General features: G+C 38.7%; 1 protein-coding gene across 1 annotated transcript; it reads right to left on the reverse strand.

The window, feature by feature from the left end:
* Nucleotides 1-3,644: 3,644 nt before the first annotated feature.
* On the reverse strand, nucleotides 3,645-47,814 carry MTX2 (metaxin 2). The gene is made up of 10 exons (XM_087708637.1): nucleotides 47,661-47,814; nucleotides 31,467-31,514; nucleotides 30,440-30,486; nucleotides 16,568-16,640; nucleotides 12,270-12,346; nucleotides 9,839-9,931; nucleotides 9,429-9,467; nucleotides 8,916-9,041; nucleotides 6,399-6,475; nucleotides 3,645-4,885 (listed from the first exon to the last, which is right to left on the reverse strand). Exons 1-10 carry the CDS (start codon nucleotides 47,698-47,700, stop codon nucleotides 4,726-4,728), a joined length of 780 nt encoding a protein of 259 aa, XP_087564763.1. The 5' UTR covers nucleotides 47,701-47,814; the 3' UTR covers nucleotides 3,645-4,725.
* Nucleotides 47,815-72,089: the final 24,275 nt, after the last annotated feature.

Here is a 72,089-nt window from a genome sequence, read left to right on the forward strand (position 1 = left end):
ACAAAATCTCTGACTTATTTTATATGGAGTTATTTTATCAAACTATGTGTGAGAGCGAGCTGCCATGTGTTATGCAAAGCATAATACACACACTTCTGCTAAAGGCTCACCAAATGCTGGTAATTTCATAGCAATTCAAACTTTAGCTCAGTGGCTAACAATTAGGCTCATAGTATGCAAAATCCTCCTCCTCGGATGGCCAGAACTAGTGCTTTGAAATTTTAACCAAAAATTGTTTAAGTCTCTCTCAGTATATTTTGGAACCACTATGGACCCTGTTATGTTTATATTCACACTGCCATTATTTGTTTACAATTAGTGCTATTTTAGAAAACACATAATGCTACTTTGGTCTAGTGGTCAAGGCACCAAGTTAGAAGCCGGGAGACTGTGAGTTCTAGTCCTGCCTAAGGCATAAAAACCAACTGGGTGACTGCCTAACTCACCTCAGAGTTGTTGTGGGGGAAATAGGAGGAAGGAGTATTGTGCATGTTTCCCACCTTGCATTATTCATAAAAATAGTAAAGGCAGGATATAAATATACAAATGATCCTACTTCACAAAGGATAGTTGTGACATGTAAATAAGACCCATTCTTGTTATACACAGTTGCATAAGGATTATATATCTTTTCATGTCTAGCAGCTTTTCTGTTAGATCGGCCCTGTTGCTCTACATGGGGCAGCCCTTGAAGAGTATTCGGAGACTTCAATTCGTCCAGAATGCAGCCGCGTGAGCGATTGTGGGTGCACCTCGGTACACCCACGTTACACCTATCCTCCGCGAGCTGCACTGGCTACCGATCGGTCTCCGGATACGCTTCAAAGTGCTAGTCGTAACTTATAAAGCCCTTCATGGTATTGGACCTGGGTACTTGAGAGACCGCCTGCTGCCAATTACCTCCCAAAGACCCATTAGATCACACAGGGTCGGCCTCCTCCGGGTTCCGTCCACCAGCCAATGCCATCTGGCTACTACCCGGGGGAGGGCCTTCTCTGTGGCAGCTCCGGCCCTTTGGAACGAACTCCCCGCAGAGATTCGGACCCTCACCTCTCTCCAGGCCTTCCGGAAAGCCGTCAAAACCTGGCTGTGCCGGCAGGCCTGGGGTTGATGAGTTCCCCTCCCCTCTCGACCTGTGTGGCTGTGTGATTCTTGGCTATTTTAACTACTTGTATTGTGTTCTATGTTCCCTTTCCCCCCTTTGAGTTGTTCGCCGCCCTGAGTCCCTCCCGGAAAAGGGCGGCATATAAATAAAACAAAACTAAATCTAAAGAAGAGGATGGTCAGCTACACAGCCTCCGAGAAATACATTCAAGTGTGTTTTTGAAGTTACTCAATACAAATACCAGCAATGCATGATTGGAAATTGTCAATGCAGTGATATCAAGCCACAGAGGGGGAAATAGTCCACATTCAGTACAGAAATATAGGTACTGTACTGAATTTGCACTGTTCAATAAACTCTAGTGGTTCCACTATAAATGCTCAGTCTTGTTCACTCTAGTGAAGAAAAAGATAGCAAAATGTCTAGGCATCCATGAGAAATAAAATTAAAGGAGGGTGTTAGTGGTGAAATTCATGTTCTGATTCTGAAATGCAAATTTATATATAGCTGTATTATGATGCAATAAAGTTATGTTTCATCATTTTGTATTCCTTGTACTTGGGAATGGCCATCAATGGCAAAATATTTAGAGGAATGTATCATGAATCTATAGAAACCCTCATATTTAATTTCAACATCTCTTGTAAAATCAGATAACAAACTGCACTTTCTTAATAACAACCCATTAATCACAGCAATTGAGTCCACTGGTACACAGATAATTTACTTAATACAGATAATTTACTTAATTTGGCAATGTTCTGGCCTGTTGCTCTACTTGTGCCAAAATTACAACTTTTTTTCTGGTAGGCAATAAATAGCAGGCAATATGGTTGATATTACAAAAAAAAAGTACACAATATGCAAAGATGAATTTGATTGTGGAAAGAATTCCAAACTATTTGGGGGGGGAGGGGTGAAATAAAGACAGCAGCCTCACTAGGGGTGAAAAATGCTAAAAGGCAGAAATGATAGAAGAGGAAATACTTTGAAGTACTGTCACTTCAATTCATCTGGATAAAAGAATATTTGCCTGTATAGATATGAGTTAAGATTTTCTCTATCATACTGAAAAAGTAAACATTACATGATGTTACTTTAGTATCCACTGTATCTTTGATCAGCCTCAGTTTCAACTATGTAATTTTCTCTTAATGTATAGAAAAGCACATCCACAGTTGTCTTCATTATGCTCCAATTGTGAATTATGACTATTTCTTATTAAAGCATACCATGTAGCTATTTCAATTCATTTCCATTCTAATCTTCTCTGTAAAAATTCCAGTATAGTGCTACAAAAAACACATAAGGCAATTTGATTTTCATGTAAAGAGCATACATTTCACAGGCCGAAGACTTGCTGCCTCTGGTGTTAGAATCCACTACAGCAAGTAATCAGGAAAAAATAGGAATAAAACAGTTTCTACATCACTGTCATCAAAACAACATAATTTTAAATCAAGACAGCATGGAACAGTAACAGATTTTTCTACAGTGTAATTGTCCTGTTATAAGGTCCAGCAAATCTTTTCAGAAGACTATCAGAATAAGACATACATGCATACATACTATATTATATTTAAAGGTTTGTATCTGATACTTTTAAAGCTATATATGGGATGAAGAAGTCATATAATAAATATAGACTGCAATACAAACTGAGTCTCCCTTTCTTCATAAGGGAAGAAACTTGAACTTCTCATTTTCAACAAAAACCTCTTGGCAATTTTAAGGGCAATATTTCTTACGTGACACTCATCGGTATTATTAAATGTACTAGTGTTTTAAAATTAGATGATGATATACATGAAACACGTGTAACGTGTACTCTAGCTATGTACTGCCAGTGTAACTTCCATCTATTATTAATTATACTGATTCACAATTACAATTTGTATTATGAACAGTAAGTATAAGTTGAGTTTCTCTTGATGTTAGCTACTAGACTGTTTTAACATTTTCCAATCTTTGAAACCTAGTCTTTTTCATCTTACACTTAAGTCACCATTGTTTTAGTTCTTAAAAAGGCACTTTATCCAAATCAATACTTTGAAAGAGTGCAGTAGCCTCACAGCGTTGTCAAACAAGTATTTCTCGTGCTTAACCTAATTTAAATAGAGAATTCTGATAACTCAAATGATTACAAAGGGAATAATGTTGATTGGGGGACTGACAAAGAATATACCTACGTTTACAAAAAATATTTATATGAAATAGCTTTGCTGCTCATCTTACTTTACTTATTGAGTTTGCAATGTAATTCACTCATCTCCATATCCTTAAGTGCAGTTTAAGTGGCTCAAATAGATTTATGCACACTTTATTTGCTTATAATAGATCCTCTTGCAACGTCATTTCAAGATAGTGGGGATTTATAGTCCAAGAGACACTTTCAAACAGAGTTAATGCACGGTGTCAGGCTTTAAGAAGTTAAAAGGTTGACTGGATGCTGCTGAACAAGACTTGCAGTCATTTTGTCTTGTAAATTGGTATTTAGATTACTGATGATTCAAGCAGGAAACAAATTTGGCTACTGACATCACAAAGAACAATAATCCTTTATTCCATAATTCAGAATAAAATCATTTTGTAAATGGGAACCTAGATAAACATGTGCAACAGCCAAGCCATCTTCAAAGAACTGGTTTTCCATTTATTCTCTGAACGGAAGCATTTTAAAGAGCAAGAATATTCCTTTTTCATAGCCTTTGTTTTCAATTGGAAAGACTGATTTTAAAAAAAGCAAGAGTAGTCAATTTTGAATTCAATATGATGGTTCCATCTTTGCTGTATTTGAGAAATAATTTAAATACAGGTTCTAATTAATAACTTAAAATAAATCACCAAATTTCTGTCTTCACAGGATATAAAAAGATAAGGTGGGACAAATACATTCAGATGACCTAGCAAACACTCAAAGGCGTGTAATTAAAAAAGAGAAATAACCATCTCAAAAACAGGGGATTTATTTAGACTGACTTTCTTGATCTCCAGAATTATGAATGATTAAAAAACTGAATAATTTCAACTTTTATATATTATTTTTACATTTTACTATAAATTAATGCATTTTAGAGGTTCTGCATTATGCGTGATTTTTCTTGGTATTTACTGTTAATATTTTAAATAACCAGATAAGAGAATTCTATTTAATAGCAGGATAAAAATGCAAATTTTATTTATGTAAACATTTTACATAGATACCTTTAACCAATCCCAATTTAGTAGTTTAATGGCTGTAATGCAAATAATTGTAAAAATGTAGCATGTATATAGGCAGTTAAAAATATTAAGAAAAATACTTATAGAATTGTCTAAACTTTTATTGTTTTACATCTTGACACAATATTGTTTCAAGGTCACTTCAAAAGAATATTAAAATGGCACAGAGACATGTATAATGAAAATCTCAATTTTGCTTTAAATACAGTGGGTTTCTTGAATTCATCACAGGTTTTCTTGGGCTACAACAGTTTTGGCGCAGCTTGAGAGCTAAGCCCAATTTTCAAATCTGTGCAACTCTCTTTTTAAAATAAAACAAGCATAGTCAAAATATTAATTTTACTATTACTATCATCAAAAGCATTCTGTTCCTCAAAGACAGTTTGGAGAAGGAAGGACTAGGCCGTCTTAACTTCAAAGTAGTGTTGTTCTATTCTTTTACAAAATGCAATGAGGTTACGGTAGCCTTTCACTTTTTCCAACAGTTCATCGCTGATCAACTGGGTAGTAAGGATTGTGAACAGGTGTCCAAATACCAAAGCATCTAATTCAGTTGGCCTATGAACAAAAGAAAATTAGTATGTTGGTTGAGAGAACACAACCAAGGTGTAATGGCTCCTCTCCTAACTTGAGAAAGTAAAGACTCTTGAAACGGATTATTTCAAAAGGAACCTTTAATCAAGCAGGATGGAAACCATTAGAAGCAAAGCAGCATCTGAAAACCTTTAGGCCATGCAAATGGGATTAAGCTGATAATGACTCCTCCCCTTTGTCCAATGCAGATTCTGACCAATACACAAGTGTGAAGATGCTTCCTTAACTCTTCTGCCCTGGGAGTCAATAAAGCACATGTTCCCATGGCTATCTCTAGTTAGACATCAAAGTTATATATCCCACATGGCTACCATAAACATCCCTCCAGAGATGTTGGGACCTTCAGTCTCCCGGTGACAGGAAACCAGTTGTAAAGTTGTAAAACTCAGTTGTTTCAGATGTAGCTAATGATTTAACTCCGAGGCTCCCCTCCTCCCAATTGAATGGCAGTATCACTTTTAGGGATCTGACACATGGCAAGCCACATTAGGCATTAGTGCCAGTTGTATATACAGACCATGGCATACTATCTTGATCATTCCATTTTGAGGAGAAAATGCCATCAATTGCCTTTATTCCACCTCTTCTCCTTAAGGTAATGACTGAAGGTTGCCAGTTTAAGCCTTGGAAACTACAACAATGATGAAGAGGCATGCAAATGCTTCATCGAATCACAGCCATGTCTGCCTTATTGAGGAAGAAATTGGTGGGCCACAGGAACATTAATAAAGGCAAAAAAAAAGACTAGATTTGGCACTTAAGTACCCTGTCACTGCACAACAGCAATAATCTTGAGTTTTTGTTTTGAGTTCTGTCCTTTAATCTGAGCATCAAGAGATAGACTGCATTCAAGCTTAATGTTAATATATGTGAATGTAAAAAATATCTTTCGCTCTCTCATCTCTCTCTCTCCCTCACACACACACACACTCACACCATCAAATGAGATATTGTGAGAGAATGGAATTGGCATCAATTCAAATGATCGAAGCATTGAAAATATGAAGTAAATATTACTTTAAAAACATTATTTAGGGATATAATCAAAGAATAACTTAGAATGGAAATAAACCTGCGGTGGTAGCATTTATTTAATCTAACCTAGATTTTAGTGTGTGCTGCAGATTTAGACAAAAATCAAATGTTTAAAACTTTTTTGGAAACTCATTTCACTGAAATTCTTCACACAGTGCTTTCTAACTTGATCCCATTAACCTTCCTAGATGTTTCTCCTTGCCTCTCTCAAGTTGCCCAGAGGTAATCTAGCCATTCCTTTGCTCATAAATTAAGAAATACAGAAAGAAGTTATTTCCTGCTTCTTAGCTCCTGGGCCAAAAAGGCTGCCCTTTTTACCAAAAGTTAGAAAAGAGGAGAGATTTTTATTTCATCTATTGGAAAAAGAAATACAGCAGGAAAAACATCTCCCCATCATTTGAAGAATGTCTTCTTGGCAAAACTCTTAAATTAAACAACTTACTTCTTATTGAAGAAATACAGTTGTGTCCCAAGCCTTTGAGAAAGTGCTTGACAACACTGATCTACATCTTCAAGTACCTAAAAAGAACACAGATATCACAGAAGAGCAGAAAATATTTTTTATGAAGTGCTATAGAAACAAAAGCTTTAGTTAAAAATACATTGCATACATAAGATTTTTAGCAATATTTGTCATACACAGTTCTTGTCCTTCCCATATGATCTTTTCTTCTTTATCCTTTAAATCAGGGGTGTCAAACTCGTGGCATCACATCGTCACATGATGTATCACAACTTTTTTCCTCTTCACTAAAATGGGAGTGGACATGGCCAGCGTGTGACGCATCTAGCCCACAGGCCATGAGTTTGACACCCCTGCTTTAAATGCAACAACAATGTGTCGTATTTTTCAGAGTATTAGACGCACCTTTTTTCCTCAAAAAACAGGCTGAAAATCTGGGCGCATCTTATACATTGAATATAGCATTTTTTGCCTCCCGAAACCCTGCCCCCTTCACAAAAATGGCCGTGCATAGCCTTATGGAGGCTTTCAGAGAGCTCTTGGGGGCTGGGGAGGGCCGTTTTTTGCTCAATGTTGCCCTCCCCCCCCCAACCACCAGGAGCACTCTATAAGCCTCCTGTCAGCTTCTGCCTTGCTGTTGCTTCAGCTGTCATGAAACGGGGAGGGAGGGTTGGTATTTGGGAGGGGTTATTCGATGTGCTGGAGGAATGTTCTCGTATGTACCAGATGATTGGAATACGCATGCGTGAGTGCTTCCCGCCTGGACCAACGGCCTCGACATTCCATCTTCGTGATGTCTTTTTGAAGTTATCTCACACCTGACACTTGAAGGACTTATGATTGGCCTGAGGCTATGATCCCAAGGGGTGGGGAATGGACTATTCTATATATCAATCGCTTTTGCGCCTAATTAAGTAGACTTTGCTTCGCAACTGCTCGCTTGCCATTTGTAATTAGTAAAAGTACTTTTGATTTCCAACGCATGGAGTCTCTTAGCTTTTCTTTCCTAATTATATAATGGAGTGTTGCTGACACCTCCATAAGGCTATGCATGCAATTTTCTTTGACAAAAACCAGACCTTCTTTTCGCAAAGAACGGGCCGTTTTTTGGAGGTTTGCAGAGTGCAAAAACTTTTTTTTTCCTTTCGGAAAGCTCTTTAACTGATTGGTGAGAATTACGTTGATCAAGTGCTGTGCCAGCAGAAACAAAGTCTTAGGTGCTGCAGATTGTCAGCGATTTCCTTCTCCAGCACATGGATAAATACACCTAGAAACATCTACCTACCTACCTACTCTCTCTCCCTACCTACCTACTTTATTTCTCTCCCTCTCTCTCTCTCTCTACCAACTTACCTACTCTCTCTCTCCCTACCTATCTATTGTAATTCTCTATCTATCTACCTACCTACCTACCTACCTACCTACATACATACATACATACATACATACATACATACATATCCCTTTATTTACCTTCCTATCTAACTACCTAACTACTCTCTCTCTCCCTACCTACCTACTGTATTTCTCTCTCTTTCTTTCCCTCTCTATCCCTCTATCTACCTACCTACTTTTTTTTAATTTGCCTCTTCAAAAGCTTGGTGAGTCTTATACTCTGGTGCATCTTATACTCTGAAAAATATGGTATTTGCCCCTGTTAAAAATCAAACAGAATTAGTACTTAACATGTTTCCAGACCAAGCATTTAGATTCAACCCAGAAACAAACCTATACAAATAACTTCATATAGTTGCTGTTAAAATATAACCCTGATGTACATACCTGAGAGCATTTCGGAACTTCACCTAACACTAACTTCTACTTATAGCTAACCATCTAATGCCCACTACTATGATCCTATTACTCAAATATTGAAAGGTTTACATTGGATGCCTTTTTTTTTCAACACATTGATCTTACATTTTAAAGTTCTAAACAGTTTATATTCTGGCCATTTAAGTGTCCTGTTTCATCATAAACATATTATATTATAAAAACAAATTTAAAAAATGTATCTAGCAAATCAAAATATATCACACAGTAAAACCATTAACTCAGATCATAGAGAGCAGAGGCTAATTTTTATTTATAGAGTAGAGTAGAGTAGAGTAGAGTAGAGTAGAGTAGAGTAGAGTAGAGTAGAGTAGAGTAGAGTAGAGTAGAGTAGAGTAGAGTAGAGTAGAATAGAATAGAATAGAATAGAATAGAATAGAATAGAATTCTTTATTGGCCAAGTGTGGTTGGACATACAAGGAATTTGTCTTTGGTGCTTATGCTCTCAGTGTACATAAAGAAAAACAAAATACATTCATAAAAAAATCATAAGATACAACACTTAGTGATAGTCATAAGTTACCAATAAGCAATCAAATTGTACTAGGAACAAATAAAACAATATAAATTGTAATTTATATTTAATTTACAGTGCCTCCCTGAAACCTTACATTTTACATTTTCTAAGGGGTTGGGGATCAGACTTGGAAACTAATGACTGACCTGATCAAGTGACTTATTGCCCCAGCCAACAGCCTTCATTTTACGCTGGACCTCCCATTGCTTCTGATAGGCCAAAATACGATTCAGAGGCCAAGGATAAGGAGAACCATATCTTGGATGAGTAATCTTTAAAGGGAGGGAAAAAGGATTATTGTGTTCTTATATAACTGACAAAACTGTTTTTTAGAAAAGGCTAGTCTAACAATGATTTTATTGCCGTGGTTCTGCCTCAGAACCTGATTCTGTGCAATTATTTATAACTTGGAGCTTAAAAAAAGCAAGCCTTTAAAATGATATTAATTTTTTTTCTTCACTTTAGAACCAGCACATCCAATAATGACATAGAGTAACCCGAAATGTATATGCAAGCAAAATTAAAGCAAAAAAAAAAAAAATTGGTATCATTAGTGGTATAAACCTCTATGTTTCATTTATGAGTAGGGACTTGCAATTGTGAGCAAAAGTGTTTTCTCATTAAAATTTAATTAAGATGTATGCTGCAGAATCACTCACCTCCTGGACTGTAGCATCATCACACCACTGAAGATATAGCTAGAAACCAAAGAATACTAAACTTCATAATGGAGAAGGTTACACAGTCATTTATTCCTTGCAGCTTTCTCTCCTAGCTCTACCAAACAAGCCATTAATAACATTTAAAACACATAAATACGGCTACTAGATCTATCATGAAGCAAATGCAGTATTTCAGTGCACCAAAAATAACCTGAAAAGGATTGCGAAGTGTACATAACAGGGTGCTGCATTTTGAGAAGCACTGTTAATCGTAAGTCCACCTTTTTTTGTTTAATACACAAATGGTAGCTGTGGCTTGCAATGTTACAAAGAAAATAGCATTTTATTCCCCCTCTTCGATATAATTCATTTCCCAAGACTGACAAATTACTAGTGTTTTGCCATACCTCCGCTGTCAAAAGCATATTATTGACTAATTCCATGTAGGCTTTCATCTCAGCTTTTTGGACTTCATCCAACCCATCACTAAGTGAATGGCCCTAAGGCAGGAGAGAAGGAAGGAAAGAGAAAGGAGAGCAAAAATTATCCGTTTGGGTCCTTTCCAAACTTTATTGAAGTCCAGGCCCTTCTCTCATTCAAAACAATCCTTTGCAACATTACACATAAGAGGCAGCTTTGTAGACCACAAAGACTATTAAAGGCTCTGGGGAGATGGGGGGGGGGATATTGAATTGAAATCTTTTAAATAGAAAAGTACAGAGTGATCAGTAAACAGAACTTTCCAGCTACAGACCTTTCTTTTGCTTTTCTGCTGAGTGGTTTTTATAAATACATCTTTGTAAATAAACTGAAGTGAGTTATGGTGATGTAAATACCTTATTAAAATACGATGCATGGGTATCGATTTACAAGACTAAAGAAAGAAGCAAGAGTAAGCATAAATATTGATTATTTGGAATTTTTTAAGATTTAAACAAAGTGTTCTCTATGCAGTAGTTTGCAGAAGCCAAGTACTAAGTGCAACATTATTTCTTGGCAACAGCCAAGAAAGCAAACAGAGCATGCAGCAATCGGGAATAGCCAACTTGGTGGTGCATTTCTTTTTTTAAAAAAATAATAATAATCTTAATTTCAAAAGCCACAGCAAGCATGGCCAAGGTTCTGAAACGATCAAAGTTACAATCCAAACCCTCTGGAGACCACTGGGGTGATGCCTACCCTATCTTAGATGTAGGACAGGATCCAAAGAGCTTTTGGACAGCTCAGGCCTCTTCCTATAGAGCCAAGACATACAGAGAAACAATTTGAAAAATGGAAGCCCTTTCAAAGAGACATCTAAACCACTACAATTGGTTAAAAAAAAATTTCACCTAAAAGGTTCACCTAAAAAGCTGAATCAACTGAGAATTCTTTAGGTATTTACTGATGGAGCCTTGTTGTATTTGAATATATAATCAGAAATATGTTTACACTAGACAAATGTTAGGAGCCAACCTACAATCTAGCTTTTCCCCATTTAATTACCATGTAATTAGTTTATAAATTTCTATCTATTGTATATCAACTGAAAACAATCAACAAACAAGTTGATATTATAACATTGCATCACCGTACCGTATTACAGAATAAACTAAAAACTCTTGAGAAAATAAATATTAGAGAAAAGGGTAAAAATAGAAATCTATTTATTAATCAGTTCAGTTATGGAATTGGTTTTTAAGGCCACTTGAATTAGTAAATTTTCAAGATAGAAAGGTTGGAAGGAAAAGCTGCTCGCCTAAAATCAAAATTATACGTACACATATACATACTAATTGTATGAGAAATTTAAGCAACAGAAAATATTTAGATATTCAAATGATGCATATCACCATGTATGAAGCCCAGAATATTTGGGTTACATTTGGTTCAAAATGGAATTAATGCTGTATCCAAAAGAAATATGGATTTGGCTGAAAGGTCCTACTGGAAGAAGCCTATCTTCACTCCTTCTTCCTTACAGATATCTTGCCATCTCCCTTAGTCTCTTGAAACTTGATCAGACTCCCAAGATACTTTCAGAGCATGCAAGGAGCTAAAGAAAGGGAAATTCATTTCTTTCTCCCACCAATGTGAAGACCTAATTATGAAATCTACATTACACAAATTTCATTTTCACAAGATGGCCCAACAACAAGAGTTTGTTTTCCTGAATCAAGTGATCCAATCAAGATTGAATCTAGTCAGTCCTTGGAGGGAAATAACCAAGAAATGCTAATTTACATTGGGAAGTATTAAAAAACATCCAAAAGACAATGTCATGCTCCTTCTGTATTGTTGCAAGGAAAACTACAGGAGCAAACTCATTACCTCACCAATTGAACTCTATTCAAAGGAGACTTTACAATAATTATTATTTAAACTTCTTTCAGTTTAAGGATCTTATATGTGCTAACTGGGGAGATCTTGGAGCTGCAACTTAAATACAACTAGAAGATATCAGGATGAGCAAGGCTGTAGGACCCCTTTCTGAAATTCTTGGGTAATACAGATTTGTGTGCTGCCTGGATAAATAACAGTGTTTCTTCAATATGGACATGTATAGAGAGAAATATAAATATTGTACAGAATAATATTTGTACCAAAAAAAGAGTTCAGCCCAATAATAATAGATAAAAATGTACAAGTCTTTTTACAGATAAGCACTCAGCAGAAAGGTAACCTACTGAACTGGATAACATCTTAAAAGCTTATTAATGCAGTGTTTTCTGAAAGAATAAAGTATTTAATTTTCAAAGCTATGAGGTTATCAAATCACCAGGATAATTTCATAAACAAATAATTAAAACAACTGCTGAATAGGTATTTATCTTTTAAAAATATATATATACACATTACCTTGGCTTTTACAAACTGGACAATGGGTCCAAGTTCTGAAACTACTTGATTTCCTACATGAATGAAGGGCACTTTTCCTGCGGACGAAAAGAAGAGTATATTTCAACATTCATCACTGACATAGGATTCAAAATGAATCAGAATGAAAAGACCTAGAGAAACTGAGATTTCAGTTTTGCGCTTGAGTATCTTTGAAAGATGTATGAAAACATAGGTTGATAGCATTTGTTCTAGGCAAAAGTAATTGGTTCTTTCCTGAATACGAATCTCTGTGAATCCCAAATACTACTATCCTTATTTTTTTTTTAAATCAAATATCTTTGACCAATCATCATCATCAAAATTATAGTGAAAGAACAGGGTAAAGCAACAATTAGTAGTTAGGGTTGGGGGAAAAGTAACGGAAAATAAAACAACAGCTTGGTTGTCATTCAGTGATACCCAAGACCTCAGCTCCTCCTAAAAATCTGACCATCTGCATCCAGGGAATTCTGGTAGCACACAAGTGCTTCTTATCCACACAGAAGAGTTACTGAGGTTGGACAGTTTATATCAGGTCACATTTCTTTGTAAAAGCTTCTACCCAGTTATGTCTGATTCTCTTGTAAACCAAAGCCTCCAAATGACAAGAATCGTCTTTTGTTTGAGGATTCATAATCAAGAATATAACTACCCTGAGCATCAGTTATTAGCAGAAAGGCTACTGCACATGCATACATATGCACAAGCATGTATATTTTGTTTTGGTATGAATCTGCACCATCAATTGGCCCCCAAAATTATCATATTTCTTCCAGAGGTGCAGAAAGATACAATTGTAAAATCAACTAGCCTCCACACAGTACATTAATAACAAATCAAAGCAGGGGTGAAATTTAGCAGGTTCTGACAGGTTCTGGAGAACTGGAAGTGGACATTTTGAATAGTTTGGAGAATCGCCAAATACCACCTCTGGCTGGCCCCAGAGGGGGGTAGGAATGGAGATTTTGCAATATCCTTCCCCTGGAGTCAGGTGGGAATGGAGAGTTTACAGTATCCTTCCCCTGCCACGCCCACCAAGCCATGCCCACAGAACCAGTAGTAAAAAAAAATGAATTTCACCACTGAATCAAAGATTGTTGAAACAAACGTTCCAAATATTAAAGTAAATGCTAAAGTTGCTGGACTTATATAATACTGCGTCAGTTTCACAGAAATTGTGTAAAATATGCAAGATACAGAGTTTAAAAAAATAATATCCATGAACAGCATTCAGGATAACTTCTGGCAAGAGATGCATTGGTGATCCAGCCAGTCTTTGTGTTTTCAAAATGGGGGAAAGACAGGTGTCTATTACTTTTTATTCAAAAACTATTAGATATAATCTGATATCCATTACTGATTTTCCTATGAAATGTTAAATTTTCATTTTGAGATACTGAAAACTTCAGACTGAAGCACCTACAGTAACCTAAATTTTATCTTTCTCTATTTCTTCCCATATCCCAATAAAGTCCTGAAAAATTCAAAAGCTTGCACACTTTTTTATGACATTCGACCTACCTATAATAAAACTACCATCCTACTATAATTCTAATAAAAATAGTTATCTGTGCTAACTCTATGCTCAGACCTTAATGGCACCTCATCATAAATTGAGCAAACAGTGAATTAAGTGGCCTGGTGTTCCTTTGTTGACACTGAAAGCAGTGGTGAAATTCAAAATTTTTATGGGTGTGGCTTGGTGGGCTTTATGGGCGTGGCTTGGTGGGCATGGCAGGGGAAGGATACTACAAAATCTCCATTCCCATCCCACTCTGGGGTCAACCAGAGGTGGCATTTGCCGGTTTTCCGAACTACTCAAAATTTCCGCTACCGGTTCTCCAAAACCTGTCAGAACCTGCTGGATTTCACCCCTGACTGAAAGGCTATAATCCTAAAACCTCTTGCTATGAAATATAGGTAGTCCTGAATTTACGACCACAATTGACCACAAAATTAATGTGTTAAATGAGAACTTGTTAAGTGACTTGCCCCACTATATGACATTTCTCACCACAGTTGTTAAATGAACCACTGCAGTTGATAAGTTAATAACCTGGTTGTTAAGTGCATCTGGTTCCCCACTGACTTTATTTTATTTTATTTTGTTTATTTAGTTTGTCAAACATGTACAAGATAACAGGTATAAATATAAACATGGACATGAACAAAGGAAATGAGTACAAATGAATGGGGACAGAAGGACGGTAGGCACGTGGATGTGCTTATGCACCCCTTCACGGACCTCTTAGGAATGGGGCGAGGTCCACAGAGGACAGTTTAAGGTTGAAGGGTGTGAGGGTTAGAGGATGTAACAACTGAGTCAGATAGAGCATTCCAGAAGGTTGCAAAAAGTATGACCCCGGGACACTGCAACAGCCATTAATATAAACCAGCTGCCACACTTCTGAATTTTGATCACATGATCATTGGGATGTGAAAAACTGTCATAAGTCACTTTTTCAGTGCCATTGTAACTTTGAACAATCACTAAACGAACTGTGGTAAGTCAAGAACTACCTGTAATGTCAGTCTCTTCAATGAAGGACTACACAAATAACTGTGAAGTTTAAACACTGTCCAACGAATATTTGGACTATTCTTGCGTTTACTTTTACTGAGAAAACGGGGGGGGAGGGAGAACTTGGTCACTGACAGTTACACTGACTCAAAAAAAGAATTGCAAGCAGCCCCTACACAATGACATACATTGCAAAAGGAATGCAGGGCCTTTTGAACTTCTACACCTCTCTATGGTCCTATCAATCACGCTTTTGCTTCTAGGGACCTACTATACTGTATATAGAATGAGCTTTTGGTGTTCCTACAGCAAGAGTCAGCATATCGGTGCTCTCACAAGGTGCGAGTTAAGTGCTCCCTTATTAACAGATGGAGAAAGGGAGTAGCACCAAGCAAGTGGTTCTCAAATGTGGACTCTCATAAAAAGAGGAAAATGCATTCGTGGTTCTGAATTGTAACCTTATAGAATTAGGGCCACAATTTCTGTGTTCGCAGAAGCTCCATTTATCCAAGCTCTAATTTATAGGGAAGCATGCATATAATAATTGCATGATGAAAAGGCTTTTGCGGTAGGCAGCAGGAAATGCTTTCAACCTGCCAACTCAAAAACTGGGGGGGGGGGGAGTATTCTCATTAACATTGAATTTTGCTTTATTTAGATATTTCCTTTTACCACAGCTAATGGGGAATAAGAACACACCACATTATTGGCTAATTAGCAGGCTATGTTCATGGAAAGCAATGTACATATTCCCAATAGTTCTCTAGGCCATAAGGGGGCATGCCTAGATGATGAAATTTAGGAGAATAAGTCTTAGTGAATTCCATCCCACAATATTCAGTCGAAGCATCTTTCAGCCTGCATGGATTTCACTGTTAACAAGCCCAGCTATGCCCACTGCAGACACATCTTGTTTCCTGCAATGAGGAAAGTTATGTCTGCATGTGAATTTGGAGGTATGCTACCTTATTTACTCTGCAAAGATCTGGGTGACTTCTAGATGGAAGGAAAGTGTTATATTTTTTCATCATCTCTTTGTTGACACTCAGTGGTTGCCTGGATTTTGCAAGCCAGATACGGTAGCCCTACTCTTCACGTACAATGAAGTGTGGGAAACTGCTTTCTGAACATGCCCCCTTCAATAGACAATCAGCATCAAATGTATGACTAACAAAAAAAAAATGCTTTCGTTCATAATGAGACCAAATGAGAGATCACAGCAGCAACCCCGTATATTTGCATATAGAATTGCCCCAAATTAGAAGAGGATGTTGAAGAGGACCTGTTTATAAAACCTGAAAGGGGTACATGAGGACATATCACAATGATTGGTTACCTCCATCTGGGCCCTCTCTCTTCAATCATTCTGAGAGCTCAATTCTGTAAAGTAATCTTTGTTAGAGTATTAAAGGAAAAAGCTGCTCAAAGGTAGAATGTAAGAAAGAAGACAGGTCATCTCTTCTCATCTAATGTTAAAACCAGACTCTTCCATCTACTTCCATCCTGACCGAGGCAGTTCACATTTAACACACACAGAAGTGTTAGCGGTATGTTTACCTTGGCCTTACAACACTACCGTTTAATACAGTTTAATGATGAAAAGGTATTTATTTCTGTTTCTTGCAAGAAAAAAAAATCTGTAGCATAACAAGAAACAAGCTACTGCATCGTGCAGTAACTCCAACTGATCTCCAATATGAGATACTGTTGCCATAGTTTCCAAGCGAGGTGTAGTGTAAATGATTGGTACACTTACCAGATGGGGACATATATTCTGCATTTGCCCTACAAACCACCTGGACTGGCAGATTGCACATTTGTAAAAAAGCCTGAAAATAAAGAAGAGTAAATTAAAATTTTCCACATTATACAAATACATTTTTAAAAAATATTTGTAATTTTAAGCCACAAGAAATATTCCTTTTGTTTATAATTATTTTCCAAAACAGATAACTGGGAGAACTATACTTCTAGGTGCTAGCTTCTAACACTGCACTTATCACAAATTCATCACTCTGGGCACAACTATAAATGAACAGAGAATTAAGCAATCTGAAATATACAGCATCTCCATTTTCTTGTACTTTACTGTGATAACCTCTCTCTAAAAAAGTAACTGCATCAAAAAAAAAAACTTTACATTCCGTTTTGGCAATAATGATAATTGTAGTTTTAAAATGAATTGATGAAACTTTCTGCAATAATTCCAATTTTTCATGGAGATCAGCCGACAAATTAAAGTATAGCCCACTTCACATTTTTAAAAAGATGCCATTCTTTTGTCCTTCTGTTAACTTTAATCAACCATAAAATTAAAAATAAAATACAATTTTTAAAAATTACACATATGCATACTGCTTAGAGTGGGGCTGGATAATAATCAACAGCCCCAGGCCTGCCGGAACAGCCAGGTCTTCGTAGCTTTACGAAGGCTGGAAGAGTAGTAAGGGTCCGGATCTCTACGGGGAGATAATTCCATTATGCAGACCTGAGTTGACTGAAAAATAAATCTTGGCTCTTCTAATGGACTAGAAACTTAGGAACTTAAACTGTGGGTAAGGATCTCCCTAGAAGACATCTCTGTTTAGAAATTTCTCACTCCTAAAAAAGCAAAAGTCTTAAGGTATTTGAACCCCTAAACAAGTCAGATCTGTAAACAAACAAGAGTGGTTTACTTCCCAAACATATCAAAGCTAGACTAGTCAAATAGGCTTTGTGGCTATACCTGAAAATGAAGAACAGTGGGCAGCAATGATAAAAGCATTGCTCCCTAATAAACCTTTTGCTTTGATTTTTCAGGTTCTTCCACAACAGAATACACATTCCAGACAAGCAAAATTTCCATAAACCAATTCCCACAAAACAACATGAAGAGGGGAGATTCCCATAAAGTATGAAGAAAGATTCCAAGCTGAGATATTTTGAGTAATAACAAGGCTTCTCTGGAATTGCATATTATTAATCTTATAAATAAATCAAAGCCAGTCCTAGCAGTATTATAATAATTAATATTTAAAATATGGCTGTAGAGAATGTCAATATGCAGACACTGAAGGGGATCTGCATTTTCTTTCATTAAAAAATGACAAGTGGAAAAAAGTGGAAATTATACAACATGAACTAATGCACAAAATATTCCAGTTTTCCTATCAAGCGGTGGCAGATGCTGTAAATTGCACCGTCTGTCTAAAATTATAAATAAAAATGGTCCAATATCATTCTTGGAATGATAGAGTATATGCCTAATGCAGTTATGATAATAGTCACATTTGTAGTTTAACATAAATTAAGAGTTTAATTGTATTTGTGACTACTTTAAACAAAGTAACATGTTCTTTTGTACCTGCAAATGTAATTTATTGCAAAGCCAGGTTCATTTTCCAGAACAATCAGTTTTATACTACCCTGGAATGCTGCTGTAATGTAATTCCTGCAGCAGAATGTGTGAAGAGTACATTCGCTGGTACCACAGAGGAGGCTTTGAAGATAAATGAAGATGCTATTCATTCAGGAGTAATTTCATCTTAGAACCATATGAAAGATGTTTCACTCAGACACGGTGGATGCCTGGCTTGGGATTTCAGTCTATTTTCAGCTCCGGTGTAATGTTGTTAAATCGATTATGTTGATACTGTATTTCTAATCATGAAGAATTTCAGCTATTATTCTACTTAAAGAATGGATTGTCAGACTGGCATTATACTGTTAGGTCTCTCTCCGGTTTACAACACAATTACAGTTTCAAATCACAAACTGAAATTATAAATTCACAATAAAAGAAATACAAATCAGATAGTCTGCAGCAGTCTTTTTTTTTAATCATTTAGAGAAAAATGATCCTTTTTCTCACTATAAAGAACTAATGAGCTTCCAATGCATCATGAGTGTTTCTTTCAGGTTTTACTCCAATTGTGTTTATCTTTCTATGTTATGTTTATGCTTGGTGACCAAACTCCATCATCTTTCTTCATATACATACGTACTACAACTTGAAGAGCTATATGCAGGGGTGGGTTGCTAATCCCGTTCCAACCGGTTCGGTTGGAACGGGGCCGGCGGCGTCCTCGTGCATGCGTGCAGTTCGCGCATGCGTCTTAGCGCCTGCGTGATGCTCCAGCTGCTTGCGGAGACTCGCGCAGGCGCTGTATGTGCCATCCAGCTGCTCGCGGAGACTCGCACAGGCTCTGTATGTGCCATGCACCTGCGTGAAAGCGCAGAAGCCTTCAAAGACCGGTAAGGAGCGTGGGTGTGCGGGTGGGCCCTTCGCCGTTCCCGGAAGTTACTTACTTCTGGGTTCGCCGACCAACCGGTTCGCGGGGACCGCCGCGAACCGGTTGAAACCCACCCCTGGCTATATGGGATATATTATCACTTACTTTAATTACTATATTTACATCACCAAACCATGAGGGAACACTGTCTGCTGCTCCCTATTCAATTTTAACAAGGGTACAGGTTCAGACATCCCAGGAATGCGTGATATCATACTACACTTACTGCTAATTAAATACATTTCAATATATTGACTTAAATTTAATTTGGTCTAGTCCATGCTAATGCCTTTACAGTGCTGGCATATCATACAAAGGATGTTACATCATTTAACTCCCCAAAACGTTTAGCAACCTTCCATTAAAACACTAAGTTTACAAAGCTACTGACATTGTTACTTTCTGTGTACATTGTATTATTTTTCCATTCTTTCCAAAGATGAAGCAGTGAAATCTCTTTCTGGATATTTGTTTCACTGAAAGCTGGAAAGCAACTGAGATGAAGTAAGTAAGTAATTAAGTGTGTGTGTGTGTGTGTGTGTGCGCGCGCGCGTGCGTGCGTGTACGTACACACACATACACACACAAACACATACACACGGCACAAAATAATTTATCTAAAGGGGAGAAAATAATTTCTGCCCGAATAGTGATCTGAGTCAGATTCATAATAAAGCAATCAGCACGTCTTTATAATCTCTACAATCCTGAGAATATTTATCACAAAAAATTACCATTCCAGTCCCAAAAAATAGGAAATAGAATATATCAAACAACAAATCCTAAAATTCCAAGTGTTTGAAACCTATACCTGCATATCCTGACTAGAAAAATATCAGGAATGATTTTACAGGATTCTCCTCTCCCCCCCCCCTTTTATTTCTCGGCAGGAAGACATTAAAAAAAAAGGAAGGATAAAGTATTAACAGTCTTCTTAAAAAAACGGAGTGAAGAAAGAACCTACAGAGAAAAACAGTAACCACAGACGTTGACCATCTCACTGACTCACTTGGTCTTCTTTCTGGATAGATTCAGAGAGAATTTAATGTATCAGATTTTTATCTCATTGCTCCTGTCTTAAGTTTCTTCAATTTTATTTCTGCAACAATTTGTAAATTCTCTATTAAAAACCACATCTCAGAATATACACATTGTTTCCCCCAAAAAACCTTTGGTGTTTCATACCATATACGTCACAGATAAACCTATCTGAGGATAAACTGACCCTCAAAATTGCAACCAAAATACATCTACCATGAACTACCCAACTGTCATATTTAAAATGGAATCTGTTTTAGAAAACAAACTTTCTTGATAGAAAATATAAAAACAAATGAAGTCCTTCAGAATTTGCTGGAAAACCATACAAAAAGTATCAAAATATTTTTTTTAAAAATCCCCATCTTCATCATCTGCTTATTCAAAAAGATTTTCAGATTCTTCCCTTGTAATACAGCATCATCTCTATCATCCTCACCTTCATCTGCTCTGCCACCTACATACATTGCATCATCTTCTGTTCCATCCAGGGCATTGTCGATACCATACTTGAAACATGAACAGTGAACCATATTCAAAGAAATATTTTCCATCCATTTTGCTATCAGCTCTATATTTGGTTTTTTAAAATGTCTCTCTTCCTTTAACTTGGCCATGCCAAATAGAGTTTTTTTTAGAGTTTTATTAGTATTTGTAGGCCGCCCTTTTCCCTGAGGGGACTCAGGGCGGCTCACACAAAACCGGGAAGGGGGAATACAGACATTAAGATAGAAACATATAATAAAATAGTAGGCAACATACATTCATCATTCGGGAGGGGTAACTATCCTTATCCCCAGGCCTGACGGGCGAGCCAGTTCTCCAAGGCTATGCGGAAGGCTTGGACGGTGGAGAGGGTACGAATCTCCACGGGGAGCTCGTTCCAAAGGGTCGGGGCTACTGCTGAGAAGGCCCTCCTCCTTGTAGTTGCCAGCCGACACTGGCTGGCCGATGGGATACGGAGGAGGCCTAATCTATGGGATCTTATTGGTCGCAGGGATGTAATTGGCAGAAGGCGGTCTCTCAAGTATCCAGATCCACTGCCATGTAGGGCTTTATGGGTGACTAATAGCACCTTGAAGCGCATCCGGAGATTGACAGGTAGCCAGCGCAGCTCGCGGAGGATAGGTGTTATGCGGGTGAATCGGGGTGCACCCGCAATCACTCGCGCGGCTGCGTTCTGCACTAGCTGAAGTCGGCGGATGCTCCTCAAGGGCAGCCCCATGTAGAGCACATTGCAGTATTCCAGCCTAGAGGTCACAAGGGCCCGAGTGACTGTTGTGAGAGCCTCCCGATTCAGGTAGGGTCGCAACTGGCGCACCAGGCGAACCTGGGCGAATGCCCCCCTGGTCACAGCCGTTAAGTGGTGGTCAAATGACAGCTGTGGATCCAGGAGGACTCCCAAGTTGCGAACCCTCTGCAACATGTACTCTAACATGTCCCAGATGAGAAGGGGTGGTTTCTTTTTGAAAACAGGACCAAGCCATTTCTTCCAAACCTTCTCAAGCCACAGGTCTTATACCATTCTTGTCCATGCAACGTTTTCCATAGGGGCACACTATATATATATCCCTCTCACATAGAGAGAGGGAGGGAGGGAGGGAGGGAGGGAGGGAGGGAGGGAGAGAGAGAGAGAGAGAGAGAGAGATTTTGCTTGCCTTCTTTGGGAGCTTTTTTCACTTAAAAATAATATCTGGATAGCTCTTAGTTCCACTTGCTAAACATGAAAGAATCACAGTAAAATTATTCTTTTAATTTCCAAATGACCGAACAAAAATTGTTTTTTACCAATACTTGTCAACTGTAATTGAACTGCCATGAGTTTTGACCATATTTCTAATGTCACCAAGTTATCACCTATGATGCTTAAAAGTTGTTCAAGATTTTTTTTTTAAAGAAAACAATCTTCTCTTCAAGAATTCCAGGTAGCCCTTGAAAAACTTTATTTCACTATCTTAAGCAAAGTCTGCATCTAATCATGAATTTGGAACACCAGCCAAAAGAAAAACAAAAATCTACCAGGCCCTCAGCCTCATATTTTTCAGACTTCACCATCTTAAGTGTTCCCAGACCAACATTGGTCCAGGTAGCAAGTGTGCAAGACCAAAGACGCTCCCCATTGGTATGCCTTCTTCCAATTTGATTTATCTTCTCAACTAGCTTTCGTCTAGGACATCTTCAAGGCAGCTTTAGAAACCTGTATTATATTTAATTATTAGAAGATTAGATGTCATCATTCATGTAATGTGCCTTCACACTTGTAAAGAAAAAAGACTACACTGAACCAAAATCAAATGACATAAAAATGTAGTGTCCTCTAACATAAAGTGAAAAATTCAAAATGCTTCTTCTTTCAGTGAAAAAAATTATTTAAGAGTCAACCCATTAAATTATATTCTGTCTCAAAGAAACTCAGGAGAAAGAAGGGACGCTGTTAATTTACAGAAGAGCATTCTAAGAATAAGGATAGAGCCTAAATTTTGTTAGTATGAATTTTCAAAACTCTCTCCTTCAACCTACCTAAAAAGGTACAATTATATCCAATACTCTCTTTCTGCCAATCAGTAACATATGGCAGAAAAGTTTTTTCCCCACCTACACCTCTGTATAACCATAAATCTCCTCTAGAGAGCTGAATATCTCTGAATTGGGGGGGGGGCACAGAAGGGACTAAAGGAGAAATAATTTACAAGTACAACTTCACTTCAAATCCATTAACACTGCAATCCCATACAGCTCTAACTGAAAGAAAGCTTTCAGGTTAGCACATAAAGGATTGTAACTAATTATCAGTGTGGGAAATGCTGCTTTAATCTACTTACATTAGACAATTAAAGAAATAATACGTATTCTTTGGCAATGTGATTCTTACCCTACTGGGCCTGTCTATATTTGTTATTGACAGAAAGCCAATAGTTGCAGAAAAGCACAGAATAGGTTGAAATGTTCATTTTTGTGATATAAATAGAAGGAAGTAAATTGAGTATACAGTTATTATAGGTTAACAGAAGGCATCTATATCATGGATAGTACAGATTTCCAAGGCTAATGTTGTAAATGTTCTAAAACACAATATGCAATAACACTATCTTATTCAGTTTCAGCCTTAATGAAGGTCAGATTATTATCGGTGCTCTGAACTTACAATACAAAAAGAAAGAACCATTGCTGGCAAGAACTTTAAATAATGCTTTGATTATATGCTATCAGGCCAGCATCAATTCTTAGCAATCACATAGATAGGCCTTCTCCATCAGTCCCAATCTGGCCCTTCAGATCTCCCTAATGACCCTTCAGTACAATTATACCTCTGCAATCAAATCCACCCATTTTGCTACTGACTGTCCTCTTTTTTCCCCATTCCCTCTGCGTTTTCCAGCACTATAGAATTCTCTAGACAACTAGATCTTCTTCACATAATGGCAATATGATAATTTGAACCTAGTCATTTGTGAATTGGGTATGAGCTCTGAACTGATTTGTTTTAAGATTCATTTGTTTGTCTTCTTTGGGTATCCATGATATTTGCAAGAGCTTTCTCCAATAATCAAAGTTCAAAAGCATCGTTACTGCTTCTCTCCTGCTTCTACAAAGTCCTGACTTTGCTTCCACAAGGTATCACAAGCAAAGTCATTGCCTACACAATTTTAAACTTCATGGGTCTTAATACATCCCAACATCGTTTCCAGGGAGTTTACTGATAGTCCGCCAAACACTAGTCTGCAACTTATTTCGTGACTGCCAATTCCTCTACTGTTAATAGTCAATTACAAAATACAGAAGCTATCCACCCTTTCAATATCTTGTCAGTTCTAAGGTTTGTGCTGCAGCTGACATTAATTTGATCTTCTCTGCATTGAATTATAGAGATTTTTTTCATTGTGCCCTTTGACTTTCATTGCTAGAGCTCACAGATCATTTGCATTTTCAGCTATCAGAACAGTGTCAACAGTTCTGTTTCTTTCTCCAGTTTTAAAATCACACCAATCTTTTTTTCCCATCTAGCTTCCTTCAATATATATTCAGCACATATACTTGAACAAATGAATGAGAGCATACAGTCTTGTCTTATTGGTTTGTTGATCTGGAATCAGTCTTTTAACCAAGTTCTTTCCTATGTGTATGTTTTGCATGTGGACAATGAGATGTTTTGGGATTTCCATTTTCCTGAGAACATTCCACAGACTAATATAGTCTATACAATGAAGATCTTTCTATAATAAATGAAGTACTGTCCATGATAATTTACTTCTGGTATTTTTTTCATTTTGTCAATTATAAAGCATGCATCAGCAATAATGTTTCTTGTTTCACAGCCTTTCCCGAACCCAGCTTGAACAGCAGCATTTCCCTTTCAATATAAGCCTCTGCAATATTTTCCCAACAAATGTGTGAAATTAAAGCTATCATACAACAGCTTGCATGCCAGTTAAGTCTCCTTTCTTTGACATTGGTATGTAAACTTAACTCTTCCAATCTGTTGGCCATTGCGTCATTCTCTAGATTTGTTGGAGTAAAGGTTAGAACCTTTACTGGTTCTTCTATTAATCACCATAATTCTATAGCTCTTCCATTAATTCATGCAGCCTTCCAACTTGGTTATGACCGGTGCTGATTTAACCACAATGCTTACAATATAATTGTAAAACATTACAATATAGAAATTGAAACAGAATTCAGAGCATAGAAGACAGTAACTTTAAATACTTTAAGAGAACAATTAACATAAAAGATTTGTAAGCAGTTACCAGGCACAATCTGAAATGGAAGAAAGGCTCTCTCAATTCTACCCCACCCCCCGGCCACCGCCACTGCCGCCCATTTTATGATCAGGCTGGGCTTCAACAATTTCAGCAACAGGTTCTCTGCCCAGTTGCTGGGTGGGCATGGCCATCATGGGCATGGCCATTATGGGCTTGCCTAGTCGGTCTCCTGCACCATGGCGGGAGGAGCATTTTTGTCATCCCCAGGCTCCAGAGGCTTTCCTCAAGCCTCTGGGAGGATGAAAACTGCCTCCCCTGGGCTCCGGAGGCCTTCCAGGAGGCCTATTTTTTCCTTCTCCAAGCCTCCATGCAGGCACTTACCTCACATTCAAAACGTGTTGAGGGAGACTCCTGAGAGGGAAGGAGCCAGCCAGGAGAGGTTCTCCAAACCAGTCATAATGTTAGTTAGGGGTTCTCCCAAACCTGGGCAAACCTGTAGCAGCCCATCCCTGGTTATGATGGATTCCCCAATGGCTGTGGGACTCAGTGAATGCTGACATTACAATAGGTGCAGGTTTTCAATGTTCCTGAGAATTACAAGCCATAAAAGGTTGTAAATGTCTAAACCACCATCTTGGGCTTGGAAATAAACTGGTGAAAGTCTCCCCAATTTGCAGAAAGTTCCCGTTATATATCTCAATCAGAAACGTGTTGGCCACATTTTTATCCAATTACTGTTGCTAAATCATCTTTAAATAATTAAATGGTTTCAACCATATAAACAAAATAGTGTACTGTGAAAACAAAATCTTTATAAAGCAGAGAACCACTATCAAAATTACAAAAAAACAAGGAATTCATAATCATAACACAACCTAAGTATTATTAAGTACTGTTTAATAATAGTTACTGCAGTAACTGTACAAGTAGGCATAACTTCTATATTTCTTATTACAGATTATTCTAAACTGATAACATCACCTTACATCAAAGAAAATTGTTCCATAAAGTTTAAAATCAGATATCTTTTGAAGTCATATTTATATAGTCATGGCCACTATCTGCTGTCACGCAAAGAATATTGAAAAAAGATGATTTTAATATATTATGGTTAATTTATCATTTAAGTGACATGTGTAAAACAGAATTGATATACACAAAATTCTCCTCTGAAAGGAACTTTGATTTTAACTATTTGTGATAATGATGATTAAAGGTTTCTTGGTAGAAATGCAGGAATATCATTTCAAATATATTAGTACTATCAGTTATTTACCAAGAATTTTTAAAAACCCATTCTATAACAAAATACACACGGGGTCATTTCTACTACAGGGAGTACTTCTTCTCACCTGCTCTAGGATATCCCCATTTACCCCTTTCCTACCATCTACTGAGAAGTTGTCCCCCCAAAATCAGGAATTTCTAGGGATCGTCTCTCAGAAATGTGGGACTATCAAGATAGGAAACCGAATTATTATTGTTCATTACAATGAGATGCAGTGGTTAGAGTGCAGTACTGCAGGCTACTTCTGGAGACTGCCAGCTGCCTGCAGTTTGGCAGATCGAATCTCACCGGCTCAAGGTTGACTCAGCCTTCCATTCTTTCAAGGTGGATAAAATGAGGACCCAAATTGTTGGTAACAATAGGCAGACTCTGTAAACCACTTAGAGAGGGCTGTAAAAGCACTCTAAAGTGGTATATAAGTCTAAGTGCTATTACTATTGTTATTACATAATACTTTCTTCAGATGCAGAAAGAACATCATTTCTAATGATGGTGCAACATCATGGATTGCAAGCATTATTTGAATCAGTGATGTGTGTATTATTTATAGTGCAATCTGTTACAATCTTGTACTCAAAATGAGCCCCATTGTATCCAAACTAGCTTCTGAATAGGATTAGAGTGCTACAGTTACAACATTATCTTTTATAAATATTCTTTTGGACTTTTCAGTTTTCATTTGGTTCCTATTTCATCCTTTATTAATATAGCAAATGCAAACTTTTACAAACCACAATAAAATGCTAACTTGAAAGTATTTTTTTTCCTATCCTGGAATATTATTCCATGAAAGCTTCAATTAATTTTTTTTAACGTAAGCCTACTCATATTTATTCAATGGTAAATTCCAATGGAATTACATTAAATTTATTCCCAGTATGTGGTATAGGACTGAATCCTAAATTCCTTTATAATGGTTCTGCACAACTTTGAAGACTTAAAGTTGATTTTCTTGGACATTCTAATAAATTTTGAATTTCAAATTGCTCCTGTCAAATTTGTACTCATCCTGAAAAATGCTTATGCGTATTGTTTTTCAGTATGATTTAATCCTACAATATCTTCTGTTCTAAATAAATAGGAAAAGGGATTTAACGTGCTAAAAGTTATTCAAAAGCAATCCTAAACTCTCACTGATCCTGTTGGATACTGTTCATATCTCTTTTTTCTTGTACCAGCAAAAAAAATTTTTGTCACTCTAATGTACAGATAGTTGGTTACAATAGTCCTTAACCATACAGTTGCAGTTCTCTCAGAAACCTCCAAGAAGCTAGGGGATTCAGGTTCTAATTCTCCATTTTACTAAATATGACCTCCCTTTAGCAATCCTAACTGCTATAGTCCTCACTTGCTGACCATTTATTCAATGACTATACAATGGTGCTGAATGAAGAAACTTACAACGAGTCCTCAATGTTGCAGCCGCTGCAGTCAGATAATCGCAATTGAGACAGCTGGCAATCAAGCGACCATTTTTAATGATTTAATTTCTTTATTATTCTTTATTATTGTTACAAATAAGGCAGCATACCTAATACACCTTCCTCACAAAGTTCTCACCCACAACAATCTTGTGAGATGAATTGGGCTGAGAGAGAATGACTGGCCCAAAGGCACCCAATTCAGCTTTCATACCTAAGGCAAGACTAGAACTCACAATCTCCTGATTTTTTAGACTGGTGTTTTAACCACTAGACCAAACTTATCGCCATGACCCACAGAGATCACCATCATATTCCCACAGTGTGACTTCAAGCCAGCGCCTAACAAGCAAAGTCAATGGGGAAGCCAGCAGAAAGTTGCAGTCATGCGACATTGTGCTCAACGACCCATTGTGACTCACTTAACAAATGCAGCCAGAACTGACTAATTGATTTTGTTAAGTCAGGGAGTCACAATATTTTATTTTTTACTTTCAACTGTGTCACTTAGGAATGGAGTTGCTGATCCTAAATACTGTCTGTATTTCAAACTTCAAACAAGTATGAGTTGCCACATACTTTATTTATTCACAAGAAAATGACATCGACCATTCTTTATTCCGTAGTCCTTAGAACAGGCAATTTGTTTTTGATGCATGACTTCACATATTCTTGTAAATAATGCAATATTGGCATTATTATTGGTACCCCTTAAAAGGTAGAACACAATATTGGATTTTAATCTCTCAAGCAAACTACTTTCTTTAATTAGCATGATTTTGAATTTCTTAATTTGAATTTCTTAATACCCATTATCTGAATATAAATGCAAAGCATTGCACGTTGAGGGGAAAAAAAGATCCTAACCTCCCATATATGAATACTGATCAAAAAAACAGATGTTGCATTGGTGAATAATCTACTCAATGCAATGAGAAAGGTAAACATGATAAAGGAATTTAAGAAAGGAATGAGAAACTGAATTGCAAAAATGCTCTTCTGCAAACATTGTTATATTTGCATACAACATATATGTACATTTTTGGTCACAACATCACAAATAGGATATAGAAAAGGGCAGAGAAAGAACAATGAAAATGATAAAAGACAAATAGTACTCTGTATGAAAGAATTACCGTATTTTTCGGAGTATAAGACGCACCTTTTTCCCTCAAAAAAGAGGGTGAAAATCTGGGTGCATCTTATACCCTGAATACAGCCTTTTTGGCTGACTGAAACCCCGTCTCCTTTGCAAAAATGGATGTGCAGAGGGTTTGGGAGGCTTGCTCCTGAGGGCTGGGGAGCGCAAAAATGAACAAAATTGGGCCGTTTTTGCTTGTTTCCCCCCCCCCCCCAGGACCACTCTAAGAGCCTCCCAAAGCTCTACATCCCCCCCCCTTTTTTTTGCAAAAAACAAGGCATGCAGAGGATTTGGAAGGCCAGCATAGTGCAGAAACGTTTTTTAAAAATTTATCTCTTCAAAATCATGATGCGTCTTATACTCCGGTGCGTCTTATAGTCCGAAAAATACGGTATATATGTAGCTTTTTGTGTGTTATATTTTAAATATAAGTAGAAAAAGGAAAAGTTGATAGAAATTTAGAAAGTTGTGCAAAATATATATAAAACATTTATTGGAAGTTTTTCTTTCTTCTTAAAATAGTAAACCACAGGTATGATACAGGGGGACAAAAAGAAGCCCAAATTCACAAATACAAGGAGACATTTCCCCTGGTTTTATTTAAATGATTTCCACTTTAAGATCAGTTTCTAAATAAATGATGGCAGCCAAATTTGCTACTCTTTGAGTACTGTGATTAGAAACTAAGCCTTCTTTTGAGATAGTTTCTAATCATGGTACTCAAAACTGGTTGCAAATGAAAATAAGAGGAAATCTTTCTACTGTTACTGATCCAATAAAGCTGTATGGTGAAAGATTCGGGAGGTTAAAAGTTTTACATACATACTTCTACACACAGCATGTAAGCAATTCTCTGAAAAATGTTACGAAATATAGTAATGCCCATCAACTCCAACAGCTTTAAACTTCATAGAAAATAAAGCTAAGGACAGCTATTAGACTAGATGATTCTATATGAGTGTCAAGACAGACAATCTTCTAAAACATTAACAAAGCCAGTAGGAAGGCTTCTGGTTTGACATCTGATTACATTATGTTACACTACAGTTATGGAAGCAAATTTGGAACAGACTCTAATTCCAGAGAACTCTAAAATTATTCAAAAAAAAGTATGACACATATTTTTGATGTATGCATGATTTTTTTCAAGGTACACTATAAATCTAAAGAAAGATACCATGGTTTGATAAATCAACTGAATCAAATAATTAAAGTAACATATCCTTTAATGTATCTTTTAAACCAACAACGTATCCTTTCTCAGGCTTAGAAAGTTGTTTATGCTTTAATGAACATGAGAGAGGACCTGCCCTCACGAGAAGTCCAAAGCAATTCTGAATCTTTTTTGAAGATTCAGAATCTTTGTGCCAGGCCTACTCTTTTCACATTCTGGCAGATGGAAGATATAACCTGCAATACATCAGGCATAATATAGCACTGGACTATCTTGCATCTCGTACCTAGTCTAAAACCAATATATATTATTGTGCATTATTAAAATTTGAAAGAAAATTGACAAGACTAAGGGGTAGAAATGATCTTGAAAAAAATGTTTTATATTTCTATTACCTTACTGGAAGATAACATACCAGAGCCAATCTGGAACAGACATACTGGTGTCTATCAAACAGGAACTGAGAGCAACAAAGAGGTGCAAAATTTAATTCATATCAACAAAGCATGGGTTAATAAAGCTGTTGGAGGATGGGGACCATTTCTTCCAGGTAATATTAGCAACCACAAAATAAGAAAACGATTATAGTTACCTGAACAGCAAGACAGGCGGCATTATCAGAAAGCAAAATCTGTTCCTCTATAAAATAAAATGCAGTATAATTATTTAAAATAATGGTTCTTTCCTCTGCCGATAATTGCACATCATTATGAGTACAAAAATAAATGGTATACAAACACACAGAGGCAAACTGTTTTAACACAAATCACACGCCCCATTACATTAATGCCACTTTACAAAACCTGAGGCCAGAAGTCCCATAAACATTTCTCCTGATGTGTCCTATAATTTGTCCTATTGCCCCAACAGTTAAAGAATCCCTAACAAAAGATATGTCCTAAGGTTTTCTGTTTCATTATAGGCAAAAAAAAATTAATAATCACTCATTTCCTAATAGAAATAAAACCCACAACTTCATAATTCTTCTTGCTAAAAAGTAAAAGCATTCATAAACCTATGAAAAAAACCCAGCTTGCAGTTAATATTGCAGACTTTGTCTAGGTCTGTCACACAAAAGAAAGATGACAAGTACACAGCAATAAAAATTCCATGCTTAGAAGACTAAGGCTGCTACCTATTAGTCTTCATTACTTTGCAGTCTTCTGACAACTGTAGCAGGCTGCTGAGCCCCAAATGGGGGCCATAATGTGATCTGATGATATATGAAGAGCTGCTAAAGGGAGCCTGAACCATCCTAGCCTATACATTTTAACAGTTCCTTTTTATCGAGAGCCCACTTTACCACAAGACTTCAAAAATCTGCTGCCTCAGCTATTGGTGCAGTAAATCTGCCAACTGGGCCTGCAAACCACATCATTTTACACTGCCTACAGCAGCCAGTATAATGAGTCAATAATAAACCAAGGACCTTATAGGCCATGAATAGCAGGTTTATATTGGCAAATACAAGTTTACACAATCCTCTGACCAGATAAGCATCATAAAGGATTCCCTTTTCAACAAGGCCTCTCCTGCCCTTCACCCCCACCAGGGCTCACTTTAATTATAAGGATGCATATTTAATGAATAAAATTTAGCTGAGAAAATAAAATACACACCTTTCAATGGCTGATAGAGCACAGCATTCTGAGGCCAAGGTTCAGCAGCTATAGGAAGGGATAAAAAAAAACACCACAATTTATAAGGTAAGCATTTGTTATTGCTTTTATATCAGATTTTCTCTCAATTTAGATTGATAAGGCAGATTCCTCTGCTTAATAGCTTTACCCTAATTTATTATTTTTTTAAGAAAGATAAAAACAGAAAGTAACATTTAAGGTTAGAAGATGAAGAATTTTTTTTTAAAGCCAAAAGTATCAAGAGAAAAAATAAAGAAAAAAATAAAAATGACTTCTGGTTTTTCTTTTACAATCATGAGTGTAAATTTAAACTGACCTCTTACTCTATTCCAACATATCTACCATCTGTTATTTTCTAATCATCAAACCGATATATTACAATTTAATTTCTTTCAAAGTCAAACAGGGTTTCCCATTGGCATTCATGAAAACCAGTGTGTTTTCTCTAATTAAAGCTATTTTGCCACCTCAGCAAGCTCCATCATATTCATCGTCCCTCTTCAAAATCTTTCCATCTTTGTACATATAAAAGTCTTGCTGCTGTTATCGTATAGAAAAACAAAGTTCTATGAGTTTTTCCCCAACTTACTGTCAATCAATCCCCAAAGAAAAAAGTCTGGCTTCACTTGCATATTAATCTTTAAAATCCTCAAAATTAATGTCTGTATTTGAATCATTTCTTTTTAGCTTTTACATGTCTACTAAGCAAGATAAAAAAATCCCCTCTTGTTCACATTTCCAGTATAAATTTGAAGCATGTTTACATTTTAGGCAATTTTTTCCAATGGAAAATACCAACAAAACTTGAAGTTGATGTCAACGAATAGATTCCTTTCCCACAGTACAGCTTTGGAAGAGACACTTTTCTCAGGAAACTAACACAAAGGGAAAGGATAATTTCTCTCTTCAAATGGCTGCAATGCTTATAATTATTACAGGCACGTTCAATTTCTTTTTGCAAAAAAAACCCAGCAGCTTAAATGCAAACTTTGGCTCTAAGTTTAAATCTGAATTAGTAAATAAAGATGTTGCAATGTTTTTTTAGGAGAGAGTGAACTATACAAATAACTGGAGGCGAAGAGCTTCAAAGATAAGGTGCTGCCAAAGAAAATGGATGGAGGTATGAGACAATAGATGCAATCTTTACGCTAACCAAGAGATTTGAATCAAAAAAACCTGCAGAGCTCTAGAATGAGCATAAAAGATACAAGGAAGTTAAATCAGGAGTAATAAAGCAAAAATATTTAGAAGAAATACTATTTAAATGAACAAGCAGAAAAAGAGGCTGATCAAACAATGGGAAAAAAGAAGGAAAAAAAGAAAGAGGCTGCTATGTAGAGGCAAGAATGGAAACTGCAAGAATAAATAATATATGTATCAGTTTTTAGATTGCATACTCTTTCCCCAACCTAGTGTCCTCAATGTTTGATTACAATTCACACTATTATAAACTAAGAATGATGGAGTTGTTGTTGAATACATATGGAGAGTCATTGAGACAAGCACTGGCACACCTAAGTTTAATTTTTTTTAAAAAAAAGCTAATACATATTTCAGTAAATAAAAATATATATGTATATTAATGTGAATATCATTTTGAAAGAGTGACTCAAAAATAAGCAATGAAAAATTGTATAAGAATAACATTCCAATTTTCATATCTCTGCTAAGGGTAACAAATTCCCTACAAATGTTAAAGCAACAGTATCCCTTTTCAAAAAGGGATATTTTTCTTTGCCAAAAAACCCCAAAACCAATCACTAAGGAGATAGATGGAAAGAAAAACCTAATATAGCAATTGAGAGCCAGTCAACAAGCCTGCTTGTTAAAAATCCCAGAAACTGCCATATATCTTAGCTGCCACACTCCTGCTCTAAAATTTCTCTAACTGTAAGGAGCATTTTACCATGATAAAGCTTTTCTATGCTGCACATTTGTGACATCTGTAATGTGTAATTTGCGGAATAGTCTATGACCATGATGGCGAACCTATGGCACGCAGAATCCTTTTTGCGAGCACACAAGCTGTCATCTAGCTCAGCTCCACCGCGCATGCATGCACACCTCCTGCCGGCCAGCTGATTTTTGGGTCTTTGCTGCATATGCACGGAGGGGGACACACATACGTGGTTCATGCATGGATCCACAGGGGAACAGGTGGGAGTTGCACACACATGCATGGAGTCAGGGCGCATGCAGGGGGTCACGTGTGCATGTATGGGGCGGTGAGGGGAGTGCAGGGGGGAACATGCACAGGGGCAGGGCATGTGGGGGTGCACATTGCCTTATGGGTGTGCGCATGCACTTTCGGCACGTAATGACAAAAAGGTTAGCCATCACTGGTCTATGGTGTGTGAAAGAAAAGGGGGGGGAAGTAATACTTAATATTATCTAAAGAATGGTGGAGGTGAAAGGATTTTTGTAGGATCCATTCTGCAATTTATACAGACAAGGAAAAATTCAGAAAGCTAGGATGTTTATGTTAGCAAACAGGTAGCAACCATTTTATTTATTTATCAATTTAAATTCCACCACAAGAGAAAGCTATTGGGATTATATGGTCTATAACCAAAGGTTGCTGGGAAGGGAGATGAAGATACTTTTAACAAAAAAACAGAGCCCTCTTTACAAACCATTGCAAGCAACATATTGTTTTTACTCTCTATCGACCTTCTTATGCTGGCCCTTTCCAGATCTACAGAACTTTTGACAATTCCCATCATCTCCAGCAATCCAATCCCAAACATCTAGAAAATATCAAGATAGAGAATATTGCTATCTGCAAATTTAAAGAGGAAACACGGGAACCAAGATTTTCATGATGAGAATATGTCTCTGATTTATTATTCGAAGTATGACTACACAGAGTTGAACGTGGTATCAGTAGTTCTGACATGCCAACCCTGCCAGGCACAGTGTTCTTGCAGTTTGGCATGACAATGTTGACTTGTCCATAGAAAGAAAATGTGCATAAAGATAAATCAAAATACCATTCAGCATACACTAGTCACAGATAGGAGAGATATACAATTATTGTAGTTGATAAAATGTAAATGATTTGCTAAACCTATTTACCACAGCTGGTGCTTTTTGCAACGATTCCATCAGTAAAAATTAAGAATGCTGATTCTCTGCATGACCTTGGAACCACAGTAACAAAAATGCTTGACAGCTTTGTAATTGTATGCCACTTTACCAGTGAACTAAAATTATTTTTGCGCAGGAGTTAGATGGGGCTGTAAGATATGTAAATGATATGTTGCTGTTGTTCTGTCATTTCCAATTCTTTGTGACTTATTCAATGTCATGTCATTTGGATATTTCAGGATCAGGATATCACTGGAGCCCAGTTTGGATTTTTCACCTTGTTTTGATTGTGTTTATTTTTTAAATGTTTTTACTTTGCAACTTTTATTGCAAACTGTTATATGTATGTTTATGTTTTTATGCTTGTTCATTGATCAATGTTATTCAATTAAGATTGACAGTTATATGAACGTGAATAATAAATGCCTATTAATGTTCTGAGTTCTCATAAGCTCAAACCTGGATCATCAGTGATAGCACCTAACCACCTATCTGCTTGTTGATTGCCTTTGATCCTTTCAAACATCAGTCCTCTCCAATGACTCTTGCCTCTGTATTGCATGTCCAAAATATTTAAGCTTCAGCTTTGTTATTGGTGATTCCTATGAATAGGCTGTATTTACTTCATACAGTACTGAATTATTTTTCTGGCAACCCAAAGTATTCTCAAGAATTTTCTCTAGGACCACAATTAAATTCCGCTGGGCCAGATTTCATTACCATATATTGTAAGTGGAAAACCACAGCTTTCAAAATACATACTTTTGTTGCATGTGTGATTTCTCCACACTAACGTTTTGTCTAGAAAGTCTAAAATACACAGAGAAGCTAGCTATATCCAAGTGTCATAATGGAATACTTTTTTCATTATATTAATATTAATCTGTTCATGCAGCGTAGACCAAGAGTCCCCAATCCCCAGAACCAGGCCGCCACACAGGTGGAGATGATGGGCAAGCGAGTGAAACTGAAACCATCCCTCTGATCTGTGGAAATATCGTCTTCCACAAAACCGATCCCTGGTGCCAAATAAGTTGGAAACCACTGACAGACCTTTCCACTGAATGATATACAAAGTGATCAATAAAAAAATACAGAAGACTCAAATCAAGGCAAGTATGACACGTTTCTATGATCTACTATTTAAGATAAAGTGAGCTAATATTAAGGTGCACTAAAACCTCAACATCTTCATGCAAGTCTAGAAACCTAAAATGTTATTGCTAATTCCTATGGACCAACATAGGATTGGTCCATGCTCCTGAATGAATCTTAGGTTGGGAAAGATTGGTACAGACTATACCAATCTTTGGTATAAATGGGCAATAGTCTGAGGCAATATAATACAGTTGCCCATAGTCGTAAAATAAAAGTTATGGTTTTAGAAGTATTTTATGAACAGTTTTGGATGTCTGAAAATGAAGATTCATCAAGATAAACATCAATGAACTGCATTAATTTTTGTATTGTTCTAGCCAGAAAGACTACTTTGTTGTTTCTTCTGGGGTTTGGGCATGATGTTGCTATAAATCTAAACAAGTCATACACATATAAAATTCACCAGCACAGAAAAAGAATTATTCATATATTTCTGAATAAAATTGTAACTTCAAATCAGTAAAACTAAAAGAATGAGGCTTCTCAACAAAAGAGCAGAAAAATAAACACATTTTTAATGTACAGCATGTTTCTTGCCTTGAGAACAATAGGTGAAGGCATAATTTGTAGAATAATAGGCACTAATATTACACACTGCTTTAGCCCTGTCATATTTCCAATCCATCAAGTTGATTAATGTTTAAGTCTCCTTCAAGTCAACCTCGATTCCTACTGACTTCATGGACACATCCAAATAGTTTTCTTACATTCTTCAATAATGTTTTTGTTGACTTTCCAGATTATTATATAGCCATGGAATTTTCTGGTGATTTTTCCATAGGCCTTATCAAGCCCAATTTGACTTAGCTTCCAAGCCCAGATAAAATCACACAACAAAGATATAATGTGTTCAATAATGAAATCAAGCCAATGATTGAATCCCTGCCCTGGAAGTACCCCATCTAAGAATATACAAAAGTATCTTAGTATACTATCCATTTAGCTCTCTTATTCATGTCTTTGCAAAAACATTTTCTTTCCTTCAGCTACAAAATGGTGAGAGACAAGTATTGGTCATCTTCTTAAAACATTAAGAGTAGTTTCCTAGTATATCTTCAAAGTCCAGATCATTTACCTGTAGCTAACCTAATAAAAGATATTGTTGGCTCACTTGGCTACTGCCCATTAAAGAACATTAGCCTGTCATCCTACCCCAATGAAACACCTTACATCAAGCCACAGAACAGACAGATAGAATATAGCCCTCAGGCGGTATAATAAATAGTGCCAACTTGAATTGTTAAAAAAAATATGCAACCTGATGTGATAAAATATGAATCTATCCTAAACTATCTTTAGCTATCCCAAAATCTGGTCAATCATATTTTTCCAACTGTTACTCATTCTTTGAAAGATCCTTAAAAATCATTACTGCAGGAGCAACCAAAACACTTCTCTGTATCAATTCCCACAACCAGTCAATGCCATTATTAAGGATGATGAATACCTCACAGAACAATTCAAGAGTCTGTCTTCTTTTCATCTCTATAATTTTCTCAATTAAGAAAATGTTATCCGATTTTAAAAGCAAATCAACACATAGGCTGAGCATTGCATAAATCAAGTAAATATATCAAGAGTATAGTAAATAGTAAATATAAGTAAATTGGGTTATTACTTATATAATATATAAGTAAATTGAATTAATTTCCTCCCAGTCTGTTGATATAGATAATAAACTGCAATATAAAGTTCAAACAAGCCAAGAAATAGATAGGCAACCCTTATTCTGTACCTGGCCCCTTCCTCAATCTACTAATCACACTACAATTGCCATAGAAATTGGGTGTTGGTTGATATGCTCATTCTCTGTTGAAGTGGAGACAGCAGCCAGACTGGGTTTGCTCCGTCCAATAACCAATTGGACTGAGTCTACACTTATGATGTCATTGGACCCTTGTGGCTCTCATAGGTTCAAAGGGCGAGGAAGTCAAAGCCTTTACGACACGAGGTAAGTCCTAAGTCGGATACCTTTGGATGGCAGGGGGACGCAGGTTGGATGCTCCACGGAGAAATCTCAGGATCAAAGGATGAGAAGTTATCGATGGCAAAAGCAGTCGCACTTGCTGGAGGCCACGGCCTGAGCAGCACCCGCAAATCAGCTGTTTTTTGAATGGCAGCCGGATTGGCTCAACTGATCCGATCAAGGAGCCGAGAAGCGCTGAGGTGACCGGGGAAGGGAAGGGCTTCCTCCTGTACTTGCGACGGCACCCTTTCACAAGGGCTTATTTTGGGGGGAAGGCATATATTTACACCCACCTCAAAAATCAGGCAAAAACCAGGCCTGGGCTTATTAGCAGGACATGTCGTATTTTTGGGAAAACAAGGTATGTGGCGATCCTAAACTTTGTGTTGGAATTGTCTGAGGGCAAGGTGAACTGCCCATAACTCTAGCCAATTTATGCTGTTTTGGCTCTCTTCAAAGGACCACTGACCCTGAGCCACTAGGTCCTGCATGTGTGCCCCCACCCCGTCAGACTTGCGTCCGTAGTAAGTATGAGATGGCATGGATGTCTGAACAATTTGGGGGTCCTCCTGGATTCGCAGCTGACACTGGAACATCATCTATCGGCTGTGACCAGGGGGGCCTTTGCCCAGGTTCACCTGATGCACCAATTGCGGCTCTATTTGGATCTGGAGGCACTTCAAACAGTTACTCACACCCTTGTCACCTCAAGGCTGGATTACTGCAACACTCTCTACATGGGGCTACCCTTGAAAAGCGTTTGGAGACTGCAGCTAGTCCAGAATGCGGCCGCGCGAGCGATATTGGATGTACCGAGGTATACCCACGTTACACCTGTCCTCCGCGAGCTGCACTGACTACCAATTGGTCTCCGGATGCAATTCAAGGTGTTGGTTATTACCTTTAAAGCCCTACATGGCTTAGGGCCAGCGTACCTTCTAGACCGCTTACTGCCACATACCTCCCAGCGGCCAGTAAGATCCCACAGAGTGGGCCTCCTTCAGATGCCATCAGCCAGACAGTGTCGGCTGGCGGGCCCCCGGAGGAGAGCCTTCTCTGTGGCTGCTCCGACCCTTTGGAATCAGCTACCCCCAGAGATCCGGACCATACCCACTCTCATGGCCTTCAGAAAAGCTGTAAAAACCTGGCTGTTCCGGCAGGCCTGGGGCTGTTGAGGTCCAGCCCCGATTAGAATGAATGCATGTGGTTGTGATTTTACACTGTCTTTTTTCTTGGATTTTTTTTTCTTTCTCCTTTTTTTTCTTCTTTTTTCTAAGCTGCCCGGAGTCCTTCAGGATTGGGTGGCATATAAATTTTGATAATAAATAAATAAACAAACAAACAAGGTCCCTTGCAAAATTGCCGGGGACTGCCACCATTTGAGGGATTGTAAGACCTGGCTGGGAAGGGGAACCTGGAGAGGAGAGCAGCTCCTGTCGGCCTTTTGATGTGGAAGCATGAACCATTGAAGGGGCCTGCTGTGGAACCTGGCCCTCGGGGCAACCCCGAAGCAAAACACCATCTTGCCCAAGACTTGGGAGAGAAGAAGAAGGGACACCTTGCATAGGCGCAGCACCTTCCTGACAAGCTCATTCAGACTGAGCATGCGGTTGCCAGACAGAAACACCCTCTCCGCCACGGTGTCTATCAAGACCCCAAGGTGGAGAATGCGAGTGCCGGGAACAAGGTGACTCTTCTTGAGATTCACCCCAAAACCGTGATTCCACAGGGTGTGAATGGTGAGAGCGAGATCCCTTTCTGCTTGAACCGAAGACCTGGACAAGAAGAGAATGAGTACCTTTATGGATAACTAATTGTATGAAATGTGTTTGACACTGTGATGAATCTTATCACTGTACAATTCATGGTATTTGCCAAAAAGGCTATAAATGTGCTTACTGAAAACTATTTAGAACATCAGTGAGTACGTGCTCTGGAATAAAACAAATAAAAATTAGAGATGATTGCACTTACAACTTATCCTGTACAACGGCAGCGAAAATTGTACAAAACGTTCTATAGAATACTAGAGTATTTCTAGACAATTATGAAAAATATTTGAAAAATAAAAATCTGATTTACTAATCAAATCTTGTATAAAAGCAGTGAAAATTCTAGGAAAAAGTATAGAAAACAATTCTAGAAAATTCTCAAAACGCATTTGGAAAATAAAAATCTAATTCTCCAAACAAATGTACTAATCAGTAATACATCCAAAATAATTATAAAAATATACTTCCAATGGCAGTATACAGATTCCAATACAAATACAGGACTCTGATGATACTGTAGTTTGATAATTTTTTTTGTTTTAAAATAACTATATATAAAACCTTTATTACTTCAACAAACCTGCAACCAGCCGGATGCTCCAGTTTAAAATAATCTCTCATCCATTAGGAATGATCAATAAAGAATGCACAAATACTTCCCTTTATAAATTAGCTGCTCACTTTCATCCAACCTAAATACCTATATGAAGACATAATCAATTTCAAAATGTACTTAGGCCCTTTCATAAAACTGACCTTATACTATTCATAAAAAGGGTCAGGAAAAAACAAGTTCATTGCATAACAAACCAGAAAAGTGACTTGAATAATTTTTCTATATTGGACTTACAAAAAAAGACCTGTTAACATTTTGAAGAATTTTGAGAGAAGCGACAAGAAAAAAGAAAAAGAGTCCCAAATTTATTTATTTATTTTAAATCATCATTTTAGAGTACAAAATTACATATACAGTACATCCATATTTCTTTATATTAATTAAAATTGCAATCCTATGCATACTTGCTAAGAAAGAAGTAAACTGAAGCCAAGAAATTTTAAATTTACTTGCTTTGGACTATATAGGCGCAAATCTAATTACAAAGTCTAATTAAAACCCCAAATGACTGTTCCAGAAATAGAATGAAGCTTACATTCATGGAATGGTTATTAAATTATAAAAGCATTCATATTTAGGAAATGTTTCCAAGAGGAAATCAAGCTGAATATTGTCTTCCTGAAAAATATGCTTCAAGGAATATGCCAAAATCTGTTCTCCACTGAAAAAGATATGTCTATTTGTAAGAGAAGCTGGAAGGATGGTACTCTCCTGGTGGTTTATACTTAAGGCAGATGGGGATTATAATCTATATGTGGAACACTGAATCTCCCAAATCATGGATAAGTTCCACAAGCTCTTACAACACCTTGTATTTAGATACTCCAAAAATGTGTGGTTATATACTCTGATCTGCCTTCTATCATGCAGATGATAGAGGAGTATTGGAACTCCTTTGGAATTCCACATCATGATGCTGCAAAATAGATATATGTGAAAATGAAGAAATAGGGGGGGAAATTAATTAATTACAGATTCTTGCTCAAGATTCTTTAAAATGTGCTATGAACTAATTTTCTCACAAAATTGCTAACCCAAAGAAATAACTCCATCCAGCTAAACAGTACAAATTGTTATGAGTATACTAAGGGAAAAAGCTAGAAACAGGTTGGAACTATAGTCCTTCAAATATAGACTTTGACACAATAGTTGATAGCAATCCCAAGTCTGTTGAGGGTTGCTAAATTGTATTAGCCAGGTGTCTTATTATCTATTTGACAAAAATGCAGTGGCAAATCATTCTTAAGATTATTTCACCAGAATTTGTTTTGTTCCATTCACCAAAAATAACTAGTATATTGGTCAGACATGTCTGATAATATAACTCTAAAGTTAGAGCACTAGTTAATGTATTGATATCTGAATTATTGATGAATTAGTTTAAAATTAACCTATACACACGCTGAAGTACACAGTAACAAGGCACTCTTACATTCTGGACATGAATCCTAGCACACAATGTTTCCATTCCTAAATTTTGTTAACTTCTATTTAAAGTTGGGCTACTGAACTACATCAGAAGAAATATGTATATTACTGAACACACATTACAATGTGGGATACATTGCTGTCTACTCTTTCTTACACATTCAATTTTTTTGAAGAAAAAAAAAAGCCTATTTATGTATTCTGCATCTAAACTCCTTTCATTGTGCTTTTGCAATACATCAGTATATTACTTAAACATATGCAGGTATTTGTTATCCTGTTTTCCTTATTCATTAGAAGGGCAGTCTTAGAAAGCTTAAGTTTGTGCTGCATTCTGTATATTTATTATACGGAACAGTTGTGGCTCAACCTACTAAATCAAAATGCATATTTCTGGATTTATTGAAAATGAACTTCAAGGTACACTTTTGTGTCATAAAAGTTTTCTAAATATTAATGAGCAAATGGTGAAAATCTGCTTCTCAGAGTAGCCTTTTTTTCCAGTGTAAGGTCATCTCTCAATTTTGGTAAATAAATATTTTCCACTCAATATCCATTGAACGAATCTTTCATTCATCTTAGGAAAATCCTTTCCTCAGACTCACTAATGTATCATTCTTGCAACCATTTTTCTTTTCCAACATTATTAGATGATATTTAAGTTGCTGCAATAAGAAAGATTAAACCTTGATACCATCTGAAAACCAAGATGTTAACTCTCAAGCAGTATAGGAAATTTATTTCCTTATCCTGAGAGTTCATTTGTGATATGCATATGATAAATCTCAATAAATCCTCATACTTGTCTGTGGAAGAATATGTTCTACTGGGTATCTACCTAAAATAGATTTTAAGTACTGTAGTGTATAAAAATCAGTTTGAAATATGGTTACCATTTATAGCATTAAAGGAAAAAAATATTCTTAGCATGAGAAGCCATATCAAGCAGAACCACCACAATTTAAATCAGTAAAATTTTGCAGAGTAAAATGCAAGCAAAATAACTTCTTTATTATCTAGCCAACATCATCACGAAAAAACCTCTTAACGCTTCATAAATGATTTGGTCATCATTTTATATTTAATCATTAGTGCATTAGAGTAACGGACTATGCTCAGCATGTTCAAACAAATGCAACTTACCAAGTGAAAGGGGCAACATTTTAGAAAATCAACATTTACTGTACAACAGATAAACAAGGATAGAAAGCAAAAAAAGCAATTATGTCTGGCAAAGACTACATTCTTTCTCTACAAAGAAAACGCATTTTTAAAGACTTGACATCCCAACTAAAGTCACAACCCACTTTGAGGCCAAGAAAAATCTTCCTTTTCTTTTTTTAAATAAAATCATCCTAAGCCATTTAACTGCATATACAATAAAGATCAATGTTTTTATTGCTGCCATTTCACCACAGGAGTTATAGTTAACTGGAGCTGCATAACAGAATAATTGTTTTCATGAACAGGGTCTTCTACTAGTAGTCAATCAAATTTCATTTTTATTTTTTGATATTAAAAGTTTCACATTTATGACCACACTATGCTACTATACATTTAAGGTAGAGAAAGTAACAATGAAGAAAACAGAGATAAAAAATATGTTATTTAAAAGATGAATATGTAGAGAAGACATCTCACTGGGTTAACTTGATGAATGCAAGAACTTAATATACACGTAGTCCTTACTTACCAATGGAGTTCAATAATTGTTTGAAATTGTAACAGTGTAAAAAAACAAGTGTACTGCAACCGCCACATATGCAATTAATCCTTGCCCTTATAGCCATCACAGTATCCTACAGTCATATGATCAACAATTAAGATTGATCGTCGCGCCATTTGATGGATATATGATCACCATTTACATGCTTCCCAACCAGCCTGCAACAAGTAGAGGTAATGGAGAACGTGGAAGTATAATCAAAAGTCACACATGTGATGTTTTGCTTAATGACTATGATGACTCCTTTAACAATTGAATGGGAAGTAATGTCATAAATCCATAATGATCACATGATTTTTCACTTAGCAAACTTAGCAACAGGGCTGCTGGCCCCCATTATGGCCACTAAGTAAGGACTACTTAAAACTATAATCTAGTCCAGTACACGTGTTCAAAATGTTTTTGTTTTGCTGGGTGGGAGTGACTGGGTGGGAGTGATGTCGAGTTGGCATGCCCGCCAGGCGTGGCTTAGGGGACCATGTGACCGGGTGGGAATGTTAGCGAGTTGGCAATGGGCATCCAGGCTTTGTGGCTCCCAGTATTTTTTTTTCTGTGGGAAATGGCTCCAGGTGGCTCTTTGAGTGTTTAAGGTTGCAGATCTCTGATCTAAGCAGTATAAATGCAGGATTACTAGATCTATAAATCTTTCATATATGCATCCTATCTTTCTACAGGATAATGTATACAGTATCAGCTAATATTTGCCATTACTTCCTACATCATGAGATAGATCATATTAAGAGGTAGTTAATTAACCCAATGCTACCCCATGAGATTCACAACTGAGGGCTTCAGCTATAATGACTACAACTAAGAGCCTTTATTAGAACTTATTTAGTGGCGATACGGGCGACAAAATGTACTCATTTTTCCGCTCTTATTGCGTCCGCAGAATCTCGCCCGGCCGCCCTGTTTAGGATAACCCGCTCCCTCCTGAAAGGGAGGGATGCAGGGGAACCCTTACAGGGAAGAGCTGAGGAATTTGTTCAGTTTCTGTCGGACAAAGTCGCTCAGATTCGGACGGACCTGGACTCCACTTGGACAGTACCAGCAGAAATGCCGAGGGTGGGCCTTGATCGGATTTCTTGGAGCGAGTTCCAGCTTGTCACTCCTGAGGAAGTGGACAAGGCCATGGGAGCGGTCCTGTCCCCCCCCTCCTCTTTAATATCTACATGAAGCCGCTGGGTGAGATCATTCGCTGGCACAGGATCAAATACCACCAATATGTGGACGATACCCAGTTGTATGTCCGCCCCGTGCCAACTCAGCGAAGCGGTGGAAGTGATGTGCCAGTGCCTGAAAGCTGTCAGGGTCTGGATGGGAGTAAACAAGCTGGCACTCAATCCAGACAAGACCGAGTGGCTATTGATGTTGCCCCCCAAGGATAATCCAGATATTTCATCCCTTAGCCTGGGGGGGGGGGTTAAATTTTACACCCCTCAGAGAGGGTCCGCAACTTGGGTGTCCTCCTGGACTCGCAGCTGACATTAGAACATCACTTGTCGGCTGTGACCAGGGGGGCTTTTGCCCAGGTTCGCTTGGTGCACCAGTTGCGGCCCTACCTGGACCGGGAGGCACTTCGAATGGTCACTCATGCCCTCGTCACCTCAAGGCTTGACTACTGCAATGCGCTCTACATGGGGCTGCCCCTGAAGAGTGTTCGGAGACTACAGTTGGTCCAGAATGCAGCCGCACAAGCGATATCAGGTGTACCTAGATACACCCATGTTACACCTATCCTCCGCGAGCTGCACTGGCTTCCTATCGGTCTCTGGACGCGCTTCAAGGTGCTGGTCATCACCTTTAAAGCCCTACATGGCCTAGGACCTGGATATCTGCGAGACCGCCTCCTGCCACATACCTCCCAATGGCCGATAAGATCTCACAGGCTGGGCCTTCTCCGGGTGCTGTAGACCGGGCAATGCAGGCTGGCAACCCCTCGGGGGAGGGCCTTGTCTGTAGCTGCTCTGGCCCTGTGGAACGATCTACCCGCAGAGATCCGGACCCTTCCCACTCTCTCGGCCTCTGAAAAGCCACTAAAACCTGGCTGTTCCGGCAGGCCTGGGGCTGTTGACCCCATGAATGAAGTCCAGCCCCATCTAGGTTTGAGTGTATGGTGTGTTGTTTTTAAATCTGTTTTCTCTTTCCCTATATTTTAGTTTTTATTTTGCTCTTGTATTTTGTAAGCCGCCCAGAGTCCTACGGCATTGGGCGGCATATAAATTTATTAAATTACAATTACAATTATCCCAGGCACAATATTACAAACTTCTTTATTTTAAAGGTATTAATTTTCAAAATAATAGATCAGAGATAACTAAACTAGTGCCTACTAAGTGCTTTTGATTTCAGTTCCCATGACTTCCTACCAACATAGTCATAGTTAAAATAGTTTTTGTTTATTTATTTAATTTCGACACTGCCCATCTCAGGTAAATAGTTAAAATATTTGTGAATTGCAATAAAAACATCTGAAGAACACTTGGTTGCTAGCACAATCTTAAATGATATAATTATCTTGGCAGTTAAAGGGTACATCCTACTTTTGTATTATAATCCAAAAATCCATAATATACTAGACATTTTAATTTTCTTATATATTCAGTATGTACAGTGTAACTATGAAACTAAGATTACTATTTTGCTGTTACACTTAAGAACTCAAAACATCTTAGATCATTAATCAGATCATAAGCACTATGGCAAATTCGAGAAGCTAAGAATATAAAAAGAAAGTGTATAAAAAGAAAAAGAACAAACTACAGGCTATATCAAGAGTTTGACAGGAACTGCAGCAAGTTTCTATCGTGAATATCCTTCCCGCCTTCCTGTGTACCGTGCTGCACTTTCCCTCCCTTGCACTCACACTGACCCATGTCCTCCTTCTGTTGACCTCCTTCTGCTCAAATCAATTCACATCCTCCTTTCCATGACTTTCCTCTGCTCCCTCTCCCCAATTCATGTGTGGCCTGCACTTGGCATCCCATCACCTGTGGCATTTTTGTGCTCCTTACCCAGGACTCTCATCACTTCTCACTTGATTGCACACTTTCAGATTACAACAGCAATCTAAACTGCCTGAACTGCTTATCACTAAGCAATGTGATCATGTGATATCATCCTTTACATCAGCACTTACCAATGTCACTTACCAATGTCAAGTCCCAGTTGCTGTTGTAACCCAAGGACTATCTGTACTTTCCATCATGTTCCATTTTAAGTAACGCCCCATTTCCTACTTAAGCTCATCTATTTAAAAGATGCACAGATCTTTTACCAGCAAAAGACCTTGACCTACTGGCATCCCCTTGAAACAGATAAACAAGGGCTTATAAATCTCAATATGAAGATAATCTCAAAAATACAACTCACAGAATTTACAAAATCACTGGCCTTGATCCACCCTTGAAAATGTCATTTTGCATTAGCCTCCATACCTCTTTTTGCACATGGCTAGGATTGGCAGATCTAACAAAGAATAGAGGAAATCTCCCAAGTCTGAAATACACCCAAAACTGTGTGTCATTCAAACATAACAAAGAAGATAACTCTTCATGTTGCATGATCATGATACAGACACTACTGTTATGACTACTGGGTCACCAGAACCTCCACAGACCCAGCAACTACAAAATGTATGGCAACAAAAAGCACTCAGGATAGGCCATTATGCCTGTCTTTATTTGTGTGGCTGGGTTGAGTTAGGCTAAGTTGGGGGCAATTAGTAAGAAAAGGACAAGCAGCAGAGCGACAACGGCGCAACTTCACAACAAAGTTGGGGCTTTCCAAACTGCAGGCCGTTATTATAATATTTTTAATCCCACCTTTTTTCAAATAACATGGTGAACATACATAATGCTGCTCTCATTTTCCAAACAACAGTGTAAGGAAGGTGGGTGGGTGGATGGATGGATGGATGGGTGGGTGGATGGATAGACGACTAGCCCAGCCAGGTTTCCTGCCTAAAAGGGATGCCTACAATTCAGTCTCCCGGTTTATAGGCCAGCACCTTCACCTCTACACCAGGCTGACCAAGACATCTAGGAACTGAGCTGCAACACTTCTGGGCTAGCAGGGTAAGGAAGCAGACAAGGCTTTCCTGTTAATAATACTAACAGGCCTCCATCCGGAATGGGGTGGTGGTCTCCGAAATGCAAAAGCGAACGGGACAGGAAGCCTGGCTGCGCTGAAGGAGGCGACTTATCCGGCCCAGAAAAGCATTCCAGGTTCCCTGGGCAACCCCAGCCTCACCGCCGCCCACTCTAGCTCGGGCAACTCTCCAAAGGTCGGGCGCCTCTCCTCCTTCGGGAACGCAGCCCGGGCCAAAACTCCGCGGCTTGCAAAGCCCCGCGTGGAGGAGGAGGGAGTTTATACTGCTTCCCTTCCGCTCCCATTCCCGCCGCTGCTTCTTCCCGCTCACCTGCTATCTGAGTCACGAAGGCTTCCGCCACCAGGGACATGCTTCCGACGCCGGGGGAGTCCCTTGCACTCCAGACCCCAGGCCGCGTAGCAAGCGGCCGAAGGTTAAGGACACCAAACGGAAAGCACGGCGGCTGCGCCGACCAGCCTGCGGGAAAAGTGCATCCGGGGCCTGCTCCGCCCCTCGGAGGAGAAAGCGCCTGCTTGCAAGAGCAATGGGGAAGCCGCGCTTGGCGCCTCCTCGCAAGAGCTGCTGCGGGTCTGAGCCAGGAAAGGGGTTGCGGTCCCGGTTCTCCCATTACTCGCAACCGGGGGTGTTAGATTAGTAGCTGGAAGAAGTGGATTCTAGTCCGCCGAGCGCAAACCTTTGATGGGCTCGCTAATCGCAAAAATGCGTGCATTTGAATTCAAAGCTTTATTGTCAAGAGTACAACATGTGTGCATTGAGATTGGGTGAGCCTCCCTTCGTGCACCCCTCAAACACAATACAACCCACAGTGGAAGACAGAAAATCCCTAGCCCAGTGAACCCTACTAACAAAAACTCAGTCCTGTTGCACCATGTGAACTTATTGCACGTGACGCTGTCTCCGTAAATCAATGGACTATGTTGTAGAGTTATTTTTCATTCAGGAGTCTGACAGCCCACGGATAAAAACTTATTCAACTTGTTTGTGCGGCTGCCTATGCTTCTATATATCTTTCCAGATGGTAGGAGAATAAATAAGGGCTGACCCGGGTGTGAGGGTTTGGTTTTGTCTTTTTTTTCCCCTGGCATCTTTGACAAGGGCTAAAGGTGGGGAGTGAGTACAGGCCCACTGAACTATTCCAAAATAAAAATTCCCACAAAGCTGATTACCCCAACCCTCAGATCCATTCAGGCACCAGCATTTATATGGATGGTGGTGATGGGCACATCGAGCCTGGGGGTGGAATGGGGGCAACCTTTAGGAGCCACATACGAAACGCAGTCCCTGTCAAATTATCCCTCAGTACATATGAAATAAAAAGCTTTTTTTTTGAAGTTTATTTTTATTTTTAGACAGACATAGACAAAACATAAAACCATCTTCAATTACATACAGCGTGCCGATTGGTTACAAGATTTTTGTGCATCCTTTCCATAGTCCTCACTTAAATTTATATGAAATCACATATTATCAATCAAATATATATGTATACATTATTATCATTGTACATCATTTGTTTGACTAAAACTATTATTCCTTCATTTTAAATGAGATATTCTAAATATTGGATTCATTTATATTATAACAATTCATTAAATCTTCTTAAATTTATCCAATAATAAGGTATCTTTATATTGTATTCTGTGTCATTCTATAATTCTTGTATTATAAAATTATCTAATGTCTTTCATTTCCATGTTTTTTTTATCTAACCACTGATAAAATAAATCCCATATCTTGTAATATTGTTTATCGTCTTGTTCTCTAATTTCAAATGTCAATTTGCTCATTTCAGCACATTCCATTATTTTCTGAATGACTCCCTCCTGCGTTGGTATTTTCACATTTTTCCAATTTTTAGCAAATACAATTCTACCCACTGTTAACACATTTACAATCAGATATTTCAATTCTCTACTATATGTTTCCGGTAAAATTCCCATTAAAAAAATCTCTGGTTTTAAGTCTATATGTTTTTGTATCATTTTTTCCAACCATGTGTGGATTGAAATAAAAAGTTTTATAGGGTTTTTTTCAAGGAAATAAAAATAATTTGTGATTAGCCAGAGAATTACATAGCAGAAGTACTTAGTTCAATTTGGTTTGTGAGAACAGTTGTTAATTTTTTTCTAGGGTTTCAATAGGATATTTTCTTGATTTATCAAATTTCTACACCGCACATCTCACCTTAGTGACACCGAGTAGTTTACAAATAAAAAACATACAATAATGTAAAAAAATACCAGTTAAAAGTAAAATTAAAACTAATATGAAATCAGAGGCTAGAAATAGGTTAAAAACGTAAAGGGGCTGGGGAGAGTGTCCCCTCAAGCCCCCAACCTCCCTCATGGTTTCATATCATGCCAATTGGCAGAGGCAAGTCTTGACATTTTTCCAAAAATCCAGAAGACTGGGCAGAATGCTTAGAAAACGGAAGGAGCAGTGACACAGCCCTGTAAAAGAATTTGGGCCAAGAAGCAAAAGATGGATACCATCCCGGCTCCCCAGAAGGCAAAGCAGAAAGTAGCAATAGCAATAGCAATTAGACTTATATACCGCTTCATAGGGCTTTCAGCTCTCTCTAAGCGGTTTACAGAATCAGCATATTGCCCCCAACAATCCGGGTCCTCATTTTACCCACCTCGGAATGATGGAAGGCTGAGTCAACCTTGAGCCGGTGAGATTTGAACAGCCGAACTGCAGAACTGCAGTCAGCTGAAGTAGCCTGCAGTGCTGCACTCTAACCACTGCGCCACCTCGGCTCTCCGTCGGGCAATCCCCATCACCACCGAAGGAAGCTGTGTGCTGTTGCTGATTTTCCCCTTATAATTTCCTTATACTGTGTGTTCTAACTTAACTTGACCATTATTTGCAATGGATAAAAAAATGGTATTTACAATATTTGGATCTTTGGTAACAAATAAGGTTTTGCTGTTTATTGGTGTCTTTCAAACCACCATAGATGTACTGCTCAAGGAAGTTGTAAGTGGTACCCATGACACTGAGCAGTGACTGTTTTCCTTGGGATCTCACCAGGCTGCTCTCATCTCACTTCATATTTTTAAAGATGGTTCTAATTCAAAACTGATTAGAAATTAAAAACTGGCATGTTGCAAAGCAAAGTAATTGGCTCCAGTATCATTGATTTACAAGAATGTCTTTTGGCCCTTCATATGTTTTACGGGCATTCCTGTAAAGATAAATGGTAAACCACTATAGCCAAAGGTGGTTTGGGGGAGGGGTGTCCAGCAACTTGAGTGGGGGGGGGAGGAACATAACCACAAAACTCAAGTATCATGGCAAAGAACATCCTTGGAAGCTGGAACTGCTGATGCAATGAAACTTCTTTAAATGCCATCTTCTGTTTAAAGGAATGTTTTCTGAATGGCCATATCTGTTGTTGCAGCCATTTTGTGAATAATAAAGCTACTTCATGGTAGCCATTTGTAAGGCAGAACATAAAGCGAGATTTGGACATAGGAGTGAACATGATACGGAGTCAGACTAGAAGATCTCCTGGGGCCCTGTCTATCCCTTCTAGCTCGTTACATATGTTCTAGTCTTGAAGCAGAGCAGGAAATTCAAATATCAAACCACGAAAACTAACACCTGCTGTAAGTAGGTCAAGTCAGCTTAACGACATAAGTCAGAATGAAACTAGTGCTTCCTGCATGCTTCTCTGCCTAGCAATAAGAAGCCTAGCCTAACCTGCTGTAAATAGGTGAAGTCAGTTAGAGGTCTCGCTTGAGTTCCTGTTGGTGATCGTGATTCTCTGGGACCGCAGGTCAGTGGCAAGTGTCCTAGAACATGGGTGGTGAAGGAAGCGTTCCTCGAACACCTCTTCAATACATGTTACTCTATACATCTTGATCTTTAAAAATATGCCAGTGCTTGCTGGGAGATCCAAAAAGTAGAAAAGAGAAGACATTGAACACCCTAGAACAAAGAAGAAGAAGAAGAAGAAGAAGAAGAAGAAGAAGAAGAAGAAGAAGAAGAAGAAGAAGAAGAAGAAGAAGAAGAAGAAGAAGAAGAAGAAGAAGAAGAAGAAAAGAGTTGTAAGGTAGTCCTGGGTGGACAGGGTACAACACTCTTAGAAAAACCCTGCGATATAGTCAGTTACCAGGATGGGTAACAAGCCTCAAGGAGGAAAGAAAAAAGAAAAGGTGAGTCTCAACAAAAGATTTAGTTCCTGTGTTGTTTTAACTTGCGTGTTAGTCTTTGTTGATGTGTGTTGATAAGTGTTTTTTTTCTTTTTATTTTACAAAAAATAAAAGAGAGAGAGTCTCTGACATCAGTGCCCTCCACATGTGTATCTTTGACATGAAATGGTTGACATTGAAGAAGTAGGAGACCCAGGGAGACAAAAGATTGAATCAGATACTGGTTAGAAAGAACAAATGGTCCCATTAGGTGGGGCCAAGAGGAAGAAAACCAAAAAGGTTCCCGAGGGGACAAATCAAGTGGACCACAAACCTGGTCCAAGGGAGCAGTTGAGACAAAAACTCAAATTGCCCCAAGGGAATTTTTATTGCCAGGAGTTGAGGGGGAGCTACGTAAGGTGTGGATATATGCTCCATTCTCAATGGCTAATTTATATAATTGGAAAAATCAAATTCCTAATTATAGAGAAAATCCAGATGAGATGCATGTCCTTTTTGCATCCATTTGGGCAGACATACAAAGTCTGATGGAAATTTTATTAACCCCAGAGAAAAAAAGGCTGGTGAAGGGAACCATGAATAAGCCTTTGCAGAAGGATCATGCAAAAGATCCAGACTGGACATGGTTACTGAAGGAATCAGATTGGGAACCTTAGTCCATTCAGCTGCAAAACTATTGGACCTTAGTTTTGTTAGGACTCAAACAAAAGTTAAGAACTTAGGGAAGGTCTATCAAATTCAACAGAAACAGGATGAAAATCCAGGGGAATTCCTAGAATGCATTTATCAAACCTTTAGGGTATATACCAAATTAGATCCTGAGGCTGAAGAAAATAAGAGAATGGTCAATATGATCTTCATTGGTCAGTCTGCAGATGACATTAAACCAAATTACAGAAGACAGGGCCCCAGGAAAGGCATCTCTGAACTTGTGGAATTAGCATACAAAGCATATATTAATTGGGCTCAAATTTTAGAGAAGAAGGAACTTCAAAAGGCAAGAGGAAACATATTTTTCCTCGCCAAGGCTCTTAGACAGAAAGAGTGGGGAGCCAGGGGACCTGCCAGAAGAATTGTACGAGGAGGAATCAGTAGTTAGAATCCCACACCTGATTAGAGGATGAGCCCTCCAGTTGGCAAAAGGGAAGATGGTTAATGTCTACATAGACAGAAATATATATTTAGAGTTTTACATGCTCATGGGGCTATTTGAAAAGAAAGTGCCTGTCTCTGTTGTGCACAAAACAACCTGAAGGCAGGATGGAATGGATGCCAAATTTTGCCCTACCAGCCAAACTACTCTATGAATTTACAAAGGGGGGGTGAAAAAGAACCCTTTGTTTGGGAGCGGGAACAGAAACAAGCGTTTGAAACCTTAAAGTAAAAATTGTCTCAAGCTCCTGTTATGGGACTTCCCAATCTCGAGAAACCTTGTGATTTGTATGTGGACTCAAAGAATAATATAATACCACTGCTCTTCTGATAGAGGAAGCTAATAAATTGACTTTTGACAACCAACTAATTTATATGTATCAAACTCTCCTCACTCATAATCCTGAAGTGACATTGAAACAGACAAATGCCCTAAATTTGGCCACCTACTTGCCTAACTAGGGGCATCATGGGTGAGTCAAATGGTGGGAAAATTAAACAAGCAAAAGAAATCCAACAATATTGTGCGTCCCTTAGCCCACCGTTTCTGAGCACCTCTAGTCATAATATTCAGGTGGGAGGAAAGTATAGGTAAAACACTAGAAAGGAGAAGAACTTGAAACCCAAGTGGAAGGGCCTGTAAGTATACGGTGGTCAGGTGTTCTCCACTTGCAGTAAGAGGGTTGGAATCCAAGTTTTGGATTCACTGGACTCGAGTTAAGCCAGCTGCTGACGAGTCTTGGGAGGCAGACAAGGACGAAGCCCGTCCTTTAGTGGTACGCTTGAAGAAGCGCCCCCTATAACTGTCCTACCATCAACAGGAAAACTACATACGGGGCAGAAGAGGCCTTACTGGCGTCACCCCTGGAAGCTGATGTCTTTACGTACGGCCGAAGATTTGGTGGAAGAAGACAACATTCCATTTATTAGATATAAAATGTATTAGAAAATCTGGGCACCTGTCAGGGAATGGAAAGTCGAGCATACATAGGCATAATTGCATTATCTGTTGCTTTAGTGAGTGTTCTTGCCCTTATTGTGATTTGCAGTGTTGGATATTCATTCTTCTGGAATCGCCCCCTCCCCAGAAAGGCAGGTGCTGAGCCTAAAATCATTGACTCTGACAGAGAGCAGTATGAAACCCCTGGAAATACTTGTGTTTGAGGAAACCTGGGAGTGGGCTCTCTGTAGTGCTAGGACTGTGGACATTGTATTTTACAAATAGGTGTTGGTTTTGTGGAACACCTAAGACTGACATTGCCCTTTCCCAAGTCACATATAACCCTAACCTTCTTCCTGACATGGTGATTTGGAGATAAAGAGAAGTGTGTTTGGGTAGGTTCTGTGTAAAGGACAATGATGAGCTTTTAGTGGCTTTGGCTGTTATTGGGAAAGGGCCTGCTGAGTAATAACATCCTGAATAGTAGTTCCCAGTGTTGTGAGAATGCCTGAGTGACACACACCCCCTTGCCCTTGAGGGAGGATCCGGGGATGTTGAGAACCCAAAGGAACAGGGCAGGATCAGGTGACAGGGTGTGGACGCTTTGGGACAGGTCCACTCCCACCAAAGACTCATTGTCTATGAATGGGAATGGAACCGTAGGCCAACCCCAAGACCTAAGGACAAGCCTCTGACAATCCCGGTAAAAAGTGGGATAGAGCAAAGGGAAAACGGGCCCTTGCAACAATTGAGAAAAGGGAACTATATGTTAGGAATACTGGAATTGGGTCAAAGCCTAATTAATCAGTCTGACCCTGCCCTAGGTCAAAAATGCTGGTTGTGCTTGTCTGCTGGCCCTTCATCTTACAATGCAGTTCCAGTTGAGCCAGATCTTTGGGAAAAGACCAGGGCCACAATATTCCTTGACAAAGGTAGTAGATGGAGAACCAAAGCAGCAGAAGCCAAGTTGCAAGGTGGCTTTTATAATGCATTCAAAAGGCTGGGGATGAGCCACCTCCCCATTGTTGGCCCTATAGCCATTGGTATGGAAATCCTAGGGTCACCTTCCTTGTGTGTTAAGCGGTATCAGGAACTTGGCATTCCTGTAGGGACACTGGCGGAAGAGCAATGCCCATCAGAAGTATACCTTGGCCCTAGAAAGACACTCATGGACGTAAAATTAGCCCACAGTATGTCTCCATCTGCCCACAACCTCTTCCAACAGAAGGTCACTTTCTTGCTTCTGCCCCCCTCACTAGTAATAGTTGGGAGGGGAATTTGACTACTGAAAAATGCCCAAGGTCATTCCTGCCACACCGATTCCCAATTTGGCTCTCGATTCAATTCACCACAGGATTATGTTTTCACTTTCCCCCTGGAAATACCAGTTCCCATTATCTGTTTGAAGGTCCAGTTCTCAGGGATAAGCGAAAGGACCCTAAGCAAGAAGCACCGTTACAACCACTTACTGGCATATTCATGGCAGGGAACTTGCAGACCTGGACTAATGAAAAGAACCTCCGAGCCCATGCCTTTTCCATGAACATAGGTGTGTGTGTGGGAGAAAATGGAGTCTTCTTCTTATGTGGGAAAAATGCGTATCTATGCTTACCTAGCAATTGGACTGGAACATGCACCCTGGTACACCTTTTTCCCAAGATGGGTGTGGTCAGTGGGGAACACACTATCCCTGTCCCTCTCATAGGGCATGTTCAGAAAAGGGTGCCACTTTTAATCCCACTATTAGTAATCCTGGGGACTAGAGAAGGTGCCTTGACAGATTTAAGTTTGATATATGCTTTACTTGTCTTTTTCTGCTTACTGATATGCATCATTATCATAACCTGATTGTATTATGTGCTTGCATTAACTAATATGTACTCCTGAGATATTAACCTTGCCATATGCAATGCCAAGTGTCATAATAAGACACAATAAGAGGCAAGACTCAATTGTAACTAAAAATAGAGTCTTGAAAGAGGGACTAAGGCAGGACTTAAAGCGAGATTTGGACATAAGAGTGAACATGATACAGGGTCAGACTAGAAGATCTCCCGGGGACCCGTCTATCCCTTCTAGCTCGTTATACATTTTCTAGTCTTGAAGCAGAGCAGGTATTTCAAATGTCAAACCACGAAAACTAACACCTAGTGTAAGTAGGTCAAGTCAGCTTAATCACATAAGTCAGAATGAAACTAGTGCTTCCTGCATGCTTCTCTGCCTAGCAATAAGGAGCCTAGCCAATAGAAATGATTTAGCACATTTCCGTGTTAACTGTTTTGAGGAAGTTATAAGAACACGCTTCTCCCTAAGAACCTCGCTCAGACGTCAGATGTGGGTTTGCACTGTCTCAGCCTTTTGGTGAAAATAAAGCTTCTCTTGATCTCGCATTCCGGGTCTCCTGATTTTCTGCAACATTTGTGCAAGAGTCTATGTTATACTCCCAAAATTATAAATGTGCTCACCGAAATATTGACCAACATTGATATATCTGAATGTTCAGAATATTTATGAAAATATGTACTTTGGAATTATATGTTTGTATCTTACCTTATTATTAGGCAGCTGCAGTACTGGAGATCTATGATTTTGGTATAAGTGCATAATACCCAGATACAAGTTCTCTCATAGATATGACTTTAAACAGCACTAACAGTAAAACTGACAGTATATAGCTGAACAATTTCAATGTCTCTAGGCTTTCTGTTTTCTTACTTCATATTTCATTTTAATAGCAGAAGCAGAATTAAACTGTCAGCAACATTTGAGAAGCCAACGCTGTTTCTGCTACTAACGGTTTTACATCCGTCATGGCTTACGTAGTAAATGTCATCACCTTCAAACATATGCCTTGCCTCCATTTGCTGGATAGTTATGTGGCTAATCCTCAAACCAACAATCCATCATAATGAACAAAATTATGATAAATATCCCCATCAGTTATAATATTGCAATATTGGTCAATGCTTTTCATTACTGCGTTGTCTAGATCTAATTTCAGTTGTGGCTCTTTCTTACTGAATTTCCACAGTGAGCTACTCATTATCTCTGGCCTAATCTTTCAATTCTCAATGAAGCAGGGAGGGGAGAGCAGTCTAATGAAAGGTTTTATGGGGTTTTCACATCAGGTTGTATTTTACCTTGAAAAGAATAGCCGTTTATTATATAAAGTAAAAGTTTTTCTCCTTTCGTTATTGCTTTTTGAGCTGTATTGTTTTTTTTTTTTAAAAAAAAAAAAAGAATTGGAATAAAGTAAGCTGTATACTTTATTACACTTGTCTTCAGCCTTTTATCTGTTGGCTCTGTTGTTCAGTGAGAGTTCCAGCATATGCAAATGCATTTGAGAAAATAGTCATACAATAAAAACTATACATGCAAAAAACACATAAGTTCACTCATCATCCAGAAACAAACGTAGTACCACATTTTTGTGGTTGAAGCCAACAGCTAAAGTTTGTCCAAGCAAACATTTTTGGCCTTGTATAGCTAAATTTGATCTCATAATTGTGACATAGCTGGAAACTTATGGTTGCAAAATATAGTTGTCCCAAAATGAACTTTTACCCATAAGGAGAATAATTTCCCCATCACAAAATATCATTTTTGGAAGTCATTTTAGAAAGGGGAAAATAAATTATTTGTGAGTGACAGCTGGCCACCCATGTCTTAGAAAACATAAATTGAACCTGCTAATTATACAGTTATGGTACAAGCATGCCATACTGAGCCTAATGCAGAATAGAATAGAATAGAATAGAATAGAATAGAATAGAATAGAATAGAATAGAATAGAATAGAATAGAATAGAATAGAATAGAATGGGTTGGGATGGGATGGGATGGGATGGGATGGGATGGGATGGGATGGGATGGGTTGGGATGGGATGGGATGGGTTGGGATGGGATGGGATGGGTTGGGATGGGATGGGATGGGATGAGATGGGATGGGATGGGATGGGATGGGATAGAATGGAATAGAATAGAACAGAACAGAACAGAACAGAATTCTTTATTGGCCAAGTGTGATTGGACACACAAGGAATTTGTCTCTGGTGCATCTAGTGAAGACTTAGTTTGACAAGAAAATTAGTCTGTGTACTCAAAAAAATATTCTTTAGTGTTTCTAGTTATTTGATATTACCGTGACTATACTCAGACTTGGAGTGTGCTGTATCATGTACTGATTCAACCCTTCCTGAACAACTAGGGTTGCGGATCACATGCCAGCATACCCTCAGTCACCATTGCTATCCATGATCTTTCTGATATTAGAAAATGAATTGCATGCACTGACTGTGATGATGTTTTCAAACTAGTGTATTCTCTTAGCTAAGTACTGTATTACAAAGAGAGACTATGGGATTCTTATACAGTAGGTACAAGTGGATACATGGATCTTAGTTTGGTTTCCAAGTGACCATTAAAAATATCCTGGCTGTCTTCTAGAAAAATAAGGGGCAAGTCTCATCCACCTGTATTTTGGCAGGAATTTTTATGAGCTATTAGTTGATAACCCGGTGTTGCAACCCGGGTTGTATTTATAGTTTATAGTTTATAGTTTATTGGAATTTGTAGGCCGCCCTTTTCCCTGAGGGGACTCAGGGCGGCTCACATAAACTAGGAAGGGGGGGGGATACAGACAACAAAATAGAGACAAATACTAAAATGGTAAGCAACATACATTCATCATTCGGGAGGGGTCACTATCCTTATCCCCAGGCCTGGCGGGCGAGCCAGTTCTTCAGGGCTGTGCGGAAGGCTTGGACGGTGGAGAGGGTGCGGATCTCTACAGGGAGCTCGTTCCAAAGGGCCGGGGCTACTGCTGAGAAGGCCCTCCTCCTTGTAGTTGCCAGCCGACACTGGCTGGCCGATGGAATACGGAGGAGGCCTAACCTATGAGATCTTATTGGTCGCAGGGATGTAATTGGCAGAAGGCGGTCTCTCAAGTATCCAGATCCACTGCCATGAAGGGCTTTATGAGTGATTAATAGCACCTTGAAGCGCATCCGGAGATCGACAGGTAGCCAGCGCAGCTCGCGGAGGATAGGTGTTATGCGGGTGAATCGAGGAGCACCCGCAATCACTCGCGCGGCTGCGTTCTGCACTAGCTGAAGTCGCCGGATGCTCTTCAAGGGCAGCCCCATGTAGAGCACATTGCAGTATTCCAGCCTAGAGATCACTAGGGCCCGAGTGACTGTTGTGAGAGCCTCCCGATTCAGGAAGGGTCGCAACTGGCGCACCAGGCGAACCTGGGCGAATGCCCCCCTGGTCACAGCCGTTAGGTGGTGGTCAAATGACAGCTGCGGATCCAGGAGGACTCCCAAGTTGCGAACCCTCTCTGAGGGGTATAGAATTTGACCCCCCAGCCTGAGTGATGGTATATTAGTCAAATCTTTGGGAGGAAAACACAACAGCCACTCGGTCTTTTCCGGGTTGAGCACAAGCTTGTTAACCCTCATCCAGTCCATAACGGCCTCAAGACCCCGGCTCACCACATCCACCGCTTCATTGAGTTGGCACGGGGCGGACAGATACAATTGAGTATCGTCCGCATATTGATGGTATCTGATCCCGTGCCTGCGGATGATCTCTCCCAGCGGTTTCATGTAGATGTTGAATAGTAGGGGGGATAAGACCGACCCCTGAGGCACCCCATAATTTAGGGGCCTAGGGGACGATCTCTGCCCCCCCACTAACACCGACTGCGACCTGTCCGAGAGGTAGGAGGAGAACCACCGTAACACGGTGCCTCCCACTCCCACCTCCCGCAGTCGTCGCAGAAGGATACCATGGTCGACGGTATCGAAAGCCGCTGAGAGGTCAAGGAGGACCAGGATGGAGGGATGTCCTTCATCTCTGGCTCTCCAAAGATCATCCATCAATGCGACCAAAGCGGTTTCTGTGCTGTAGCCGGGTCTGAAGCCTGACTGGAAGGGGTCTAGGTAGTTTGCTTCCTCCAAGGACCGTTGGAGCTGAAAGGCCACCACCTTCTCGACAACCTTTCCCAGAAAGGGAAGGTTGGAGACAGGGCGATAACTATTAAGGACAGCCGGATCCAAGGATGGTTTCTTCAGGAGGGGTCTCACCACCGCCGCTTTCAGTGCGGCGGGGAAGTTCCCCTCCCGAAGGGAGGCGGTCACAACCGCCTGGATCCAGCCTCGCTGGATCCAGGCGATCCAGATATTTATTTATCCTAATCCTGTATTAGACAGGAAAAGCCCTGATTTCGGCGACAATTAAATTAGTTCCAAATGTTTTCTCTGTGCCCTCAGAAGCGTCACGAAAAGTAATAGCACCTTAATTTCTAATGTTGGATTTTCCCCCTTACCAGAGAGAGCCCCCTTGTGGAGTACTGTGAAGCTGTTACCGTGATGACTCCACTGCACTGCACAGTAGAAGCCATTTTACAGCAGTACAGTAGAAGCCATTGTAAGGCACAACAGGCTGTATCTTAGCAGAAGACACCCCCCCAGGGGTGTTAGGGCTGTCTTACCCCCCACAGTATTTGTTTCCAGAGGTGTGTACCAAGTTTGGTTGAAATTGCTCGAGGTGTTCCAGAGTTATGCTGGAACATAGACATACACACAGAGTCGTTTATATATATATATATATATAGAAGATGGGTGATCAGATATATTTTACAGCAGCCCTGTACTTCAATTGTTCCTATTCCCCCTTCAAAGCCCCTGTAGGCTGTTGTTCACATTTTTTTCTGTAGACAGCACTAACTTCATTCAGTTCAATTTCTGCCTATTTGCTATTTATATACTCTGTAGCCTAAAGGCCAATCTTTAGTTCCCAGCTAATTCTCAAGATTTCAGGCACATGAATTAAATCTTTGCCCTTTGAGATCAGCCACAAAAAGAAAGGACATTTCTTCAATTGATAAAATCTTGCGAATGACTTTCTGCAATAATGGACAAAGGCATAAGAAAATAATTCGCATTTTCCACGTGATAGAAACCTTGTATCAGGATTGTCAGTGTCTTTTCTGCCCAATGCTCTTGTCATTTAAATCTTTGATAAGAATCAGTTGGGAATGGAGCTATATAGCTGCAACAGCTTCTTGCAAATTGTAGATAGAGTTGATATTGCAGATACCTAATTAATGTGACATATTACCTTATTTCAGTCTCAGGCATTTTTGGCAATGCTGAATTGTTTTATATCAGGGATTATGTAGATATGGCAAACAGAATTATTATACTGTAATGTATTTTCAATTCTATAAAGTTCATGGATACACTACTATTAGACATTATCATGAAAAACAAGCTAAATAGATATATCTGATAAATTAGTGCATCATATTGCCCCAAAAGATGAGGTTGAGGAAATGGAAGAAGCTAATGACTCAATGAGTCATATGATTGTTGGAATTGGGTCCAGTATAGAACAGGGAAGCATCTTCACTGTTTTGCTTTAAGTTTGATATAATAAGATGGGGATAAAACATCCAGAAAACCTGAAACCAGAGGTGGTATTCAGCTGGTTTGGACCGGTTCGGACAAACTGGTAAATTTTGAGTAGTTCTGTTGTGGTCCACCAGCAACCTGCGGAGCTGGCAGCAGAGTCGGACAGCAAGGAGGTTGGAGAGGAACATGGGCCAGTCCTGGAGTCTGGGGAAGGCTCAGACAAGGGCTCTGCATCGGAGGGGGCCAGGACCATCTGGGACTTATGTGCTTCCTCCGGAGCCTTCAGAGTTGGACAGCAGCGAGGCAGAGGAACAGGCATCCTCTGTTCCCATTGTGCGCATGTGCAGAGCTGCCAGAAGGCAAGAACAGTTAAAACAGAAGGGACAACTCGGGAGTAAGGTTTGGAGGTGATTGGCCCCTCCCATAGGACATAAAGGAGGAGCAAAGGCACATGAGCCTTTGCAGGAAGCAACTTGGTTCATGCTGGTCAGTTTACCTTCTGAAAATATATTTGGGGTCTTTGCTTCGTGTGGCCTTGTCAAGGTATTATCCAATTAAATCTTTGGTAGCATTTTTAAAGAAGATAAAGCTGGGTGCTTATCAGCCTTCGGACTTTGGAAGTCTGCTGTAGAACTCTTTACTCCTATTTGGAACTCATTAAGGGCTGTGAATGAATATAATTCACACCCTTTGAAATAAAAAGAGGGTTTTTGGACTTAATCATGTGTTTTACTGTATAAGGAAGCCTAGGTCAGAACAAGTTCGGAGAACTGGCAAATACCACCTCTCGTTAGCCCCCCACCCCATCCCCATCATTCTCTGTCCTAGATTCCCTTGTTTTTTTGGTCAGCTGATTCGCATGGCAGAGCAGATTGCCGCGCCTCAGCAGACCTAAAACACAGCTCAGCTCACCAGCGCTGACACCGAGGACGGCCTTTGAGTGCTGTGCGCATGCACGAAGCGCATGTTAGGCATGTGCACACAAAGTGCGAGCACACACACAAACCGCATACTCAAACAGCATAGGAAAAGATTTGGAATCCCACCACTGCTTGTAACCTATTCTAAATCTGCTTCGGGGGAGAAAGGTTTCACTAGGATTTTGACATATTGCTAGTTATTTTCACAGACTATCTGACGCTGCACAGGTACTTGAAAGTAATTTGGCAAATCTTCTTTGGGATCTGAATATTTAGCTATGATAAAGCCTGTGAATTGTAACAACGCAGTATTTGGATAGGCAGTTTAAAATGGTTTGGTTTCATTGGTTTTTTAAACCAATGATCCTATCCGGTGATAAATGTGTGTGCAAGTAAACATATCTATGCATAGACATGTTCCCTGTTTTTTTATGTTGACATAACCCCCCCACCCCCCAAAAAAACCTTAAAATGTTTGGCAAAGTCCTCTTCAAACTGATGACATCAAAATCTGTAATACTTCAAGAATTCTCAGCCTGTTGGGGACTGAAATTTCACATACCTGGAAAGCACCAGATTGGTCTACTTCATTAAAAGTAGGTTTTTTTCCAAGATTCCCATAGAAAAACAAAACACTCACTTCTATAATGCAAATGTATATTAAAATGGTTCAAAAGGAAGGAAACAAATATTTAACTGTCATATTTTACTGCTGAAAAGAATTAAATGAATACACATAGCAAGAAAAAAGATAAATAACTTATCACATAAATCAAAATCTGGTTCTGGGGGTTTTAATCAATGGATTTTTTGCACACAAACAATTCATTCTTCCATATGCTGAAATTTCCTAGAAACTACAAGAAGCAGATTAGAAAAGAGATATTCATTTGTGTATATCTCATTTGAAGTTGTTTGAACTAATCTTTTATACCTATCAATCTAACAGCAAGCATAGCGGGTAGCATTGAAGAACAGAAACATACATTTAAATCTTACTAATTAATTACTGAATGAATCCTTTTGAAGGGATATATAAAGTTGTTTTTAAAAAGAGAGCAGTATAATATCTAAATCTTTATATATATGTATATATGTTGACAGAACCTTTCAATCATAAGCAAAGTCAAATAAAAATGGCTTCCAAATGCCATTATGAAGAGAGTTTAATATATCCATGTGTATGTCATAAAACATAGATGTTGAACTATGAATTTATTAGATGATAGTTGAATTATAGGTCCCCCATCATTAGTAATAAGACAAGTTGTCTATGTATGACTGTTGCAAGCTAGACAGAAGATCAACAGCCATAGATTTTCCTCTTCAGTCTTATAGAATACTAGCCAATATGCTTGCTGTTTAGATATATTTAAATATATTTTCTTTTGCAAACAATTTTGTGAACATACAACCCAAGCTTTCCCAAATTGCATGTTTACATGTGCACCTAGTTGATACACATCTTTGAAAAGTTATATTTAGATATTTTTTAATCTATCTTGCATCAGGTTCACAGTTAGTAACAGTAATAGATAAAAAGATTGACTGTATAAATGATTATTGGATATTCAGGATTTTCTTTTTGAATACAACTGGTACGCTCTAGAAATATTGAACTCCATCTGCTATTACCCTCAGCTACCACAACCAATGAAATGCCAGTTGAGGTTGGCGGGGATTATAGGTTGACACACATGGAATATGTAGGGGAGGAGCCATCATATAACTTTTGTGCAATTAATGTAGCACATCATAAATCTTTTTAAAAGGTCATAGAATGTACACAAGTGACATTGGAGAATATTGATTTTTGGATTCATTCCAGTTCAGATTTCTGTTTGGCTTTGAAAGAGAACCAGTCAAGGTCAGCCTGGTAGATGACATGCTGGGAACTGAATGGGGATGAACAACCTTGTTGATTCATTTGAACTGTTAATGAGTTTTAATAACTTCCAACCATAGTATCCTTCTAAATCGTCTTGCTCAATGGAGCTTCAGGGACAATGTTTTCAAGAAGCTCTTCTTCTTTCTGACCAAACACTTTAAAAGAAGGAGTAGCCAAAATAGACCTCTATCTCTAACCATAATAATGCCAAATGATCAATGTACTTCATGACAATATAATACAATTTCCACCCTTTCGTACTTTCTGATTTCTCTCATAATATCACACAATTATATAAGTTCTTCTACCATATTCCACTCGTGGCTTGGGGAATTTGTTCTACACGACAGTTGTTGTCTTATGAGATACTTTTGTTGTTTATGCTTCTCTTAGACTATTTAACATCTACATGAAGCCACTGCTTGATTTTTTCCAGAGGTTTGGTCTATCCTCCTCTTCCCCTTGAGTCATATAAGACTTTGCCTCTTCTGCAAGCTCATTTTTTCATAGATATGCCATTTGCTTACTAGTAAACCATAGTTTCCTTGTTTTATTAAGAAACCAATCAATATACTATATTTTAATTATCTGTGTTTATAACAAATATATGGCTCATGTGCATAACTCATATAAACTAGTACGTTCTTTGCACGAAGAGACCGCCTACTGCCAATTACCTCCTCTAGACCAATAAGATCCCATAGATTAGGCCTCCTCCGAATTCCATCGTCCGGCCAATGTCAACTGGCAACTACCCGGAGGAGAGCCTTCTCGGTGGCTGCTCCGACCCTCTGGAACGAACTCCCCGTGGGGATTCGCACCCTCACCACCCTCCAGGCCTTCCGCATAGCCCTTAAAAGCTGGCTGTTCCAACAGGCCTGGGGTTAGAGATTTGTAACCCCACTCGAATGGTATGACTGTTGTGTTTTTAACGATGTATGGTTTTATGTTTGTAACTTGTCTGTCTTTCCCCTCCCTCCAATTGTGAGCCGCCCTGAGTCCCCCCAGGGAAAAGGGCGGCATACAAATAAAGTATAAACTAAACTAAACTAAACGAAGCAAGAGAGAAGAAGGTAACTGAATTTTCCTTCTCAGATCTTAGTGGCTGTATCTTCCCGTGACAGATTTAGGCATAAACTAAAGAAGCTACAGTTTCAGGGGCTTACAATCCACAGAGCCTCACAAAAATTATTTTTAAGCCATTTTTATGTGGCTTTTTATGTGTACTGTAGTTTTGAAAATCTGGCGTAGCAAACTTTTATGTATAGTTTTAGAATGACTTTATATGCAATTAATTTAATGTGCATAGAAAGCTATCAGCTGTGCAGCTTATCATTTGAGCACATAATCATGATTTTACTTTTGAGTAACAAGAAAGAAAATGTTTTAAATTGTAACTTATACCAGTTTTCTGACTTTGCAAACAGGTTTGATTATTATAAGTGATCTTGATTATTTATTTTGTCAGCGTTTTCTATATATATTACTGAATCTTAAAATTATTTTAAAAATCGCATTAAGTAATGTTTCCAGGATACGCTATATTTTATTATAATATAATGCTATATTATAATCTATAAGAGACATGAAGCCAGCCAAATGATAAATATGTAATCAGAAAATGCATTTGAAAGTAATTTGTATTTTTTCACTTTCAATATCTTGCTATTAAATCATTAAAAGGCATATTTATGTCTTCAGTTTTTTGTGGTGACCCAAGGCCCTGTTTGGTACACACCTTATTGAAACTTTTGGTGTAACTTTTTAACAAGGAGCCTCCGAATTTTATATAATTTAAGGCCTCACCAAATATAAATCCTACCTCTTCCAGCAGTTAAGCTGTTAAGAAAACCTGATCATGGAATTATAGCAGCCCTAACTAACCATAGCACAGTGGTATTAGATTACAGTGTCACAGAGGTTGCAAACATAGACACATGCTACAATGCAGAGGGAAAGAAGGAGGGAGAAAGTAAGAGAGCAGTTAATTATAAGGTTGTTATCAGTTTCTAATTATGAGAAGATGCAGTGTCTTTTCCACAAACAGAATAAGAAATGGGAGACATAATCTTTGGCACAAGGACAGTGTTCTCCAGAGTGCTTATTGCCTAGCATCACAAATAGTTATGCTATTAGTTTAGATCAGTGGTGGATTGTCAATTTTTTTTATTACCAGTTCAAGCACACTTCTGCACACGCTTGCGTGCATGTGCAATGCTTATGCGCATGTGCAGAAGCATCCAGGTGGATGGGCGGAGCCTCCCACTGCCACTATTACCGGTTTGCCCGATCCGGGCCAAACTGGGAGCAACCCACCTCTGGTTTAGATATATTTACATCTATTTACCCCCAACTCCAATAGTCTTTAGTCAAGATATTTTCTCAGGATTCTGGTAAACATAACAAAAAAATGTGTTAGATATGTTATATATTCTGTAGCACATGTTAAAAATTGGATGAATTCTCATTTTCAAATAAAAAGCCTTGAAATGGATTGGAAGATTCGTGTTTTATAATGGTTAAGAGATTTGTTTAAGATTTCCTTGTTTGGGTTTAGAAAATAATCTACAAAATTCTACATTTCTAAAATAAATAAATTTCTATTTTTAAAAAAATAAAGGAAAGCCGACATCAGGTTTATGTTTTAGCTCAGTTTCCCCCAGTTTGGCTTGCTTGATAATATGTAGGCACCATAATTCTGAGAATGGAATCACAGCATAGTTGATGGATATCAGATTGGAGAAGGTAGATTGAAATAAAGATAGCATCTAACATTTATAAGAATGGAAGGGAAGATTGGAGCCAAATTGTCATCGTAGCAAATTCTATGAGGAGGATTCATTCATAGGACAATCATTTCCGAAAAAGGTATAACAGAGCACTCTCCTCTGGGGTCAGTTGGCTTCGTTCCTTGGAAGCAGATACCAATTTTCACCAGATGAGGAGATGGACTCAAGTAATAGACTGCATTAAAAGAAAACATGTCAATCATCTTGCAATTATTTCTCCCTACAAAGATCCTTTTGCCATTTTATTACTTAAGCATCTTGAAGGCAATGATATTTCTGTAATCAATGTTACATTATAGAGTACTCAGGCATAATGCTAAGAAGAGATTTGTGATTTGTGTGCTAGCCTACCCTGGAGAAGTTAAAGCATGTATCAAAAGAGATTAGGGCTTCTAGCATCCCCCTTATTATATCACTACCTCTACTACTTCCTATCCCCCATCTTATGTGTCAGAATGAGTCTTACTTTTTGATTGTTCTCTCTAGATCTGGTCTACTATTACAAACTTGGGCAGAAACTTATTCTTGCAAATGAGATGGTTTCAGGGTATAGACCTTATGTCCAAAGAAGTAACGAAGTTGCTAATCCAACACTGCATCCTTAGTAGTTTTGGGAGAAGAACTATGGCCTGCTTCATCTTGTTGTGTAAAACATTATTAAACCCTGAGTCCCAAAGGTGCTTTTTCAAGAGGCAACTGGACTTTCTTCAAAGACGTTTTGCTTCTCATCCAGGAAGCTTCTTCAGAATGAAGAATGAAGAAGCTTCTTGGGTGAAAAACAAAACATCTTCAAAGAAAAACAAGAAAGTTCAGTTGCCTCTTGAAAAAGCACCTTTGGGACAACTACCATATGACTTGGATGACTGAGAATCTCCATTGACATTTATTTCTATGCTATAATGGGGAAAATAAGCAGTTTTCTATAGATGAACAGACTGAGTTGAATGTTAAATTATCTTCCTATCACACAGAGAGAATGAGGAAGAGAGACTTTAATACAGTTATAGACCTTGCATTATACCTTCCTCCCTCTAAGAGAATTATCTTGTGTGTTACTGCTAACTAGGAACAAAAGGTGGCTTATTGTAGCTGGGGAGAAACGTAAAAGATGTCAAAAATACCTTTTCCTTTCCAATAGACCTACCACTGGGAAGAGTGGAGCAGTTATCTCAGGCAGTAAGGTGTTGAGTGTCAAGAAAGATTATTATTTATGCATTTTGAATTTTTATTCTTAGGGAATAAAAAGGTGTTTATGGGATTTGATGGAAAGGGGCCCAGGTCCTGTGTCTGTGCTGAGATCCACCAGGACACTCCGATTCCCCAAAGGTTTGAGTAGCTAAATCATTAAATAAAAAACAGCCCCCACAAAAATAACAACCCCAAATTAACATCAAAAAATATACATAAGAAAATGCAAAGTTGTGCTTCTGTTGGATTTCAACAATCAATCACAGCATTTTTGCACATGCTGCTGACTCTCCTTATCTTATACTCATACTCCAAAAGAGAAGAATATCTGTAGCTCAGGGTTGAACTATGAAGTCCTAGGTGCTCTCTGAGCTTGGTTGTTTGCTTGCAGACATTTTAATAGTAGGTAATGTCATTAGTGCTATCGGTATACTCATTTGATATTCCAAATTAAAAACTTTGACTATGTTCCTGTTGACATCATTTTGTTGGCTTCTGCCCATTGTTCCAGCTTGCCAAGATTCTCCTGAATCTTGAAGTTGTCCTCTCAGAAGTATATGATCACTCTATATTGTTAGTGAAGCTGATAATCAAAAACTTTAACCCTTCATCCAAGTCATTTATAAATAGGTAGACTAGCAGAAAGCCTAGAATTGAGCCCTATGGTATCCCACTCCACTCCTTCTTCCGGCTTGACATGGAGTCACTGGGTATGATTGTTCAATGAGTTTGTATCCATCTAGGGTAGGGTAAAGTAAAGGTAAAGGTTCCACTCGCACATATGTGCTAGTTGCTCCCAACTCTAGGGGGCGGTACTCATCTCAAAGCTGAAGAGCCAGCACTGGCCGAAGACGTCTCCGTGGCCATGTGACCGGCATGACTAAACGCCAAAGGCTCACGGAACGTTGTTACCTTCCCACCAAAGGTGGTTCCTATTTTTCTACTTGCATTTTACATGCTTTAGAATTGCTAGGTTGGCAGAAGCTGGGACAAGTAATGAGAACTCACTCTGTTATGCGGCACTAGGTATTCGAACCGCCAAACTACCAACCTTTCTGATCGACAAGCTCAGCGTCTTGGCCACTGAGCCACCATTTCCCTTAGTAGTAGGGTAGTCCAACCTATATGTTATCATCATTTTTATTAGGTGTCAAATGCTTTGCTGGAATCAAGAAACACAGTTTTTCCTGCATCATAATCAGCTAATCTGGTCACTTTATCAGAAAAGTAGATCAGTTTGTGTTGGCATGTCTGACATTTCTGTTCCAATCCTTGGAGAGGTAAAATGTGCCCATAATAAAATAGTATAGAAATCCAATCTACTAGTTAAATTGTGACAGGGTGATAGTACATATATCCTCCCACCTACCCACCTGCCTGTCTAAGGTAACAGCAAAATGATTAATTTCTGTTCTTTGCATTAATTTAAAAATTCTCTCCCTAGGGGAAAAAGGGTTTTATTCTAAATATCTCACTTTGATTGCTTCTATTACTGCCAATATTTTTCCAACTTTGGGAAACTCACTCCATTATATTTTTTGAGGGGACTAAATATTCATGTTCTTTTAATCCATAAATTGTTTTGAATGTTTGGGTATTCTTTTAATATGTATTGTAGAACAGTGTTCTCCCAATCTTTGTGGCTTGGCGGCCTGGCTGGGAGAGGGAGGGGAATTGGCCTGTGCAAGTGGCAGGCCAGCATACATGCAGCTCAACTTGCATGTGAGTGCCTGCTAGCCCGCCGCTCATGAAGCTGAGCTGCACTTGCGTATGTGCGCATACATTCCAGCCAGCCACTCGCACAGCCCAATTCTGAATAGGTTGTGACCCAGAGATTGGGGATCCCTGCTATAGAACATGGATACAGACTCTTTGAGGCCAAGGGCCAAACCTGACCTGAGAGTTGTTTGGGGAGCTGTTCTATGTGCCACATACATACATACGTACATAATATCATGTAATAATTTACCTCTTCTAGCAGAGTGAAAAAAATATTTTGTCTTCAGTTCTTGCAGGATATTTTGAGGCCAACTCCATTGGTTGGGAGAAAAGGTTCATGTTGTTGCATCTTGAACGCCTTGTTTAGAATGATAAGCAATGAAATTGCTAATAAAACCATGAGGGGGGGGAGCAGCACTTGGCCTATTCTATCATAATTAACGGAAAGCACTTTACTACGGAGGTGTTTATTATTTATACAATGCTGACTTTAATCTAACTGCTAAATTGTTTTACTAAATTGTCTAGCAGCTGCAAACACCCCCAGTGATCACATTGTGCCTGTTCTTCCCTGAAGTGTGTATGATTCTGTATCATTTTGAAATACCCAGGTAAAACATAACACATTCTAAGATTCAGACAACTTCCAAGAATAATGTTGGGGGCAAAGGTGATAAGATCAAATAATTAAATATTATAGATGAATAACCATAAGTATTAAAGCGAGTGTTAAGAATGAAGGTGGGAACCTTTTTCTCTCTGTCCTAATTCCAGGGAGAATACCGAACCAGGCCTTAATTCCTTCCAGCATAACCTACAACCTGTTTCCAATTGTTTGGCATCCACTGAACATATGTGGCACCCAACTGCTGTGTGTAATGTTGTATGAATGGATGCTAGACCTTATCTATCATTTATTTGTCTCATGTGTATGCCCATATATATTACAGACATTTTTATTTAATTATTCAGGAATTGGCATATGAGTTGCATTATCTCATTCCTCTGGGCCCCCTTGCTGACAGAATAATGCAAAGGAGCGGTAGCTAACACTTACACTCTTCAGGTTGTTCATCAGGAAATAAGGCCTCATTTAATTGCCTCTTTCACATGGGAAGAAAATTACCCTGAATAAGAAATGTTCATCATAAAAAATGTCTCTCTTCCCTTATACTCTTCTCAGTGAAAAGTTGCAGGGCTTGGTTTTCAACTGCAAATGAGTCTCAACTTTGGGACTTTGCCATTTTATAAATATCAAGCAGTAGTCTACAAAGTCGGCATGTATATCTGTTTATTCTGGAAAACAAATGGTATTAGTAAAGATAGGTATGCCACAAGGCTCAGCTTCTGTTTCATTAGAAGGCCCTGGACAGACGATTGTTCTCTAGCTCTCCAAACTATAATGTGGGGTAAATAGAGATGCTTGCTTCTAGGAATGAACATTATGTTGAGTGGGGAATATTTTCAGTTTAAAAAAATTGTGTGCATGTGTGCCTTCAAGGTAGTGGTGTAGTGTATATTGGAGGTGGTGACTCTTTGAGAGCTGTATGCAATGAAATTTTATTTTAATTACTGTGTATTTGAAGTGACAATAAAATTATTCTCTTCTCTCCTCTCCTCTCCCCTCCCCTCCCCTATCCCACCCTATTCTATTCTGTGGTAGAATGCTGCCAGCTTAACAACTGGTTTGGTGAGCATGCACTTTGCTTGCATGTGTGCTTTGCATATGTGCACAGCACTGGAAATGGAGCATTTAGAAGCTCATCTGCTTACCTTCCAAGTCAACACGGTAAGTAAAACACTGGGGGCGGGGGATGAGCTGTGCCACACTATTGAGATGAGCTACAAAGCATGAAATAAAGGATAGGATAGAGCAGAGGCAGGGGGCGGGCCCAGCTGATAATCAGAGCTACCGGATCTGTCCGAACCGGTAGAGTCCCACCCCTTATTCCATTCCATTCTATTCTATTCTATTCTTGTTCACTCCTGACAACTGCCTGGACCAGTCCCTGAAGTTCTCTTGGCAAGATTTTGAAAGTAATTTGCCTTTGCCTTCTTTCTAAAGCAGAGAGAAAGTGACTGGTCTTTCTAAAAGTCTTATGATGACTATGCTAGCTGGACATTCTTGGTGGTTCTACTTTAAAACATGGGAAAGATTAGTAAGTTTAGGAGGGCAAGGAGAGGGAAGTAAGGCAAATAGGAAAAAAAACTCAGCAGGAAAAAAAACTGTTACTGGAACTGCAGCTGAATAAATGTGCAATTACAGGAGACGGAAGATTTTTTGGGAAACTACAAGCCAAAAGAAAATAGTCTTTACTTGGTCATGATGATGGGAACTGGCATTTCTGTTGCTATGCAATGTAGTAATAAAATATGGTATCACGTGACCACACTCATGTCTGCAGTGGGTGCAATTCTGTTTGCTTTGGTTAATCAACGCCCTTGTAGTTGTTAAGTATGGCATCATCACCATTGGTCACCTCCTGCCAGTTTTCCACTGACTTTTGTTTGTTGGAAACCAGCACTGAAGTTCGCAAATGGTAATCACTCAACTACAGGATGCTATGACCA

This window comes from Thamnophis sirtalis, unplaced genomic scaffold, assembly GCF_051295495.1.
Source record: "Thamnophis sirtalis isolate CommonGarterSnake01/CBP01778 unplaced genomic scaffold, rThaSir2_p1.2 scaffold_1, whole genome shotgun sequence".
Classification (NCBI taxonomy): domain Eukaryota; kingdom Metazoa; phylum Chordata; class Lepidosauria; order Squamata; family Natricidae; genus Thamnophis; species Thamnophis sirtalis.

Bases quoted from the DNA above. Each gene is read 5' to 3' on its own strand.
- MTX2 (XM_087708637.1), bottom strand. From the start codon at position 47,700: ATGTCCCTGGTGGCGGAAGCCTTCGTGACTCAGATAGCAG. The intron at 31,515-47,660 runs GTGAGCGGGAAG...CCCTTCCTATAG, and splicing joins CTTCGTGACTCAGATAGCAG to CTGCTGAACCTTGGCCTCAG. The intron at 9,932-12,269 runs GTAATGTGTATA...CTCCTGCCTTAG, and splicing joins TCCAGTTTGTAAAAGCCAAG to GGCCATTCACTTAGTGATGG.